At 51.3% G+C, this 69,393-nt stretch overlaps 3 protein-coding genes across 5 annotated transcripts; 2 read left to right on the forward strand and 1 right to left on the reverse strand.

The window, feature by feature from the left end:
• Nucleotides 1-5,342: 5,342 nt before the first annotated feature.
• SPATA2 (spermatogenesis associated 2) lies at nt 5,343-12,122 on the reverse strand. 3 transcript variants are annotated; one of them, XM_054173719.1, is made up of 3 exons: nt 11,901-12,122; nt 8,534-8,959; nt 5,343-7,104 (listed from the first exon to the last, which is right to left on the reverse strand). In XM_054173719.1, the coding sequence occupies exons 2-3, from the start codon at nt 8,849-8,851 to the stop codon at nt 5,851-5,853; spliced, it is 1,572 nt and encodes a 523-aa protein (XP_054029694.1). In that variant the 5' UTR covers nt 8,852-8,959; nt 11,901-12,122; the 3' UTR covers nt 5,343-5,850. The 3 variants fall into 3 exon arrangements, with proteins under 3 accessions (XP_054029694.1, XP_054029696.1, XP_054029695.1); XM_054173721.1 differs by lacking the exon at nt 11,901-12,122 and adding an exon at nt 9,604-9,622; XM_054173720.1 differs by lacking the exon at nt 11,901-12,122 and adding an exon at nt 9,375-9,394.
• Nucleotides 12,123-12,970: 848 nt separating this feature from the next.
• RNF114 (ring finger protein 114) lies at nt 12,971-18,884 on the forward strand. The gene is made up of 6 exons (XM_054173657.1): nt 12,971-13,128; nt 13,851-14,001; nt 15,093-15,199; nt 16,016-16,130; nt 16,962-17,069; nt 17,494-18,884. The coding sequence occupies exons 1-6, from the start codon at nt 13,004-13,006 to the stop codon at nt 17,557-17,559; spliced, it is 672 nt and encodes a 223-aa protein (XP_054029632.1). The 5' UTR covers nt 12,971-13,003; the 3' UTR covers nt 17,560-18,884.
• A 4,989-nt stretch (nt 18,885-23,873) lies between these two features.
• Nucleotides 23,874-26,797, forward strand: SNAI1 (snail family transcriptional repressor 1). The gene is made up of 3 exons (XM_009903203.2): nt 23,874-23,960; nt 24,562-25,065; nt 26,249-26,797. The coding sequence occupies exons 1-3, from the start codon at nt 23,882-23,884 to the stop codon at nt 26,428-26,430; spliced, it is 765 nt and encodes a 254-aa protein (XP_009901505.1). The 5' UTR covers nt 23,874-23,881; the 3' UTR covers nt 26,431-26,797.
• Nucleotides 26,798-69,393: the final 42,596 nt, after the last annotated feature.

Consider the following 69,393-nt stretch of genomic DNA (forward strand, 5'->3'; position numbering starts at 1 on the left):
CACCTACAAAACAGATTTTACTTACTCTGGGGGAAAGCAACATTTTTTCTGATATGGAGTTGATGAGCGGTTGTGGGTAGATTTTTCTTTTTCTTCCTTTTTTTTTTTTTCTTTTCCTTAGAGCAGGTTGATGATGGGGAAAAAAAAAAATCTCAGAACAGTATGACTATCATGAGAATGATTTCTAAAGCAGGAAGCATGACAGCCCCACACCCACCACAGCAGAAGCAGCTGCCACATGCAAGTTGTCAGCTACACACACTGCAGGTCTGATCCTGCACTACTTAAAGCTGCTTGGAGCTCTGACATTGTCTTCAACACAGTGAACTGCACAGTGCAGAATTAACTAAAAGCCCTGTACAACAGAGGGAAAACAACTGGGTGGTATTACTCAAGCCAGCAAGTGTTTCACAGCCCCATCTCCAAGCAAGAACTACCTGAACAGAAGTGCCAGGACCACCACCACTTACACTCGGGATCTGCAGCACCAAGAAAGGATCTCACAGACAAGAAACATCAGTAATTAAATCAATCTCTAACCTCATCTGAAGTTCCCTGCAATATAACTTCACTGCTTCCCAGATTCTGAGTGCTGGAAAAGCAGTTTCTCCTTGATGCTAAGGGGGTTTTAAAAAAAAAAAGATGAAAAGAAAGAAAAAGAAAACAAATTCCAAGCAGGTTGTTTCATTTTTATCTGGAACATTTCACCTGCCCACCTCCTTTCTGCACAAAGCCTTTCCAAGCTCTGTGGAAGTCCATGTGTGGCTTTAAGCACAAGCAACACAGGAAGCTGTTGGGTGTGAAGATGATTTCCATAGTCCCTTTGCCTCTGCTACTGCAGTGGAAAGCCAGACCTGCCCCTGCCAGCTGAGAAAGGGCTGGGAGAAGAGGGCAGCTGCTTGTAGTGGTGGACCGGCAGTAATCACAGCCTCTAACACTGCTGTTCCTCAGGGTAAAGAAACAGCAGACCCAGCTCTTTGGGAAGGCATCTGTGGCAGTATGGCCCAGATTGGGGAAGCATCCTGTCTGCATTTGAGAAAGCCTGGAGCAACTCTGCCTTATAAAATGACAGAAACCAAGTGGCAGCACCTCACTGTCCCTGAGCAAGGCAGTGGCTCCCCTGCTTGCAAGGGCTCACAAAAAGATGAAATCTCGTCTCTTGCAGAGGTCAGGGCAGCTAAGCAGCTTCCAAAGCTCCTCAAAAAGCAACAACTCACAGCAATGTCAGAGCTCCTGCAGCCTGTCTCACACTGTGAATGCAGCAAAAGCAGTTCAGGAGGGGAAAAATAAGGAGTTACAAGGACTGCTCCACTTTGGGTGCTGCCATGTGCCATCAATTCCATACAGGTCAGTCATCCCCACAGCTCTGCAGGGACAGCCTGGTATGGCACAGACTCAGCACACTCCCTGCCTCCAGTGCTAGAGGGGTTATCTGTCACGGGGCTCTAGATTCTGAACAGAGGACCCACTACACAGTATAAAATATGCTAAGATATTTTCAAGGCAGAGAGCTTTCAGTGCTGCAAGGAACAGCCTTGCTTTCCACACATTAGCACATTGAAATCTGCACAGCAAGCCTGTCAAACAAAGCAGCTGCTCTCTGGCTCTCCTACACCTCTCCTCAGATGGAAGAGCTTCAATTATGTGACATGTCTGCAGGATCTGAGAGTTAAAAGAGCTGCTGCCATATCACATACTTTAACCTTTTCCCTTCCTCTAGGCACTGTGTAAGATCTGATGCACTAGCCTGTTCATTTTCATATGGTGGCTCAATGCAAAAGGTTGCCCTTGGAGTGAGAGGTATAGGAGCACAAAACCAGAAAGACATTCATTACCAATTCCCTGTCCCTCCCTTTTCAGACTGGTAAGACAAGTTACAGAAAATGTTTTCTAGGGGAATATGGTCTAGGGCATATGAATAGGGAACTGGGAAAAAATAGTAATTACAAGTAACTGCACTGTCCAATTTTACTCAATTTCACATGAGAGCTCCAAGACATTTACATACTTGCAGTCTTTAGACAAACACAACCACATCCTATCATTTTCAGAAGGAAGCATGGAACATCCTTCACAAGTAACAGTTAGGAACATTTGTAGCCCAACTCCTGTTGCTGCTTAGATACCAAGGCAATGGCCATGCTAAAAGGCCTAATTAACTCCCACTGGTTTCAGAGAAGTAACTAAATGAGAGCTAAACTAGGTACATCAACGTGTTACCTTAACTTGCAGTCACCTCTCCCTTTTCTCTCAGTCACTCTGGCAACATATCAATTATCACCACGCTCAGATTAGCTCCTGTTTCTGAACAAATACTGGAAAGGTGACTCTCTTCCCCTGAAAAGATTCTACAGCATAATTAGCAACATGTACTAAACACTTGTAAACCACAGTCATCTTCCAGAGAAAATAAATTGAAACAGCTGTCGGTTCAAACCATCAAATCCAATCCACTTGACAGTGTATTGAACCTTCAGACTTCTGCTGAGAGCAGCAGCAGCACACACAGGTCTGTAATCAGAAACGTCAGACAGTAAGACAGCATAAAGCCTTCTTTCTTATGCATCAGAAACACACCAGCATGAGTAGCACTGCAGTGCAAGATAAGATTTCTTGCAAGAGTATTTCAGTTACCTTGAGCCTGATTTTTGTACTCATCCCTGGTACTTCAGTAATCTCGGGCTGTTAAGATTAGAGGACTGCACAAATGTCACTTTCCAAGCGTCCAAGCATTCACCTGACATGCTTCAACACAAACAGCAAATGTAAACGATCTAGTTTGGAACTTGAGAAACTACCCTGCTCCAGAGTTAGCAGGATGAAAAAGGAGGCAGAAGGCCTAACTCAAGTGCCAAAAAGCACACCAGTAGTATCACAGAGCTTCCAGGAAGCCGGCTAAAAGAAGTGCAGACAACGGGGAACAATGTAGGTTAGCTCCAGGCTGCACGTGCAACCTGCTCGCTACCCCACGTTAGTGCCTGCTGCAGACTGCTGACATATTGGCTTTCATGCTCTCATGGAACAAACTGAGTCATGCTGCCAAGACTTGAAAATAAACATTTTCAGAAAAAGCCCTGCATCTTGCAGGCAGTACAACCAATTTCCCAAAGCCGAGGCCCCCCTCGCCCGTGTTGCCCCCAAGAGCACCTTTGTGCACCCAGGCACTTCTGGCATGCAAAACAGAGCGGTGAAACGGACAGCCACATGCACTCGACTTTAAGAAAAGAGTTTAGCCTTTTCTTAAAGGCCTCTTTTATTTTTAAACTCCTTCCAAACATAAATTAAACAAATCAGATGCAAAACACCTGCATTTTAAATTAGCATATATTTTACTGTATCCATCACAGCAACCTCATACAGTAAGATACACAAAAATAGAGCATGGTATCACTTCAATTCAACAACAGTTTTTTGTACTACAGGATTCCATGACATATATACACAGAGGACTCTTCTGGTTCAAAGCAAATATAGTCCCTGCTATGTTCACCGTAAAAATTACGTGGCATCACAGTTTTAGTTGTTCACTGTAGTGTGAGTAGCCATATGGAAATTGGAACTAGTGAACTAGGAGATACACTCTAGAGCAGCCAAAACAGGCATGACACCTCAGAAAGTGAACAGAAACAAAATAGCCACCGAAATGAAAACCACCCTTGGACTGCATTTTAATAGTAAAATCGGGTTTAAATTCTTCACTATATACAGAATGTATCTACAGTTGTGTCATATTTATACATATATATATATATTTTTATATATATATAAAAAACCAAAACAACCAAGATTTTGAAAACCTTAAGATCATTCACCTAAACAGTATTCACCCCAGCCTTCAGGGTCAGCAAGGCAATAGCTGCCTGCAACATTCTGGTCAGCTGCTTGGTTCGGAAGTTTCCCTGCTGGCTAAACACACGCCGTTCACTTTGTTTCTCAGTGCAAACTGTACAGTAACTTATTGTTCTCAGCCCTCTGTAAGACTTGGGTTTCATCTCATTTCCATAATACTTTTGACACCCATTTATGGCTAAAATTATTTTAGCTATTTTACAACATTAGCCTACATAGTTTCCCCTTCTACCTACTTCAAGCCCTACCCCCACCCCCACCCCCCAAAAAAAAAAGTAAGACAATCATTCATGCATGTTTCTGTCACACATGGATCAATGGACAGCTTAGAAGCCTAGACTCTAACAGTGTTTAAAAAAACCCCTAAGTGAATCATTTTAGTGCAAAGTGGACTACATAGTTTACATTTCAGCTAGAGGTGTGTTTCAAACACATTTAATTCTGCATGTCAGATTAGGTTGCCTGATACTTCAGTCTAACTAGCTAGTTGGAATAAGGAAATTAGAAGGATTCTTATGGGTTTCCTTTGAACAAAAAACCAACTAAACTCTCTTCACAATTAGGTGTTGTTTGGGGGCCAAACTGTACAGAGCCTAGCACAACAGAGGGCTGGCTCTCAGCAAGGGCTCCTCTGTCTACAGTAACACAGAGAAATACTATCATCCAATTCACATCCCTGATGGGTTTGCTTTAACAGGACTCACAAGCAAGCTCTGATTTTTCACCAGGCCAGTGCTTTACTTGCTGGAGTACACTACAGACATTGCAGTGAATTTGGAAGCACAGTTTCCATAAGCACACAGGCAAAGTGAGCACTGAGAATCGGAATCTTGCAATTCTTAGACAAGACTCCACTGAGACTAACGGTAGCCTTATCAGAGGGAAGAAAACAAAATGTCAGATGAAAAACCAAAGACTGATCAGAGCCAAGAACATCAGTCTGCCACAGTGACTATAACAAGCTATGAAATACAGTACAAGGAAAACCAAAAAGTCCCCTGAACAGATAACCCAGAGAGACTTCATCATTATAATGATTCTACCACTTTTCAGAACTCAACATATTAAATATTTATTAAAAATAAACTGTTTCCAAATTACCTATTTACAGTACAAAGAACAGTACTTAATACATGTGCAACAGAAAGAAAACCAGTACTCACTGGGAGGGACAAAAACTCTAGGTGTAACTGAAGCGACATGAATAACAGGTTCACCATGTTAAAACGCCTTACAGTAAACCCCAGCAGGATGAGATTGGCAACACCAGAAAATAAAGCACAGATTGTCCAGGTTCAGATTATAGAAGCTGGAGATAAACAACTGGGAGATTACGAGGAGAAGGGGGAAACACAAAGACAAAAGGAAAAGGTGCTGTGGTGTTTGCATTTTGGAGATCAATAAATGCAGACACACACCCCCCAAAAACAAACAAACAAAGAAAGAAACAAACCAAACCCAAACAACCAACACCCCCCCCCAAAAAAAAAAAACAAAAACCAACCAAAAATAGTCCTTGTTGGCCAAAGCAGCCATTCACATATTATGTGCACATTTTGAAGTCATACTTTTATCACAAACTGGCAGTAGTTTCATCACTCGCAGAAAACGAGACCCTTACTATTTGGAGGCTTTACTTTCAAGCCTTGCACGATTGTATTTGGGCAAGGAGATGACTGCAATGTAGCAGAAAGGTGTGATGCCACTTTTCTACAGTACAACAGCTGCCAAGTTTTAAAGACAAGTGTGCTCTTCTCCCCATTTCTATGGAAAAGCAATGATCGCTTAGGAGTTACCTAACTTATAGCAGCATGAAACCTAATGGATCTGCAGCATCTGTGAAGCCACAAAATCAAGAACTGGCACTGAACCACGGTTCCAAACATTTGGACACGTCATTTTGGTAAGAGGTCAGTGTATTTTCTCAGTGGAGTCAGAACATCAGTTAAGATAGCCCTTTCCCCTCCCCCTTTCCTTCCCCTCAAAACAGACTAACCAAGTCTATCTGTAAACGACATGGGACAGCTGGGATGATTTATAGTTTAACTGAGTGTTGGGCATGAACCTGTGGAGCTCACTTTTCCTACAGCAGGGGTCATAATAATAAGCATTGAGGCAAGTGTCACACGAGACTTTGGAGCAAAAGGTGCAGGTGTTGGCAGCTCCAGACCGGTTACAGAAGCCGCAGCGCGAGGTGCCTGAAGGTTTGGATTTCGAACCGAACTGAGCGGCTCTCTCTTGACTCTGAGTCTGTGATGTGTACTGAGATTTCTCCCTCAGAGCAGAGGCAGGAGACAAGCCGTCATTTGGAAGTGGCTTGATCGAGTAGGTGCTCTGCTTGACTGCTGGGTATTCCTGCCTGGAGTTGAAGAGATTGTCACACTTTTGGCAAACAGAAGTGCCACAAGGTACGCCACAGTTTTGGCACTTGAGGGAAGCTGTCTCTTTGGCTAGGTGGGTGCGTTTGTGGTAAACAGGGTTGGCATCGTTTCTTAGCAGCCACACATCAGGCTTTATAGCGTCTTGTCTCTTAAAATTCAACGCGCTTCTAGCATCGGGATCCGGGTACAAATCTAAGTCCTCTTGAGCGGAAAAATAGGAGCTGTAAGGGACGTTTGTTCTTAGCATGCCGTTGTGATGAGATGAAGTCGGCAAATATTCATCTGAACACCCGTGTGGGGAGCTCGACATTGTCAGCAGAGAGGGAGACGGACGGATAATTTCATCTTTAATGTCATCTTCCGCGTCGACTAAAATCGGCTCCTTCCTGAGACTCAGCGAGCTCATCAAAGGGGGCTTCTTGCTTTCCCAGTAGTTATCATACGTGTCCACCGATTTCGAAGCCTTGCTCACCTTTGGCTTGAAATAATCCTTAGAAGCCCGCTCGCTCGCCGATTTCTGGAGCACCATCCGTGCCATGGAAGTGTTTAAGTTTTCCTTGCACTCCGCACGCCGCTTCATGGCTTCTGAGCAGCCTCTAACGTCTTCATTGCTGTTCTTCCGTTCATTTATGACATCAATCTCCGAATAACCTTTCTCCTTCACTTGCAGGTGAATTTCAAGAAGCTGCTCACATTCTACTTTGGCCAAAAAGAGTTCAAACGAAACCATTTTCACTTGAATGGCATCAACCTGCTCTTTGAGCTTATACATTGTCCCCAGTTCTTGGACGTAGCCCATGTAGTTCAAAATCTGCCTTACATCATCTTCAGTTAGAGCAGACTTTACATAATAAACAAAGGGTCCAGTGTAGGTCTAAAGGGGGTGGGGAGGGAAACAAAAGGAAAACTAGGTTACTAATTCAGTGGTGGACAAGATGCTCAGAGAATTCAGTGTCAGATACTATATAATTAAATGTAATAATGACAGCAAACACACGCAACTCCCATGGCAAGATGAACTCCATATTTGCATCCCTCCTGTTCAGCAGATGGAAATTCTGCATGAGGCATATTCAAAGTAGGAGAGGTTTCATTCAAATTGAAATCCTGATTACCATAATGTCCTCCCTGTTGATTTAAATCACTATGCTATACACTGACAGTAACTTTTATGCATACCAGGCAGGTTTGCATTTACAAGCAAGTCTACCATGAAAGACAAAAAAGCAGAGATGTCATGTATTGCCTCTGGAGAGGGTCTAATACTGGTTTGGGTCACAGGCCAGAGTAACCTGCACATCACACCTCTGTCTAGAACAGGTACCGGATCCAGAGTGCACCACCAAAGTGGGTATTGGATCAACCAACATTTCAAAGGCCAGGACTTCAGCGTAACGATGAAGATTTATGGATAGACCTTGCAGAAAGGTTTCCCCTCAGGGAAACAGAACTCTCAAATGTTTTAAGAATCTTCAAACTCTCCGCTAAATAGTAAAACAGTGCCTCTTCAAGAAGGACAAACAAACCACTCACCACTACCTGCAAGTGACTTTATACACCTATACCAGCAGCGTCTTTATCCAGCTTTCAAGTCTCCAAACTGTTTCAGCAGCATTGCTGAAATGCTGCAACAGTTTGAAGTAATCATGTAAGAACAGGGAAAGAATAAGACTGAAAATCAATCAATCAATCAACAGCACAGAGCTCACTACCTGACTTGCAGCACCCAAGATGAGCAGCATACAAGCTCCCACTTTCCCTCTGAGATCCTGGCATAGGTAAACAGTTTGAAAGGGCATTATAATCAAAACTTCATGAATTGAGAACTGCTAAGTAGATAGGAGATACTCTGGAAACAATTGTTTCAGAGAAGTTCTTTTACCATTACCATATAACTTGTGAGAACCTCACCAAAGCTTCCACTCAAAAGCATGCATTGGCCATTAGTACTTGGATCTATTAATAACTGTTGCAAGGCCAAAACCATCAAACTTTGAGCTTAAACACAACTTCACTGCTCACCCTAGTTGAAGCATCTCCACCTGGATGTGAAAAGCAGGGTAGCAGGCTAGGCTGCCAAAACCTTCAACAAGCTCTTCCTCCATTCTACAGTTACATTATAAAATGCAGACACGACTTGGACTTCTTTCTCTCAGGATACTCTCCTCAGCAAACTTCATTTATTTTACACAGAGACAGGAAATGGCAGAGAATTTACATAGAATACAGGAACTGCATGAAATGTGTGAAAAGAAAGAAAAGCAACTCACGTTCTCACTACAGCCACACACAAAATGTCTTACCTTAATATTCTTGAACTCCTTTTTCCAGGGGTACAGAAAGAGGTTAATTCCAATCGTCTCGAGCATGTTGAAAGCGTTATGGAGAGAATGTAAACTCGAGGATTTCACAGATCTCAGCGAGCTTTCAGCCATCTCATAGAACTTTATCAGCCGGAATCTATAAAAGGGATCGATCTTGGGAAGGCAAAGTAAGGCTGCTGCCGCCACTCGCAGATACTCATCGTTAATAGGGTGCTGCTTGTTGTCAGAGGCATTCAGTTTGCACTCATGGAACTGTACATACTTCCTAAATAAATCGTCTTTATATTTTGTATCCATTGAAATCAGTTTGTATCTCACACTTGGGCAGCTACCTCCTCTCTCTCATGGTTATTCAGCAGCAGGTTGAGTATCTGGCATTAAGAATCTTCAGCAATAGCAACTCTTCTGGAATAAAAATTGAAAACAAAGACAAGTCATCACAGTTGCATAAAATCCCAGCTGTCCACAGCATCTATCTGCTTTGCAGCGCTCTATAAAATGGTTCACAGAGCAGCAGCTCCCAGCACTGCCTCTTTATGTTTCTGAAAAAGCACAAGAGTATAGCAATGCTGCTGTCCTGCTTTTCACTGCCATTCTCTACTCCCCTTCCAGATACCCGCCTCAAACAGCACAGCAAACTTAAACTGAGCAAAGCACCGAGTGTCATAAAATAAAGGTGCTGCAGGCTCAAACCCGGACTCAGGGCTTCTTGTCTTAGGGAACCAAGGCAAAAGTTACACACAGCACAAAAATTAAAGCAGCAGCATGCGTTGAGAGACCTTTTTATTTTGCTCTTCCAGTCCAAACAATTTACACAAACCTTATTTGAATCAATTGCTCTTTTGTCCTTCTCTCTCTCTTTTTTTTTCACCCTACATGGTGATCTAAAGATTAAAAAATCCCACAGAGAAGTTTCATTTTGCTCATCATGGGAAAGCATCTACATTTTTTCTTTCCTCTAGTGGCTCAGGACTGCCCCTAGACTGAGTAGATTAATTAACTTTGCATTTCTATTTCTGTCACTTTCTAGGCTTTTGACTGCCACTCACACTGCACCTGACAGCACACCCAGGCATGTGGTGGTGCTGGGAGAGCTCTGCAGCCTTCCTACAGGGAACACACTCTCCTGACTGCTGAGCTACAGCCACACGTTCAGCTGAATGCTGGCAGCTGCAGAGAATATTGTACTCTTTTCAGCAAAATAAGCTACACCTGCCATTTTTAGCTGCTTTAATAGAACAGAGGAAAATCATTTCTGTTTTTACATCATGCATGCTTTTGTTTGCAGGGATAGTGGCTTTTAGATATACGCTGATCTACATTTTCACCTCACTGGGCTCACATACTGCACAGGAAAAGTTGGTAACAAAAGAAGCTTCCTAATGCTGCTTTACCAAAACCAAAGGAATTGTCAGGCAAACAGACTCCATCTCAACTGCCTGAGGAACTTAAGAACAAAAAGCAGACCACAGCCTTTGGTTTTTAAACAAAAACATAATACAGCCCTTACAGACTTCCCAATGGTAAACTAAGGGGAGGAGAGGTGGGAGAAGTCAATGCACTGTTTCATTTGTAGTCAGTCCAAACCAGCACTTTAGAAAAGACTTTCCACCCAATATTAATTGCAGCTGCTAGAATAGTGATCACTGCCCCCACACACTCCTGTTAAACTGCAAATCACTACTAGGGGCAAAATTTAACTGAATTAAAAGAGGCATAATACAAATACATGGGAAAAACCAAAACCCGAAACAAACCAACAACCAAGACCCCAGGAAAACAAACAACAACAACAAAATCAACAGCCTAGCAGTTAACGTTACTTGATGAAAGGCTGTGCTTAATGACACCACCATGTAGGAAAAGTTAACCATCAGTTCAATTTCTGCTCACAGGAACACTGCTCTCTGTTCTTCCACAATCAGAAATTGCACCGGTGTCAAGAGACAAGCTGTGAATCACAGGAAATGTGGAGTTCTAAATTAACATCTGAGCATAAGGGACAGGGTAAAGCCTTCTCTCTTCTCCCAGAGATCTTTCCTCAAGTTCTGCAAGATGAAGCCTGTGGCAAAGACAACAGAATGTCTGTTCCTCAGCAAGAAGAGCTCCATGAGAGAATTCCAGAGAAAGTTCTGTCTGGCACATCAGTGACACACCCCCAGGACAAGAAATGATCCTGTGCTGACAAGGAGCTGGATGATGTATTAGAGTTCTTCCACCTCTACTGTTAACAGCTACCAAAACAAAGCCCCTGGTTACACGTACAAGGCACCAGGATTAATAGAGTCCTCAAAAGAAAGTCCTTCATCAAGGCCCTGCACACTATGACACTCAAAGACACTGCCAGGCTGATTTTGACTCGTGGTTCGTACAGGAGTCAAAGCTCATGGAGCCAAAAAGCAAAGTGCGAGACACCGGACACCCCTGCCAGCCCCCGCAGAGCTGCTCTTCTGCACGCACAGCTCCCAGAAGCAAAACATCCCCAATCCCAGGCAGCCCACCCAGCTCTGAACAGCTCACAGCCATGGTTACAAGGCTCAGTAAAAACCTCAGCATGAGAGCAGGCACAGATAAATATAGTTGTAAGAAGCATAGTGGCTGGCAGAACATATAAGGTAACAAGACCGTTTTGCTGCAAATTACTGGCTATAAACCTCGAGGGTTTTTTTAATCATAAATTCTGATCAGAGGCTAGTTTCTGATACAAGAGCAGAAAACACTCTTAGCCATCTCCTGAGTCAAAACCTCAGCGGAGGGAACCAACCACTGCCTACCTTGGACTGCTAAGCAGGACAGTCACACAAAAACCTTTACAGCAGTAGGAGAAAGACACAGGGTACAACCTTGTCTTATCCAATGCTCTGGAGACTAGGGAGGCCAGGCTGGCACCGAACATTGCAAAACACAATTAATCCGAATACAAAGGCTATTTAATAGTACAAGAGCACACCGCATCGCTAAGGAATTTCAGACCATAATACACGGAAGGCGGAGGGCACAACACGTAAATCAACACTCGCTCGAAGCCGGTTTGCTCCTCGGTTCCCATGCACACACTTGTTGCAGGGACGCGGGGCTGGCCGATGCGAGGAGCTGCGGGCACAGCTCTGGGACGCCGCCATCACCTTCCCAGTATGAGAAGCACTCCCTGATCACCGGCACCCGGGTCCAGCTCAATAGGAACTTCCTCCAGTACAGGTGAAGAGGCGCAGCGCCCGCCGGCCCGCTGCAGCCCACGCCCCCGTTCGCCCCGCCGTTCCCTCCCATCAGCCGCCAGCACTGCGTCAAGGGCTCGCAGCCCGGGCGGGCTGAGCCCCCAACCCCGCGGGCCAAACCCGTGCCTCACCGCTCCGTGCCGGGCCGCGCTGCCGCCCGGGACCCGCCGCCGCTCTGCCGGAAGCGCCCGGTGACCCGGATGCGGACTGCAGACCCCTCGGCCGTTGCCGCACTCCTGCAACGTCCCAGGAGAGGCCACAGCCCCGGAAGAGCTGCCGGCTGCCAGCTGCGAGCTACAGACACCCTCGCGGCTAGGCCTCCCGGCAGTGACACAGGGGCCGCCGGCGGCCAGCGGCAGGGGGCGGCTGACAGCGGCGCCCCGGAAGTGTATGGCGGGGGCGGGGAACCGCCTCCTGCCGCAGGACGCTTCCGGCGGGTGATGTCAGCGGGGCGGGGCGAGCTGCTGCGGCCCCGCGGAGCCTGCAGCCAGCCGGTCAAGCCGCCGCACCGGCTCGGGTAACCCGGGGGCCTGACAGGATACAGGGGAACGCGGGGCTGAGGAAGAGACGGAGGCCGGTCGGATGACTTTAAAGGTCTCGTCTGCTCTGAACGATTGAGCGGTACTATGAGAAAGCAGAGAGAAGGCACGTAGCCAGGCAGGGAAGTGGCCATTTCACTTACGCACTAATGGCACCAAAGATCGATTGCTCAATCTGTTTGTTAATAAATAGCTTTCACGTTGCACTGGAAATCATTAAAAGCTGCACTCCACATTACCCTCCCCTTGAGAGTTTCTCCAGAGCCAGAACAGCCTTCACGGTGAAGGAAGGAGGCAACACCATCGCATCCTGCCGCTCAGCGGTACAGCAGCTAGCGACCGAACGGATGCACACGCACAGGAGCGGGCCGGGAGCCCGCGCTGAAGCACCCACCCTGCTGCGGCTGCCCGCGGCTGTTGCGCCGTGGCGCTGGGCTACCGCTGATGCGGCTGCCTTGACAGGCGTGCTGCTCGCTCCGCTGCCCAGCCGGGTCCCCACGCACCCGCAAACCCCTGCCGGGCACCACCCGGGCGCGGGAGGGCGCGAGCCACGCCTCTCGCGGCCACCACGCCCGTTTGAGTGACCGCGCCTCTGAGCGGGCGGGGTCCCGGTCTCAGGGACGGGGTCGCACCTGCGCACAGGCCGCCCCCCGATTGGGTGCGCGGCGGGGCGGAGCGCGGCGCGGCAGCGGAAGATGGCGGTGGCTGCGGGCGGCTCGTCCCGTTCCCCGGAGAGGCGGCACGATCCGCTGTCGCGTTTCACCTGCCCCGTGTGCCTGGAGGTGTACGAGAGCCCGGTGCGCGTGCCCTGCGGACACGTGTGAGCGGCTGCTGGCGGCGCGGCGCGGAGCGGCGCGGGGGCTCTGCGGGGGCTTGAGCGGTGGCGGCGGTAGCGACGATGATGATGATGTTCCGGGGCCCTCAGAGGGAGCTGGAGCTGGGTCTGGAGGCGTCTTCCACGACTGGGGGATGTGAGGCTTTGGGAGGAGCCGAGCTCGACTGTCGCCAGTCCGCCGCTTTCCTCCCCCGGGAGCGGGGCGACCCCGCAGGGGCCGGACCGCGCAAGGCCGCCGCCTTCCCGGCGGGGGCTGCATCTTCTGGGTTATTCTTTTTTTTGGATGGGGGCGGGTGGTGGGATCGTGCAGTGCTGCCTGAGGATGAGGGGGTTCTGCAGGCAGCTCTGCTTAAGCAGTTGCTTTTGAATGGTCTGGGACGTTCGTCAACCGGGAAAAGAAGAGCAGCAGGGGCAAAAAGCTTGATAGTCTTTCACTTTCGGTTTTGTTCCCTTATGAAAGGCATTTAGTTTTGTTTCCTTCTGAAAGGCGTGCAAACGGACGGCTTAGAGCACACACACCAAACGTGTCTGCTATAATCTTGCTCTTCTTTTCATGCACAAGTGTTAGCAGGCTGCTGTTTCATTACTTATAATTTCTTGAGACTCCATCATCGCTGTGGGCAGAAAGCATGGAAGGGCTCTGGATGTTTTTACTGCACACGTAGGAGGGCTATTCACACCACCTTCTGTTTTTTTCCCCACCCTAGCTTCTGCACTCCATGCCTGCAGGAATGTCTTAAACCGAAGAAGCCAGTTTGTGGAGTTTGCCGCAGCACTCTGTCACCTGGCAGCAGAGCTCTGGACTTGGAAAAGCAAATCGAAACAACTGAAACCACTTGCAATGGCTGCAATAAAAAAGTATGAAAGTATTTGGAAATCAGGTGTATGGAGTGTACCCACTTGGCTGTATTGCTTAGAGGGAATTAAAGTGCTTGCTCCTCACCTTTCTGCAGAATCAGGTCAAAATGTTCTTTTTGGCAAGTACTAACGATATTTTCTATAGCTAGTACCCAAATATTAGCTTTGTTTTTTCCCACAGTGGGGTTGGTTTTTTTACTGTTCACTCTTCAGAAAGTGAATTTAAAATTTAAATACTGGCTTTAAAGTTATAGTGAAATACTGCTTTCTGTAGCTGCTTATGTGGGCAAATCTCTGTGGGAGGAACACTGTAACGAAACAGCTGTGAGTTTTAGATAGTGATCTCTCTGCTCCTCAACAGAGGAAATGTTTGAAATAGTTAAGAGACAAAACTGTTGTATGTGGGTGACGTTTTCCATAGACTCACTGTTTGTTCGTGTCCTGCATGGTGGATACCTTATGGCATCCTTCCTGTTGCTTTGCTTCTCTGGGTAAAGTTTGTCTTGTTGGCATTAATTGAATGTATAAGAAACTACTCTAGCAAATGGCAAAACAAAGAAAGGTTAATCAGATGAGGGTAACAGTTTGGTTAATTTAACTTTTTATTTCTGGGTAGTGTTTTTATTCTCTCTTCATTCCAGCTGATAGAAAACTGTAGTGCCTTGAATTAGTTATTTCCTTACTGTGAATTTGGTTTTTCAATAAGGGGATTGAACAGTCGGCAGCCAATCTACAGCATGGTGTGTACTAAAGTCAAATTATTTCCTATGTGCTGTCTCATCCTCTTAGCAATGAGGTAAACAGGCCTTTATGTCAACCCTTTTTTTAATACTGTAGGCCAGGTAACAAAAAGTAAGCTGTCCTGAACAGTATTTTATTTGTGAAAATATTACAGGCAGGAAAGTTGCAGTTTAACTAATCTATAATCTCAAAGCTTTCCGCCTCACCAGCTGAAGTATTTGGATTTTCCTGGTTTAGCACTGTCTGCAGAAAGCTGCTTGGTTTTATGTCTCTGCTACCTCTGCTTAGAAATGTAGAAGTAAGAGCAAATAGTTTAAATTAACCTTGCTGTGCCATTGCTGCCTGCACAGATGTATCTCTCCAAGATGCGTAGCCATGCAGCTTCTTGTTCAAAGTACCAGAATTATATCATGGAAGGTGTGAAAGCTGTCACTAAAGAACCACTTCACAACACCAGGTAACTAGCACTTCTCTGGAAATACTTGGGGTTTTTTTCTGTCACAAAAAGCAGAATTGAAGTAAAAGCAGACTTCTTTGCTCAGTTTGGGTGTTAATTGGTTTAATCCTTTCACATAGTGCAAAACTAAGCCTTAATCCTGCAGCTGACTGAGCACAGGCAAGCTGCTCTGCACTCTACTTAGTCCATGCACAAGGCATCTTTAAGATCAGGCTACTCAATAAAAGCAGCTGGTTTTTAAATGAAACATTATTCTGTCTCTTGATTGTAAGTGTCCTGGTTTCAGCTGAGACAGTTAATATTTTTTTTTCCTGGTAGCTGGCACAATGTTGTATTTTGGATTCAGTGTGAGAATCATGTTGATAACAGACTGATGTTTTAGTTGTTGCTAAGTAGTGTTTATCCTAAGTCACGGATTATGCAGTTTGTTGTGTGCAGCCAGCGAGGAGACACACAAGAAGCGGGGGGGGGGGGGGGTGGCCCATGACCTCTTGCCTTCATTGTAGCATACTGGATGGTACCCTTTTGATTTAAACCAAAAACCCCAAACCCCAAAGTGATAAATGGCAGCTGTAACAGCTGCAGAAGCAGGATCATTTTGTATAAACGTGGATAATATTAAGAGTTCCTTAAGCTGTTAGGAATTTACAAGCTGTTAAAATTAGCTTGTCTTAATTGCATCTTGCTTGTCTTAACTGCTTTAAATAATTTGTATTCTTAAGAGCTGGTAAGACAATTTTGGGGTATTAAGTCTTGAATTTTTTTACTTTTAACTTAGTTCCAGTTTTCAATAATCTCTCTTTCTCTCCCAACCAGGAACTTCCCAAATCGCTTTACCTTTCCCTGTCCATATTGCAGCGAGAAAAACTTTGATCAAGAAGGACTAGTTGAGCACTGCAAAACATTGCACAGCATGGATGCAAAACAAGTGGTAATAAAGTCTTGGTGCAAGAATTGCAATGAAGTCTAGTCTTAAATCCCTTTGAAACAATGAATTAGAGACTTATTCTTGAAGTTAAGTACATACTTATAATTATTCCTGTTCAAATCAAGTGTGGGTATGCTGTTCATGCATTTAACCTCTACATAATTTTTATGTTCATTTTTTGATACATTCTCTGGAGGTGACTTGACTCTATTCCTCTTGCAGCTAGGTCACATCCTCCTTTCATACTGGAAAAAAATGGCAGGCATTCAGAGTTATTTAGACATAGTAACAAACACCAAATTTAATCTTACTAAAATGTCAGGCATCTAATTTTTTTCCCCTCTGCTGTTGTCAGCAAAAAGAGAAATAATTGGAAACAATAGTATAGAATTCTAGAGAGCTTTGTCAGCTGATACTCCCTTTCATGTCAGAACTGCAAAATGTGAAACTGAATTTGAAACTTGCATTTTTTGAGTTTACTTGGCTCCCTTCCCCCCACCCCCCCCCCCAGAGAGAAATGGGAGATCAAAGAAACTTTTCCCTGTCTGAGAAATAAAGGCTGAAATCTTAAGCAAACAGCTATAGTCAATTCTGGGTTTTAGAGCAGGAGAAAGAGTAAGCCATGAACTGAAATTATTCAGTTATCTGAGGCTTTTTATATTAAATGTCCCAGCAAACCATTTGACATCACTTTGCCTGTAGAATAGTGTTGCAGTTTGACACAAACCTCAAGCTTCAGTCTTCCATGATGTCTCTGTCCTGCCCTTCCTACTGCAGATGTTAAAGCGCTTAACTGTTGGGGCTTCACAGGCTTTTTTTGGGTTTTTCTTGAAGGTTTGCCCAATTTGTGCCTCAATGCCATGGGGAGATCCAAATTACAGGAGTGCTAACTTCATGGAGCACCTTCAAAGACGACATCGCTTTTCCTATGACACTTTTGTGGTATGTTTTCCTCACCCTTGGAATGCAGTTTGAGTCAAAATCCAGCTTTTCTTACATGTCCACTGCTGTGTATCTCCTCTGTGGTATCACAATGACAATTGGATTATTGGCAGGACAGTTTTGGGTTTTTTTGTTAGGCTAGATGTTAGAAAGTAGTTCTTCATAGAGTGATTTGCCATTGGAATGTGCTGCCTGGGGAGGTGGTGGAGTCGCCATCACTGGAGGTATTTAGGAAGAGACTGGATGGGATGCTAGGTGCCATGGTTTAGTTGATTAGATGGTGTTGGTTGATAGGTTGGATTCAATGATCTCAAAGGTCTCTTCCAACCTGGTCAATCCTATCTTTTTTTTTCCTCTTCTTATTTGGTGCTATATTAACCACTTGGGCTGTTGCAGTAAAAATTTCTGTGCCCTTTGTTCCTAGGATTATGATGCTGATGAAGATGATATGATGGCACAGGTTTTGATCCGTTCTTTAAGGGATAAATGAGCCAATAAGAAGATTCACTGTAAAACCAAGCTTCCATGTGGGGGAAATGCCCAGCATCCTCACACTTTTCCCTGTACGCTCCAAGGTGAACTCAGGCATCTAGAAATATGGAAGACTTTTTAATCCCTATCTCTGTTTCTAATCCTGGTTTGATACTTCTGTGCCACTCAGTCTTTTATTACATGATACATGCTATTCAACCCCGTCAGCCTAATTTTCTTACTTGCCTCACCCAAGTTAATTGTAAGTCAGCATGGAACAGGCAAATCTGTTTTCCTTTGCTTATTCCTTGGTTTCTTTTTGCAGTTGTGTTCATTTGTCTAAAACCAAATGTTTTAAATGGAATGGACTAAACTAGTTAATAACTAATCCCTTGCCAGTCTCATTTACATATTTTAAATGATAGTATGAGAGGTGTATTTGTAGCTCTGTTTTCCTTTAGTGAGACCTCTAGGTGCTAACTGCAATTGTCAGACCAGCTCTCATTTAAAGTGACCTATGATGCCTGTGATTTCATAACATTTCCCAGTGTTTGGATTTTTCAGACACAGCCTCTCACCTATGTGGAAATCATCTTCAGTACAAGTCTTTGATCCACAAACTTCCTTAGTGAGTCTTTGCACCTGTATAAACAACTAGTTCAAAAGATTTTAGTTCTATGCATGAGTATTACTTTCTCCCATACTTTGACTGTAATTTCTAGGCTGGAAAAATAAACTTTAATGTTCACCTTAGCTAAAAGGCATCATTTTTAAACTATCTTAGGACATCTGATTAATATTTACTGGCTTTATGATTGATGGTTTCAAAACTGGGTTTCTAGTGATATTAAGCCTTATGCTGATAGGGGAAATCAGAAGTTGTTTTCTTCAATACCTCTGCTTTCTATTTAAACTACAATTTTTGTATATATTCCTGGGTTTTTTCCATCTCTTCAGGAAAGCTGGTAGCAAATACTTACCAGTAATTCGTAGCACTTGCATAGCACTACCTTGCTGCATTACAGGTTTTAGCAGGTATTTTGAATTCTTGGGCTTCATTTAAATGTTGCTAAAGTAGCTGAAGCTGTACTTAGATTGTTTTCTATATGAGATTATATGTATAGTTTGCAGGTATAGCTTTCAAAGAAAAAGTTATGTATAACCCAGGAAGCAGGATGACAATTGCAGTATGGGATAAATGGATACTCTGTATTCAAGTCTACACTTTCATGTGGTAGTTTCAGGCTATGCCTTTAGCATTTTATCACAGATTTTTGAGCGGAGAAGTAGTAAAATGTACTTCATTTGCTTCCAACTGAGCTGGTCTGGTGAAGTTAATGTTGGGGGGGGGGGGGAATTTCAACCCACCACACTTTTATTGTAGAGTTTCCTTTCCAGTTTGTTTTAACTGCTGAGATCTGATGATGTAAGACACCTGACCAGAACTTCTCAATCACAGTAGTGTTGAGATGTCTAATCTAATTTAAGCATGTTTAATGGGAGCAGTGGACCTGCACCACCCCAGAACTGAGTACCAGTTAATTTATTTGACCAGTAAACTCTGTGTTGTTGCACTGCAGCATAGCCTTACCCTTAAAATAATGAAGTGCACCCCAGCTAAAACCTCTTGATTAAACGTTGCATCCAGTGAGGCCTCTAACATCTTTAAGTTGAACTTGGGTTTAGGTTGTTTTCCCCAACTTGGTATGGGCTATTACAGGCCTGTCCTTAAGGTTTGGTGATGAGAAGCTCAATCTTGCACGGAGAATCTCAAAGGTAATACCTTTGCTGCTTGGTGTTGGTGACTTTTCAATTCTTGATCTGCAAAGAGATTGCAAGGTGTTAGTGGTTGGATGGGGATTTCTTAGTTCTGGATAGACCACAGGTTGGTGATGCCCACGATGGGCGGCTGGATTTCTGCTACTATTCTAAGTGCACTTCCATGCAGTTCTGCTAAAATGTTTAAGGAGCGGCTAGAAGCTTCCGAGCAATTACTTTGTCATGTTTTTGACTTTTGAAGACAAGTTACAAATAAAGGACATTTAATTTATAAAATCCTATCTTTGTGTCAGCTCATGTCATTTCTTCCTTGTGGCCCATACCTTTCCCTTCGGCACCCCTCTAAACCCACTTGCTGGCTGCGTTCACGCTGCAGGGAGCATGATAGACGCTAAGACATGCAGAAACTTCAGCTTCTGGCTTCCATTTGTATTGTGCTGATTGGTTGGAACTTATCTTTCAAACAGTGGACTACAGATGTTGTGAAAAATAGTTCAGGTCGAGTTAAGATTAAGTTCTGCCAGAACTGGCCAGAATACTCTTAAGTGCAGCCCTGTATGTGAATACTCCTGTAAACCATGGAAACAAACTCCCTCCCAGAGCTAAACTGTCAAATTTGGGAAGTGTGACTTCCCAGCAGGACTTGTCCGATGAAATCTTTATCTCCCACAGCTCTGAACTAACTGTCAAGTTTGATGTTTACATCCTTGTGTTGTCCTCAGTTTAGGTAGCTACAAATTAAAAGGCTTGCAGAAGCTGCTTATGCAGCTGTACCCTACTGTGCAGACCATTCCTTGACTGCACGACTTGAGGTTGATTTATAACCTGGGAATTGTATTCAGTCTGCAGCTTTTGTGAAAGAGTGACTAGAAAATGCATGCTAGATCTGCTTTAATTTTGATTGCATCAGTCTATGAGTAAGAAGCAATGTCCTGGCACCTGCTAGCTTGGTAATAGCAGAATCCTCCGGGCTACTATTCATCTGCTGTGATGAGCATCCATACAGCTGCTGAGAGGTAAACCTGGCCGTAGGCTTCCCATACTCTGGCTGCTGAAGAGCTTTGTGTCTCTGCTGCTGACTTCAACTTAACAAGTGCAAACATGTTTGCAGACACGGTGCTAGGTCTTAATGATATTTGCTAGTTGATTGAAAAGGACGTTCTGCTGAGAAGTGCATCTTCTGTGTACAGCCTTGATTCTTCTCATTCATATGCAAAAACTGGTGATGAGGGGAGGGAAAAAAAGTGCCTTGTTACAGACTAAGCTAGACTGGCCTTCTGACTGCAGTGGCTGTTACTGCAGAAGAGTGAAGTACCCTGCCAGAGCTGCTCTCACCTCATCAGCAGCTGATACTGTAGCCGCAGCAGATCGTGAGTGCCCATTGTTGGTGATAATGCAATCGGCTCACCTCAGACCTGCGAAATTCTCAGTGTCTGGCACAGGTAGTCAGCCTTAGGAGGACAATTAGCACAGAGGGAGGGGGACATAAGGGGAGCATAAGGGGAGGAGAGGAGCTTGCAGGAGAGCTCTTTTTTTTTTTTTAATGAATCTGTCTCCAGTCAAAGACTGGCCTTAATAGGTCTGATAAATTGTTGTCTGCATTAATTGCCTAACACAAAGGCATAGGTTCATCTGGAATTACAGCAATAAATCCCTCTGGTCTCCATCCTGGGGAATGAGATCTTGTAAACGATCCCATCTCTAACAAAACATTGATGCCTGGGCCTGATGTCAACTGACAAAGGCACACCAACTTTGCTTTGGGGCCTTTGACCAGCTACACTGGATGGTCACTGGTAAAGCCAGTATAAGGATTAGTCTCTCATGCAATACTGAGGCTATGTTAAGTGAGGGAAAAGCAAACGAGGGATGTGCTTATAGTCCTAATGATTAGATTTGGTGCAACAAGACATTTGCTTGCTCTGAGAGAGGGTTTATGTTTGTTTTTTCTGATACAGAGTGTGTCATGGTTGCATTTGTCTGAGCCTCATTCTTCAAATGCGAGTTATTTTCTTAATGAATAACCTACATTGTTCTCCAGGTCATATAAATCGTGACTGTGGAATTTTTTATTTTCCTTCCCCACTCCATCCCCCAAACTCCAGAAAACAATCGGCACCCAGTGAAAAATCAGGCTTGGGGCTCTCTTCTAGGTCTTCTCATATTTGTTCTATTATTACCTACTACTCAAGCACTGAAGTATGGCATCTGGGAGCTGGTTTACTAGCCCGTGCAGTGATGTTCCCTCACAGAACCCGAGAGCACAGGGAACAGTCACCGATCGCTGCAGGCGGAGCGGCGCTGCACGGCGAGTGCCGACAGCAGAGGGAGGCCGTGCGTCTTGGAGAGCCTGGGGCTCGCCCGCCCTCCTGTCCCGGGCACAGGGTGCTGCGGTGGGTTTCGGGGAGCTTCGTCAGTCTTGCAGTGAGGGTGGACACCTCATCCTCGCACCTCATGGCCAGAACTTCCCTGTGCCCTACCGCAGCCTCCCTTGGCAGCAGGAGCTTTGCTCTGCAGCAGGATTTTTTGGCTGCACCGTGTAGCCATGGGGCCAAAGAAGGTAAAAAGAATTTGCAGCTGACTTGCCGCTCTGGAGGTGGTTAGTGTGTGCCTGTGAGTGAGCCCCCTGGGTTAGTCCATGTAGGTCTGGGGCTGGAGTTGTGCCACGGGCTGGTTGGCAGGACTGCTCTGACCACCCTGCGGCTCTGGTGCAGGGTGGGATGGCTGAGAAACCACGGCCATTTCCAGCCCACGAATCATTGCAGAGCTTCCCCTCCCCTCTGGTCTCCTGCTCTCCATCCTGTAGCTTGCTGGCTCACAGGCAGATCGGGTCATTCCCTCCCCTGATCTCTATTTTTCCCTCCAGCACATGCAGGTTTTTTTCCACGTGCAGTGGTTGGAATAAGTCTGATTATTAACATTTCAGACAGAACAGAGGAGCAGACTTTGCTTCTTGAAAGAAAACCACCTAGCTGGGTTCCTTGTACAAGTGTCCCCAGTGTAACCACATCCGTGGCAGGTGGAGGAGTGCAAGGGGAGCACCAGGGAGGCTCTAGAAGAGGCACCTGTGGCAGCACCCAGTCTGCTATTCCTTGAACTACAGAATGCTGTACCTCCAGGCCCCCACAAGTATTGGAGTGGCCCTGGCGTCTGTGATTTGCATTCCCCAAGTCCTTCAGGGGCACATTTCCCTCGAACTCAGGCTGATCCTGGGATAGGCTGTGCAGAGAAACACCTGCTGAAAGCCACAGGCAGTTCTGCAGTAAAGGAGAGATGGATGCAGCTCCAGAACACATGGCCTTGGGGGAAGAGTTTGCAGACGCATGTGGCTGGCAGGATGAGATTTCCAAGCTGTTCCTGCCTTGAGGAAAGGCTGACAGTGAGCTCAGCCCCCTGCACTGCAGCTGTGCCAGTGGAAAGCTTTGCTCCCCACTTCTGCATTTCATGAGGGTTGTGGCTAAACAGTAACGTGTGGTCAGCAGGGGCCGGTGGGTGTGTGATGGGTGAGTCATGAGTGCCCAACACCACCGGACCTTTTTCGAGTTGCAGAGCCGGACGCTGGCTGGGAGCAAGGAGGCATTCCCAGCAGGTCTCCTTCCTCCTCCTCCCGCCAGCAGCTGTCTTGGCCCGGAGCTGAGCTACGGCTACTGCAGCAGGTGCCTGGACCCGTGCCCTGAGCCCTTCCAGCAGGGAAATCCCGTGAGCTGGAGCGAGGGCGGGGAGCGAGAAGCCAAAGGGAGCCTGTGCCCGACTGGGACTGTTTGACCCACACTGTCATGCCCCTGGGGAAAGAGGTAGGGAAAGACAAGAAAAACAGAGGACAGCTTGCTAGGGGGCTGTGCTGCCTGAAACCTGCCCAGCAAAACGGAGAAGCATGTCCAGGCAGGTGCTCTTGACCCTTCTCCTGGTAAGGGAGTTAGCAAGGGCTCCTACGCAAGTTCTTGTCTCTTTACAGAGGACTGACAACCTGCGGCGAGCTGAAATGTGCCCTGGGCTGTGTCCCAGCAGTGCTTTGGAGCATAGCGGAGGCTTGTCCTAACCTGCACCATAGTCCTCAGTAGAGGGACAGCGGCCAGGACAGGCACGCATAGGGTGCCCGGGGGTCACCCTCCCCGTATAGAGCTTTCTGCTAGACCCGCGGCTGCAGGTCCCCTCGGCTCGGGCACAGAGACCGTGGAGCTTTCGCTCGTTGCCCTGCTTCCCTCCGGACTACTGGCTGGTCCCCGCGGCGAGCGCGGCACATGCAAGCACTGAAAGGAAGACAGAAATATCTCATTCATCGTCAGCAGCATCAGTGACAACAGATCTTTCCGCGCCGACACCGGCTCAAGCAGAGCGACCGTCCCGCAGAAGAGGAGCCCCGGGCAATCCCCGCGGCTCAGCCATGCCCCCGGGGCCGACACCTGTTGGGCTCCCGCCCTGCCCGGCTCATTGGCTCCGGGGCCCGGGGGCGGCCCCGCACCGCCCTCCTCGGCCCCGCACCGCCCCCTCGGCCCCGGGCCCATATTAACGGGTGCGGCAGCGCGGCGGCCCGCAGCGGGCGGCGGCCCCGGGGTTGCAAGATGCCGCGGTCTTTTCTGGTGAAGAAGCACTTCTCGGCCAGTAAGAAGCCAAACTACAGCGAGCTGGAGAGCCAGGCTGGTGCGTGGATGGGGCGAGACGGGCCACACTTGGGAGTGGTGGTGGTGTTGGGTCTTCGGGATCCCCTTTATGCATCCCCTCAGAAGTTAGTGGGTGCCTGACTGACTTTTTGCAGAGATATAGGGATGGTTTGGTTTCGCTGGTTTTCTGTTTGTTTGGGATTATCTTATCCCCACCCACACCCCTCAATTCTGTGCATCTTGGGTCCTCTGTCCCGGAATGCAGAGCTGCCTACTGGTATCTCGGGGTGAGCAGAAGTGCTGGGCTCTCCCCCATGCAATAGGCACAGGTTTCTCCCCATTGTGGGAGAGAGCAGGATCGCAGAGTCCCCTCTGCCACAGTCCTCGCGTCAGGGCAAACAGGGCTGTCGAGCCCTCGTGGGATGGGGTCGGCTCTCCTTTGCTTTGATATGGGCTGGGGCTCCAGTCCCCTGGGGTAGTGGGCTGAGGTCCTCTGCCACTCCGGTTCTCAGGTGGTGCGGGAGGTTCACATGGGATGGCCGGGGGTCGGGTCCCATTGCCCCGGGGGTGGATCGGGGGCCCCTTGCTCGCTTTCTTGCGACGAGCATCGGGTCCCCGCTGAGCGCCGCTGCCTCCCGCAGTGCTGACCGCCCCTCTGCTGTACGAGACCTGCCCGCTGCCCGTCATCCCCCCGCCTGAGGTGCTCGGCCCCGGTGCTTACTACCCGCCACTGGTATGGGACGCGGGGCTGCTCTCCAGCCTTTTCCCGGGTGGCCCAGGCAGCGAGGCGGCTGGGAGCACAGCCCCTGCCCTGGACCTCACGGCACTCTCCAGCGAGGACGATGAAGGCAAGAGCTCTGGGCCCCCTAGCCCAGCCTCGGCCCCCGCTGCCGCCGAGCGCTTCCGCTGCGCCCAGTGTGCCAAGGCTTACTCCACCTTTGCCGGGCTCTCCAAGCACAAGCAATTGCACTGCGACTCCCAGGCCAGGAAATCCTTCAGCTGCAAGTACTGCGAGAAGGAGTACGTGAGCCTGGGGGCTCTCAAGATGCACATCCGGAGCCACACACTGCCCTGCGTCTGCAAGATGTGTGGCAAGGCCTTCTCCCGGCCCTGGCTGCTGCAGGGCCACATCCGGACACACACCGGTAATGCTGGGTCTCGCCCCTCTCCCTCTCCCTCCCTTATCACCTCCTGCTTCCCAGCTCTGCAGCCCCCAGCAAATCGGCGGGCTGAGTGTTATCTGGGAAGATAAGGGCTTCCCAAACCCCCTTGGCACATCTCTCCAAAACGTCCTTTAAATATCCTCTCGGCCAGAACCGAGTGCGGGGTCAAGGCTCAGCTCGTAAATCTGTGCTCCTGCTGTTAGTGCTGTGCCAGCCCATCGGCACATGCTTCAGCTCAGTGTCACAAACCGTGGCTATGAGACTGCTGGACGGCACCCTCTCTGTGCATCGCCATGCCTGAAGCATCCCTCCCTGCCCATGCTAAGGACCCCTAGCCAGGCTGCCCAGCCAGGGCAGCACCCCAGACCCTGCTGCCTGCCACTGTGGCCTCTAACTGCTCAGCTCAAAGCATGCTGCTGGGATGCACCGCAGTGAAGTTGTGGGCAGGTGCTGGGGGCACGGGGCCGACCACCCCTGGCACCTGTTGGCGTGGGTCTGGGTGCCGCAGCTGCAGCCCACCCCAGCACCGTGGCTGCTGTACAATGCATCTCCCGAGCATCCTTTGTGGGGCTGCGGGGACAGTGTAATTGTTACTTGGCACTGATTTCACACCCTCTTAACGTACTAAAGATGATGTCTGAAGGAAGCCGGGAAGACTTAATTGTGCTTTCCAAATTGAGCATACGCGTTTGTTTCCTCTAAAAGAGGCTTTCTGGGAGGAATTCGCCCTGGCCAGGCTTTTGAATGGTGCCGGGTGGAGAAGGGGGAGCGCGGGGTTCGGGAGGAAATAGCTACAGTCACCCTGGGCTGGCGCCTCCGCGCCGCTGCCTGCTATGATATAATTAACACAGCGCCTGGCTTTCCTGCTCCCGAACGGCTCGCCTGGCTCCAGGCAGGAGGCGAGTATCGCCTCTTCGTTTGTAACTGCAACTGTCTAGCTGCTTGCCGATGTTTCCAGCATTAATTTTCCGTTCTTCATAGTAGAGTCTTTTCTGGGAGTAGGAATTCCCAAGCCTGATGCGCATACCTTGTCCCCGAACAGTAACAGCCTACTCTGCTTTTCACTCTGCTCTTCACAAACTTTGGCTAATGAATGGCTCCTTCTTTGATATTCCTTGTGTGTTGATGCATTGGTTAATTGGGAGCGTTTCTCTTTGTCCCATAGGTGAAAAGCCCTTTTCCTGTACACACTGCAACCGGGCCTTTGCTGACCGCTCTAATCTCCGAGCCCACCTGCAGACCCATTCAGATGTAAAGAAGTACCAATGCAAAACCTGCTCCCGGACTTTCTCCCGTATGTCCCTGCTCCACAAGCATGAGGAGACAGGCTGCTCCGGCTCTCGCTGAGGACTCTGCTCTCCCAGACCTCTCACCATGCCAATCCCAATATTATAACTAGTTTCTGTAGGAGTTAGTTTTCTCCGTCACAGTGTGCACTGGGCTAGATGCAGCTACTCCGGTCCTCAGGACTTCCACACTCCTGCTCGGTGCCTCCTGTGCAACACGAAGGATTGATCCTTTCCAGTCCCGGTGTCTGAGGGTGCAGGACTCAACTCTGGTGTAAAGCACGGGTGAAACTCAGGGGTGCAGCCCTGAGCCTGACCTGCTGCTGCTGCAACCCTCAGCAGGTGCCCCTGGGCACCTTGCAGGGCTGGACCCTCACCGTGGCCCCACCACCCGTGTCAAACGTTGCAACCATGTAGCTTGGGGGGAGTTGAGGTTTTCTTGTGTTGTGTGTTGGTGGTGTTTTGTTTCGTTTTACCATAACCACTTGGTAACTTTTAAGAACCTTTTTTTTTTTTTTAATTTTAAATGAAGGACAAAATGTTAACCTCCCCCTCCACCTCGAGTGTATATAGGCCGCCTGTAGAAGGTGTAACTATGCAATAATACAGTATCCCAGTAGTTGTGAAGCAGCTGCTTCTCCCCAGCACAATGACAATTTGCAATGCCTGCGAGATTAACAGTGTCCATAAAAGGCATGGGTAGCCATTTCAAACACCACCCCTGTTTACAGAGCAGCTATGCACTCAAGCACCTGTTAATATGACTCTTAACAACTGCTTTTCAAGAGAACTGTGACTAATAGCAGGCACTTGTCAGCCGATACAATGGTGGCCTGTCCCAAGGCTGCCCATCGACAGGTGTGTGCCAAAAGCCCTATTTATGGGTATTGACAGGTGCCTCCTGAATGCATCTTTCTTTGGACATTGTTTTCATGGAATCATTACAAAGAGGATGTTTACATTTCAAAGGTACACTGGTATTTATATTTTTGTGCCACAATTTTGTACTGATGAAACTTTTTATATAATTATATACAGTTTATTGATATTCAATAAAATGGTTAATTTATAGTCGGGTTTTGTGGGTGCATAGGGTGAATACGTGGCTGCAGGTGTGGAGGGGGAGTGCTGCTGGGGTGTTGGACCAGCTCTTTGGCTCCCACACTGAACTCCAGGCCTCTGGCTGCAGGTGAACAGCAAGTGGCATTCACAGGAGGGGAGCTGCAGAGCAGGGGAGGAAAAGGCAGGCTGAGTCAGTTCCTGCCAAAGGGCTGAGGCTGGGGAGGGAGCAGCTGGGAGGTGATGCAAGCTTGGGGGTGGAAAATGGGGGACTAGCCTGCCAGGGGTGCAGTGGTTCTCCTTGGCTTCATGCCTCTCAGCTTGCCTGGTTGGGTGTTGGCTTCCTCAGCTGGAGTACCCATAGTCTGGTTGTGTCCCTCTGTACTCCCTGGGGAGCTGGTCTGTGCTGCAGTGTGGAGGAGTGGGGTTGTTAGTGGGGGTGGTAGGGCTGCCTCCAGCTATTTGGCAGGCTCCTGGGCCTTCCTGGGGATGGCTAAAGCACCAGGCACCTCAGTGAGCCAAGCCTCAGGGCAAGTGACCCGATGTGGGTGGTAGCAAAGGTGACACATCCTGTTGTGACCACAGAGCCCTTCAGCAAGTGCAGGTGGGGCCGTCCCCTGCATACTCTCAGCCAGGAAGGGACTGAGAGGCAGGTGCTCCACACTACCCAAGGTACCTGCTTCTAGGATTTCTGCTATGAAACTGTCCCAATGGCCCAAACCACCTGCCTTGCACTTTGCCAGCCACCTCCGAATTTGGAGTGTTTCAAGGACAGTGCAGCTGGCCATGCCACCTGCCTCCCCCAGGGGCTGTCCTTCTTCCCCTGAATTTCCCCACTTCCATCTCCAGGACGCTGCTTTTAACCAGGGAGTAAAAGTGCACACCACCCAGCCCTCACCCCTGATCGCCCCTCCAGCCACTGGCATCCAGCTCCCTTTGCCTCTCCCAGGGACTGTAGGGTGCAGGAGGATGTGTGTGGCTATAAAACAGCAGAGCTGCTGCTCAGCCCTTCTTTAATTAAGAGCTCGCCCAGTATAAACTGACTTTCCCAGCCGAGATGGACTCATTACTTGATTATTAAGCAGGGCAGGAAGTTTTGGGTTTGCTCTTGTGTGTGTTTTTTTCTTCCTTTTCCCAACAGGAAGCGGGGGAGGGGCACTAATTACTTTCAGCTTTCCATCCATAAAATCCTGAAACTGCAAAAGCAGCTAAATAGTTAAAAAAAAAAAGAACCCTTTTGAGAGCAGACCACCTGCAGGAGCTGGGTAAGCAGGGAGCAGAAACAGGCCCAGCCCTGCTTGCTGGGAAGCCAGCATAGGCTGTCCCACCAGCCTGGGTCAGTGTTGGCTTTGTGGCTTGGACATGCAAGAGCCCTCAGTTACTGCTGAGCTTTATGGCCCATTAGTGTGCATCCAACCACAGTGTGCCTTACCCACCAGCCATGAATGTCACGGCTGTCACCGGTTCGGATGGAGACTTTTCCTGCATCATTCAGGCTGTTGCTTCATCCCTGCCCTGGCACCCACTGGGGAGCCCTGCCAACCCCTTCTCAATGGGCTTCGAGTAATATTGGTTAGGCAGGCAGTGAGAGTTGTGAGAAACCTCCTCCTTAGCAATCAGTCCTGCTCTCGCTTGTGTTCCTGGCTTTGTCCAGAGCCTGGCTAAGACGCAAGGCTTTTACAGAGAAGGTATAAAACGGGTGGAGGACTGCCTAGGCTCCACTGACAAATCCCACTGGCATTCAAACACAAATGCAGCCTTAAAACACTGGGAAAAAGAAATGCTGCCTGTTCTGAATCACAAAAGCACAACTCACTGGCACTTGGGCTGCTGCTGCATCTGCTCCCTGCCCTGCCCAAGCACCCTGTGCCCTGGGGACCCAGGACGACTGAGATGCTGTCCTGCAGCTTGGGGCAGTGCCTCTGACCTCCCCATGTTATGCCCGGGTCTGGACCAGCTGCTGGCTTGCAGGGTGATGGATGTGGCCCAAATCCCTCCTCTCCTGACTGGTTGCTCACTTTCCTACTGCAAAAATATTTCTTAGTGCTACCCTGAGGGCTGTTAGGGTGAGCAGAAGGCTGGGGCCCATGACAAGGACACCTCTGTCCTTTCTGTGCCCCCACACACCTTTTGGGCTCTGTGATGGAGAACTGCACCCAAGAGCTGGGCTTGAAGATGAGCTGTAATTGCTTTTCTATTTCATTTTTAGAAGGAACCCCCCAGCAGCATCCCTGGCAGCAAGGGCAGCTGGCAGCAGTGCCATGGGCCCCTAGCCTCAGCCCCCTGCACTTGCGTGGGCAATGAGTACTGCACGGTGAAGCCAGAAGGCTGATGGTGAAACCTCAGCAGTTTTTATCGCTGTTTTTCTCCCTCTCCGTTTTAATGCCACAGGAACTAAACACACCGTAAAGCCTCTGTTTCATCCAGGTAGCACAGGCTGCAGTGTCGGTGGTGGGGGCGGTGGAGGGGCAGCCAGCGATTAACAGGAGGAACCATTTGGTGACCACCTTGTGTGACCATCTGTAACAGATTACGGTGTCAGCGCTCGTAAAAGCCAGGATTCAATCAAGCGCCCGGCAGGTAGCGGGGGCCCCGCTGGCAGGGGCTGTGGTGCCGGGGTGCAGGCTGTGCCGGCTCCAGGCTGCCGCGCTCCCCGGGCGGTGGCACGGCCACGGCGTCGAGCGTTTGAACTCCACCGTTTAATTTCCACGGACCTCCACAGGACCTTTAAGTGAGCACGTACGTCCCCTCGGTTCCTGGAGCCCTTTCAAAGGCTCTGGGGAAACCACAAAGTGCCTTTTCTTCCCTGCAAAGACTCGTTTTTTCCTTCTTCTTGACCTGATTTGGAAACCCACCCCATCATGGAACCCTTCCCGGGGCAGAGAGCTGGGGCAGACCCTTGTAGAAATATGGAGTTTAAAAGGGCTTAAAGGCTTCCACAATGATGTTTGAAATCCTCTCTCTGCTGGTATCCAGAGAGTCCCAGAGGAGATGTGAAGAGAAGCAAGTGGATTACAGCCACCTTTGCAAAGGCTAAGCTTCAACTGCTTGGTGATTCAGGAGCTGCAGTTCCTAAAACTGCCTTTTTTACCCCTTTTTGTCCCCTTCTCTCTCAGAGACAGGCACAAGACACACTTGGTCCTGGTACAGTGAGGGTGAAGAGCATCTGCAGGGCCAGTCTGCACCCAGAGTCCTTGGCAAACTCCCTGTGAGGTATCCGGGATCTGGGAAGAGGAAAGGGGGGGGAAAGAAGGGCTGGAAAGTGTTTAACACAAGGAACAAGCCAAGCCTGTTTCACATTCAGCTGGGCTGAGGGCTCCCTGCAGAGCTCACCTTGAGGTGGGGAGCTGGCAGCCATAAGGGACAGCCCTGCCACTGCCTCCTAAAACACTTTCCCCACTTCCAAGCCAGTAGGAAGGAAAAAATTTTCCACTTTCTTCTGTTGTTGAAAAACTGTCTGATAGAAATGTTCTCATGATGTCCTGGATCCCCCACAGCCTGCAGAGGAGAGTTTCCAGCATCTGAGCATGCAGGCCTGGGAAAAGGCAGCCAAAGCTCAGCCCTTGCAAAGTGTAGCAGTCTAATTCTTCTTTTGGCTCTTACTTTACCTAGAAAAAGCTGAATAAACAAACAGGAACTGGGCAGGATCCAGGGAAAGGCCCATTGTTAAAGTCAGTTGCTGGACGTCTGTTTCTGATTTGGGGAAGGGAATGACCAAAGCCTCACAGAGAAGCCAGGATGGCTCACAGAGCAATCAGCAGAGACAACACGGGTTTCCCAGCTGAAATACCTGGGGCTGTGGGAGCCCTTGGAAGATGCGTGCATTTATCCTGGGCTGGGCAAGAAGGGCAGCAGGTGCGGGTGCAGGGCTCAGCAAGCCCCTGTCAACAGGCAGCCCCGGTGAAAACCTCCGTCCATTAACACCTTCCATAAGGAGCGGGGGTTCACAAACAAGCTGCAGGTGTAGCTATTGTTTTTCTGGCTCTGGGCTATTGACACGAGCAATAATCTCAAATTAATCTTTAATCGGATGATGAACTGATAGCGTGGGGCTGGGGAGGTGTGAGCCTTCCCATGGAGACAAAGAGCACAGCAAATGTGGAGAGAGGGAGCCAGGGAGACCTGGGGAAAGGATGCAAGGCTGGAGGATTCAAATAAAGACATTCCTCCCTGTGGATGCAGGTGGCCTGGGCTGCAGCATCACTATAGTCTTGTCATCAACTGCATTTAGCTTTCCAACGGCTTTGTGTCTGCCTGGCTCCCTGCAAGTCCCTCCCTGCCTGCCCCAGTACTGGTGGGACGAGGGAGCGATGCCCATCCCAGGGCTGCTTTGTGCCTCAGCAAAGCATGAGCCACCTGCCAAAAACAGTGGGACCTTGCTGGCTCAAAAATCAGGCTGTAAATCCTCCTGGCAGAAGCCAGCTTTCTCCTGGGCGAAGCAAGCACAGATTCCTCACCCTGAGCATGCAGGGCAGATCCACTCACCCTGCAGGGTTGAGAAACACCTTCCTGGGGCTGTGTCACCCTCCAATTATTTATGCCTCCAGCACAAATGTTGTTGCTGGTAGGATGGACAGCACCCATCTGCACTCACAGGGGTTTGGGAGACCACAGCCAGTTCCAGTGAAGAGCAAAGCTTTGGGGGGTACCAGCACTGCCCCTCTTAGTGGGTGCAAGCTTTTGTGGGGTGGGAGCAAGGCTTTGTCCCCAGGCATGAGCAGGCAGATGAGTGACACTGAGCAAACATCCTGGAGTGGCCACAGGACCCCTTTGCAGAGGCACCCTTGCCAGAGCCCCAGGCACCAGGGTTAAAAATGAAAGCCCTAAAGCCTCTGTGTTTAATTCCTTCACCTGAGGATAAATGTGTTGGCACAAGGGACACACGCTCAGCAGTGACCCGTGTCCTCCCTACAATGAGAAGCACGGGAGTTACCAGCCTGCACCGTCGGCTTCTCAACAGCAATGCTGTGCTGGGACTTATTGGAGATCTGCCTAGAAAATCATCAGAAAGTATGTTAAATCCAGCATAACATACATATTTATGGATCACCTTCTGTTTTACTGGGCTCCCCGAAAGCAATGCCAGGCCTGTTTTGCTTTTCTCAATAAAAAGGCTCACGTTTCACATGGGAGGAGATTGGCGTCTCCCGAGCTAATTAATCCGGGTTCCCCTCCACCTCCGCATTTTCCACGCAGGGTTACGCTGGCGACACTTTGTCTGTGGCCACTCCAGGCAGGACAGTGCCGTGCACGGAGGCTGCTGTGCTGCCGATGTGCTGGAGGCTGAGTGGGGCGCGCCGAGGAAGCGGCGGCGTGTCGCGGCTCGGAGTTACGGCCCTTCAGAAGGACCTTCAAGGGCCTGCATTATGTCATTACTCAATTAGCCTGTTGGTAATAGCACTTCATTAGAGAGACAGTTCCTATTCACCTGCCCTAATCCACTTTCTAAAGGCAGGGCTGGAGCCATTGATCGCTTTTCCCATTTTCCTGATGAGGCAGAAAGTGGGTTTGGAGAGTGGCCCAATGATGAGAGGAGAGATCCCACTGCTGTGGCCAGCCCGGCACCCTAAACCCAAGAGAGGGTGGCAGCATCCAGTGCTGGCAACTCAGGGATATGTAGGGTTGCAGAGCACCTGTCGTGAAGGCAGCAACCTCAGAAATCAGGCTGTTACACAGGAGAGAAAAGCATTTTGGTGTCAAAGCACAGGTGACCACAGCTGGGGATGTGACCCCTCCTCACCTGGCTGCACATGATAGGCGAGCTGAGCTAATGCCAGGGATGCTGTGGAGAGATTGGCTGTGGGCACAGATGCTGCCTGTACAACCCATGGCTCTCTTCAGTCCACAGTGGGGGCAGGAAGAAAAGGTACTCTTTTTATTTATTACATACTTTTTTTCTATTTTTCTCTGCTTTCCCCCCCTCCTCCGCGCTGTGACAGGCAGTGCTCGGTGGAAACCGAAGCGGGGTAGGAAGTGGCGTGAGAGCTGCACGCAGGAAACCGATGTGTGTCAGGAAAGGGTGTCAGTGCTGGTGATGGGACCCAGGGGCGAGCAGCTGGTGCAGGAGCTGCCCCCGCCCCACTGGGGACTTGCCCAGAGGGACAGGAAGTGAAAGGAGACCTTCCTCTATAAATAAAGGTATCTGCTTCCATCTGAGGTGGTGAAAGAGCAAACCCGAAGGTGCAATCTGCTCCTAGCCAGTGCAGAGGTGCCCAACTGGGATAGCGCCGTGGAGCTGAGCAGTGTTCCCCATGCCTACCCCGTTGGTTTCAAAGACTCCTGTGCTCTGCAAGGACCTGCTCCCCCATATCCCTCCACCATGACAACTAGAGCATCCTCAGCTACAACCTTATGTGAGGCTGTCACACAGCTGGTACTTGAGGCCTCATCTTACTGCACCCCCCAGCTCTCCCACCTCATTTCATCCTTCTCCAGGGCATCCGTCAGCCAGATGCCCCCTTCAGACCGTGCTGCCACAAGAGGAGCTGGGCTTGAGGGTTGTTTCTCCCTCATAAAAAATAACCATTGTGCAGACTTCAGAAAGATGCAGCCTAAGCACAGAAGTTATTTTAGATCAAAAGAAGTACTGGGGTAGGAAAGTTCACTGCCCTGGTTACAGCAGCTGCTGTCTGTGATCAATATAACCCAAATTTTCCCCCTCAAACCTCACTTTACAGCAACAGTCTTCCACTGTTACTTCCAGTGGGCTGGAGGGCAGCATTGTAGGGCCTCCATTTGCTGGAAAAAAATAATAGTTATTATTGCTTGTGACTTCAATGAGGACCTAAAGGCCAATACTCAAATGCAAGACATCATAGTAGGTGGCAAACCTCTTTCCCTTAGATGGTCTTCAGAACATTGCAGAGCTGAAAGAGTGGCTCACATTGCGCCTGAGGAACAAGGACTGTGGTCCTTGCTGGCTGCCCAGAAGGAAGGGAAGGCTGAGGTGCTACACACCATCACCCATTGGAAAGCCCAAATCTTCCACAGCTTAAGCAACACCTTGTTTTCATTCAAACCTTTGTGCCATTTCAGAATATTGGCTACTTGTCTCCAAAAGGAAATAGCTGTCCCATAAATAAAAGAAGGTGGGAGGGAACTTGGGGAGGCTGCAAGCACAGATGAGGCAGAAACAGAAAGCTCCAGCTCATGGCTGGAGGATAACATCAACAAGCGGAAGAGCAGAGAGGGGCCACAGCACATGTGTGCCAGGGACTCACTGGCACATGGCCAGGCCTGGGGCACCCCCAGCCTTCCCCTTATCACCTTCTGAGTATCTTCCCCACGAGCATCCTCCTGGCTAGCCCAGTGTGGCAGGGGTGTGTTGAGAGCAGTCCCCGTGGTGAGCCCCACACACCAAGCTCCAAGCTTGGCCTCCTGGGCACCCAGAGGTCTTTCCCCACTTCAGCAGGAGGACCTGCAAAATCAATTTGTGACATGAAGCAAGGGTAGATCAGCAGTGCAGGGAACAGCCAGGCAGATGCAGGTATAGCATCCTGGCTCTGACACTGACTCTGGATCCTTGGTCTTGGCCCATGAGCCCCACATGCATGCTTTGGGAATATACTGTGGCTGCAGCTGTAAGGAGGTCTCTGAGCCCAGAAGTGGAGTGCAGGTGTGCCCAGCAGACAAGACAAGACACAAGAAGTGGCACCAGGAGCAGCACCCTCCCAGGGGACCCTAGCTGGCCCAGGACCCTCTGACCCTGCGTACCTGTGGGTCAGTGCTGTTGGCTGCAGGATCCTCTCTGCTGGCCTGGCCTCAGCACTGAGCCATTAATAACCAGTTTTAGTTGAGTCCCTCCAGCTCACAGCCCTTATTGTCTTTCAAAACCAAGATGCAATGAGAATCAATTATGTCTCTTAATTTTCATTTTCCCTCTGTCTCTGCTGCTGGCAAATTAACAACTTCCCTTTATGCCAAACAGCCTGCAGTTTATCTCCCAAAGCACGAGTTTCACTCCCAGTCTGCACTGGGAAAACGTAATGTAATTGCAGAAAACTATTCTGACAGCAATCCAGCAGCAAAGAAGTCAAATAAATGGGGACCATATGCACCACACCAGTCAGAGGCACCACATGAAGATGCTCTCACAGTGCTTGGTCCCACCCGAGCCGACAGCATGGCTCACCCACCCTGCACACAGGGCTCTGCTCTGGGATGAACCCTTTCGTGGGGGTGACCTGCAGTTCCCAAAGCTGACTGAGGGTTCAGACTGAGTTTTGGATGCACAATTGCTGGCTCTGGTTTCAGCACAGATTTAGCTGGCTCTTGGTGGAACTGCCTCCAGTGGGTATTTAAAGTGGCCATTGGGTGCAACGCTGCAGAGAGGATTTCCAGTGTGTCACTGAAGGACTCTTCACAAGGGTCCCATTTGCTGTTGTGCTGTGTGGGGTCTTGCCAACACGGTTTCATTCTAACTAAACCAGAGGGTTGAGCTGTACCAGCTGTACCATGGCTGCTTTGCTTTCCATGACCCATTTTTCCCTATTAAATGGGGTGCAGACACTGTGAGATCTGTGAGCCCCCAGCCAGGCTCCTAGTTCTGGGCTGAGTTGTGATGAAAAGCAGGATTGGGCCCCAGCCCTTCACCATGGTTTGGTGGCTCTATGAGGGAGGGCAGGGAAAGCTGTAGTGTCTTCTAAAGCAGATGACACTGGGACCTCTGATCCCTGTGCAGCCCCCTGCCTGTGCACACACATGGCTTTCAGGTCTCCCCTCAGTTCCCACTGGTGGGGCCATCACTGACTCGCTGCTTGGTGTCACTGGGGAAGCCAGCCCTGTTGTTCCTCCCCAGCTGGGAGAGGTGGCAACCACCTTTGCTCAATCTTTGCTTTACATCAAGGAGCCCCAGCACAGATCAAAGCACTCTGAGGTTTACCTTGCACAGCCTGAAGTGCTCTCAGAGGGTGACACACTGCTGTGACAGGGTTATTCCCACCCCATCACAGCCACCTCCTCCTCCCTGCCTCTCTGCCTCTCCCATGGACGGCTGCTTGGTCAGGTCTATGGCATTGCTGGGCGCTGAGCTCCTGCACCAGCTGCCAACTGTACTGTCTGGATTTGCCCCTTGACAAAGCTCTGCCAAGCCTCCTCTTGCTTGGCATCACTTATGCTTGTCTGTGGATGGAGGGTAATGGCACTTGGAACAGCAGTGGAGTGGGCTTTGGGAGGGTGATGGTGCACAGCCCTCCTGAGGGGCATGAAGCACTTGGCTTCCTGTTATCACTGAGTGTGGGGAAAATACTGGGATTAGAGAGAAAGGAAAACAATAATGGCTACTGCTTCCAAAAGTAATTTGGGGGATCTCAATTCAGAAAGTTCCCTTGAAAAGGCTGTTTTCTAGGCTGTTTCTGTTTCTCCAAAATGTCTGGAGGAGTTATCCATCATTTGGCATCATCAGCGTTTGCCATTTCTGGGAGCTGTGGCTGGGAACTGCCAGTTAAGCTGCCTGCCTGGCATGGGGTTGCCCATCACAGAACCCCTGGCTTGTGGATGGGCCAGGCTGTGCTAGTAGGCTAGTGTTATGCCAGGCTTGGGATGCCACCACAAGTGTGGTTTCTGAAAACTGTCCCTTGAACCCCCACTGTAGGAGAGCACCGCTGCAGCTCTCCTGATGGCCATGCTGAAGGCAGCCTGTGTATGTAAAATTAGCACCCTCACAGGAGGCTGGGAGGGAAAACCTGCCCTGAACAGCTGCAATAGGAAGCAGATGCTCTCTGATTAAGCCCACATGCTCAGGACAGAGCGTCTTCTGAGCAGGGCTGTGGTACCCAAGCCAGGGATTGGGGGCATGGGCTAAGGCAAAGCCTGCTTTGGACAGGGATGGCTTGGGCTGGGAGCTGATGGAGAGGCTGGATGAAGTCTGGCTGCTGCTGGCCATGGCTGGGGAGGACTGGCAGGGTGGAGCCTTAGTACTTGTTTCTGTGTCTTCCATGAGTGATGTTCAAGGTGGAAATTGTCATAGACACAAGTCCAGCTCTCCTAATGGCAGTGCCCCACGCTTGCAGGGGCCAAGCTGAACTTTTAAGCTCCATTAGACCGACAAAACTGCGTGAGGCAAGGGCCAGGGAACTGCATTCCAACAGCTTGCACTGCAGGGATGAAGCCCTGAGGTCAGGAAGGTGAGGAGAGCCATCCCTAGTGCATCCCCAGCACAGCATTCCCAGCACTATTGCCATTTGCATCCTGCTACAGAGGAACAAGCGCCAGGCTGCAGCCAGCAACTCAGCACCCCAACCTTCCCCCTCTCTGTGGCCCCGAGGCACTGGAATCCCTTGCCTGCAGAAAGGGATGCATCAGAGTTTCAAAGTCCAGGGGCCGGTGACCCTGGCCGGGCCTCTCCTGCTCGGCTGTGCTGGGAGGTGCAGATGGAAGATGTGGGTTTGCTGCCCTAGTCAAAAGCCCAGCAGGAACAAGTCATGTAACCTGAGAGTGATTTTCTAGATAACATCTGGGCAAAGGGGGGCAGTTTGCAAGGTCAGGTTGCAGAGGTCTCACTGACCCTCAGGATCCCAGCACCAGTGTGCAAGGGAGGATGCTCATCCATGTGGCCAGCTTACTTCCTTCTTGTTTTCTCCCCTTCCATGGTTTTGTCTCTGAAGGGGGGGAGTCCCCACTTATCTCCCGCCCTGTCCACTCTCCCCAGTGCAGTTTCTCCAGCCTCACTATAAGGGATGGCCATTTCTGTTTCTTCTCAAGGCTTTTTTCCACCCACCCTCTCTGGCCCTGGTGGGACTTGTCAGACTTGAGATAACAAGAAGGATGAATTGTTTGCACAGGATGTTGTGTGAAGCCCAAGTGCTATTTGCAGGCAATTTTAATAAGTAATAATAAGGAGAGAGAACTCCAAAAGAAGTAACCTGGTACAGGAGACAAGGCAGATTTATCAAGGCAGGGAGGAAATACTCCCCAGAAATGAATCTGGCATGAGTTCCTGCACACCAGTCCCACGATCCTGTCTGCCACCACAGGCAACTCTTATCTGAAACAGTCCAGTGTTTAAAATAGACTGGAAAATAAATAGTCTTCCAGCACGACTGATCCTCCAGAGCCTGCAGTTCATCCCAGCAGCATTTACAGTTTTCTCTGGAGTGTTTCCGACATGTACTTCAAGGCCTTCCAACTCTTTTCTCCTCCCCTGCTTGTGACATTAATGAACCTTAAGGGATCCTTAAAGCACATTTTATGTGGATGTATTTTTAAGTAGGGGAAGGAGAGCGTGGTTCCCAGCGCTCCGTGCCTGGGCTGGATGGAGAGTGGCTTTGCGAGGCGCACTCCAAACAGGAATCCATCAAGCACCAAGGCTAAGTGTTGCTGCGGCAGCTCCATGAGTAGTGAAGTTGTTTAATGTTCATTGTTCACAGCTGTGTCACCCTAATAGAGTATTTTATTGTTTTTCCAGTTGTACTTAAAACCATCATTCATTATCCTGCCCAGCCAGCAAGTGCGTCACCTTTAACTGATGACACCAGACAAAACGCCTGGTCAAAGTTTCCAGTGTCTCCACCACGACTGGGACTGGCTACCTGCCACCCCATACTCGGCAAGCATGGTCCAGCCCCAGTGGATGACCTGGAAGGTGACAGAGAATTGGCCATTAGGAAGTCAAGTCTTCCATTGTGTGGCTCCCAGGGAAACAGGGACTGCTTCAGCAGCCCCTGCATGGAGCAGTGGTGGTACCTGAGACGTAAGGAGACAGCAGACACCTGAGGTGCCAGAGGTGCTGCAAGCCACCTGCCAGGCTGTTACAAGGACAAACCTGGGCAACAGCAAGCATATAGGGCTATCCTTGCCCACCTGGAGAGCGGAGCAGCAGCAGCCATTACCTTGCCCCACCTGAATCAGCCCTGCCTGAGGTGAAGGCAAAGACAAGGTCCAAACAGCCCCAGTGCTCTGCATACTGCTGCACCCAGCATCAGTGTCGCCTCTCTTGGGTACACTTTTCTGAGTCTAACAGGCACAAAATGCACCCTTTTGGCTAGCAGAGCCACATCCCTGCATTGTCCTTCATACCAGGCTGGTCTGTCTGCTGTCCTGCCCCAAGTCACCCCAACACTCACCTGCCCATGGGCTGGTACATGACGTCAGCCTGTAACAACTAACTGCAGTGACTGACATTTCTTTTTAGACATTTTTTTTAGTTGTTTTTTTTTTCCTTTTTCTTTTTTTTTTCTTTTTTTTTTTCCCCCTGGAAAACAGCCCTTTTTACAGGCAGGGAAGCATCTCTGCTCTGTGTAAGTCCTGACAGACTCTCTACAGTAGTTAAAAGGACAGCATTAAAGAAAAAGAACTTAAACAACCCCGAAGTGAAGGGCCTGTAATTTATTTACTCCCCCCAATGAATGCTGGTTGCAAATCACTCTGTATAAAAATAACTCCTTTCTCCAGCTTTTGATCTCTGATATTCCTCTATTTCCCTGGGGAAAATGTAAATCTATGAACTTATTACTAATGTTTCCTGTCCCTGACAGTGGAGCCAGTTGATATTTCACTTGAGAAGCAGGAGAGAGAGGGGGGAAAAAAAAAGCAGCATAAACTTAATGACTGCAGACTGTTTCCAATCTTAGTTTCACTTTTCAGATGGACAGTTTCCATCTTACAACAGGGAGAGGGAGATTTTTAAATAAAACATGTTTTAACTTTAGCCAAACTTCCTCCTAGTGTTTATGCTTTTGGCTCGGGGCTTGATCCATTTAAAGCTGGTTCCTTTTGAAGCAGCCCCGGCTCATCACCACGCACCAACGCCATGGCTTGGAAATTGTCTGTCCCACTTCTGGATCTGAATTCCCCAGCCACTGCCTACCTCATTGCCCTCCTGCCCTGCCTAGCCTCAGCAAAATGCTCCTGGCTCCTGCTCACCCATGCAGGCAGCAGGCAGGGGTGGGTGATGGTGGTGTGGTAGCACCTTGCACTTGCCAGGCATCCTCTCAGCACTGCTGTGAGCACCTGGCTTGGCCATGTAAACTGTGGCTGTATAAAGCAGCTCCATGTCACTGTTGCTCCTGACCATGGTCATTTTGTAGCCCCACAGCCATACCCAGGACCAGCTGGTGAAGAGAAGAGAAGAGAAGGGAAGAGAAGGGAAGAGAAGGGAAGAGAAGGGAAGAGAAGGGAAGAGAAGAGAAGAGAAGAGAAGAGAAGAGAAGAGAAGAGAAGAGAAGAGAAGAGAAGAGAAGAGAAGAGAAGAGAAGAGAAGAGAAGAGAAGAGAAGAGAAGAGAAGAGAAGAGAAGAGAAGAGAAGAGAAGAGAAGAGAAGAGAAGAGAAGAGAAGAGAAGAGAAGAGAAGAGAAGAAACCAGGTTGGAAGAGACCTTCAAGATCATTGTGTCCAACCTATCATCCAACACTACCTAATCAACTAAACCATGCAACCAAGCACCCTGTCAAGTCTCCTCCTGAACACCTCCAATGATGGTGACTCCACCACCTCCTTGGGCAGCCCATTCTAATGGGCAATCACTCTCTCTGTGTAAAACTTCCTCCTAACCTCCAGCCTAAACCTCCCCTGGCGCAGCCTGAGGCTGTGTCCTCTTGTTCTGGTACTGGTTGCCTGGGAGAAGAGACCAACCTCTGCCTGTCTATAACCCCCCTTCAGGTAGTCGTAGAGGCATGGGGCAGGAGGTCAGGGTCCAAAAGAAGTTTGGATAGTTTTCAAATTGCCCCATTTTGGTGTGCTCCCCCAGAAAATTAAACATGTTTCTGGTTCACAGGAGGTCTTGATTAGAAATATAAGCTTTGTAGTGAGAGACTCTGCACAACCTGGTGTGCTCCTGCCCAGCTACAGCATTATCTCTGAGGTTTTTCAATACAGGACAAAAAAATCCCCAGAAAATCTCAGAGCACAAAAAGATCCTTTCCTAGCAGTGCTGGCACTGGGAAGACAGCTGCATGTAGGCATCCCAAGCCTAGTTTCCAGTAAAATAGGTTCTTCAGCTTCTCCTTCCTGGCTTTGGCTCTCCTCCCCATCCTGCAGGGCACTGCCATTGCTGGGAGCTCTCTGAGTCCTGGGATGGCTGGAGTCAAAAGGGAAGGACAGCTCATCACCTGCATGCTTTGCCCTTTGCAGCTGCCCCTCTGGAGTCCTCATGCATGAAGGACATGGACCTGTTGGAGTGGGTTCAAAGGAGGCCACAAAAACTATCAGAGTGCTGGAACATCTCCAGTGTGAAGGAAGGCTGAGAGAGCTGGGCTTGTCCAGCCTGGAGAAGGGAAGGCTCCAGGGAGATCTTCTTGTCACATTTCAGTACTTAAAGAAATCAGTAAGGAAGATGGGGACAGACTTTTTAGCAGGGCCTGTTGTGACAGGACAAGGGGTGAAGGATTTAAACTAAAAGAGGGGAGATTTAGACTAGAAAGGCAGGAAATTTTTACAATGAATGGCAACACATTGGCCCAGAGAGGCTGTGGATCCCTGGAGTCATTCCAGGTCAGGCTGGACAGGGCTCTGAGCAACCTGCTCTAGTTGAAGATGTCTCTGCTCACTGCAGGTGGGTTGGACTAGATGAGCTTTAAAGGTCCCTTTCAAACTAAAAGATTCTCTAATTCTCTGGTTCTATCCCTGCTTGTTCATCCCCACAGCTTTGGGTGGGTGGTGGGAGTGCCTGGGGGTGCAGGGCAGGTGGGTGAAGCAGACACAGCTCAGCCCCATGGCTGCTGGCTGGAGCAAGCCACAGACCTGACGCCAGGCATGGAAGTCGGCTCCCACAGGAGCAATTCAGGCACTGTTTTAACGTCAGCCAAAACACAGGGAATAAAAGGAACTTTAATGGGGTCTAAGTTGAGCTGTGCACCCTGGAGGATTCCTAGCTGCCTCTGTTTGTGTCAGATAAATAGCCCTGTGACTGCAGTAATATTTAACATCCCCTCTCATTATCTTGCTGGCATCCCTGGACTTCTGCAGGGACTGCAGCCTGGCCCCACAGCTTCCCCCAGTCCTTGTCTCACAAGCTAGGCTGCAGCTTCACTTGAGAGCAGTTTTGAAATGCAGCCTGACCCAGGACTTAGAAGAGGCTATGAGCTGAGCTCAATGCTGGCTCCACTGCAGGGTGAGAGTCCTGGGGTTTCCCCTGCCACCTGGAGAGCCCTTGCCCCCTGTCCCTGCAAACCAGACCACCCCAGTGCTGCCAGCAGGCCAGGCAGACACTGTACTGGCCTCTGTCTTCTCCTTGCTCAAATTCCCCATCCATAGTGGAACTTTAGTGAACCTAAGTATTTTCTTCTAAAGGACTTTGAAGTTTAAAATTCAAAAAACCCCAACTTATACACAGGTGGTCAAAGAATTGCTACGAATAATTGATACTTATTAAGCCTTATAAGTATCATCAGCCATTCTAGCATCCCAAAGGGTCTCTTAGAAAGAAGGATCCTTATGGCTTGTGTTCCATGGTCCTGCCCCAGCAGGTGCCACTGGCTGTTTCTTTTGCAGGCTTCTGGTGTCTCTCTTTTCTTCCAAGAAGAGTTTGATTTGTTGAAGGAAGTGGGGCTGGAGAGAAATACCACCTTTGGAAGTGACCCCAAGTCCAGCACGGGCATCTGCTACCCTGCTCTGCCAGCATGTCAGAACAAGAGAGGACTGAGCCATGCAGTCCACCAGTCCTTAAAGGGCTGCTGGTGCCAGGGACCACTGGCACTGCCAAGCTGGGGGGACCACTCCCCTCCACTGAGGTGGAGGAGCCGCTTCCTACTAACCACACATTCCTCACCCTGCCTGCTGCTGCCCTCCAGGGCATCATCCTCTTCAAGAGAGGCTTGGGGAGAGGACCTGTGTGGCTCCCAAGGATGTGTGTGTGGGAGGGGTCTTTCCTGGGCAGCTGATGATGTAAATGCACAAATGCTTCCTTGGGGTGCCACCTCACTGACCGCCAGCTACATGCGATCCCAGCTCTACAGAGGCAGGTGAAAGCATCACCAAGCTGGCCCCATTGTCAGGAGGGGCTTGGAGAAGCCATGACACATCCCTTCCAGGCAGGGTGGCCCTAGCACAGACCCCACAATGCCCTCTGGCCAAGGTCAGAGGAGTTGGGATGGGGCTCCCAGGCAGCAACTTTACGTCCAAAGCTCAGCTCCTTGTCAAGTTCGCCTTACAGAGTGGTTCAGGTCTGGGGCAGTTCCTCATCTTCCATATTTGCTTCAGTGGCCAGTGCCCAAAATATGCCAGTCAGCCTAAGGAAGAGGGATGGCTCTGAGTTATGTGGCTACCCAGGCTCTAGGGTCTCTCCTTGCCTCTCTCCACTCCCCCCCCCCAGGCTCTGAGCTTTCTTTTAGCACTGCAGGTTTTTCATGTTGCACCAGCCACTAAGGTGAGGCTGTGCAGATTTGAAGGTCCCTAACAAACAGGAAAGGTATTTTACACCATGTCCTCTCATCCCCGAGCTCTTTTAACACCTCCCTCCCAATAATGCTTCATTTTCCTCCCTCTCCAAGCCAAGCTTGGGGACCCAAGCAGGTTCTGTAGGTGTTGATGGAGACAGCTATCACACTACATTTTTGGCCACATTAGGAGATGGTTGGAAATACCATGCTTTTATTTTCATTTCCCTTCTAGCTCAGCACAAATCCACTTCCCCACCACAAACCCTCCCTGCCTGGGGAACACCACAGCAGGACCCAGCAGCACCCACGGCCATCCCACACCAGCTGCATTGCTCTGTGTGAATTATTCCACTGCTGGAGGCAATGGAAACCCAGCACTCTGCCTCTTCTGGAGTGTGACCAAGTGTGTCTCAGAACAACCCAGCTCCTGGGGCTGCTTTTAAGACAAATATGTTACTGTGGAGACCCCCCCCAGCAAATGAGCAATTAGGCTGCCAGTGCAAAGTTTCTTGGATTCCACCATCCATGTGCTGATCTGTTGTGCTCACAGCTGTAACAACTGTCCTCTAATGCCTGGCAGCAGGTGGGAGCATGTGGGAGCTCGTTCAGGGCTCTCTCCTGCAGTGCCATCATTTGGGGAAAAGCCCCTTTTTGTCATATAACTCTATCTTTCCTTCATCCGGTTTCAGGCCAGTGTTACCCACCAGCTGCCCTCTGAGGCAGTGCTGCCAGGACTGCTGTGAGCAGAGTCAGCCCTGCTCTAGCACATCTAGGGCACGATGTTGGCATGGCAATTCCTCAATGGCAACGGAGGTGACAGTGAGTGCTGCTGAAGTGGGGGCTGCTCTGATCTTCTTCAGGGGCCCATACAGGTTCTGGAGAGCCCATTGATACTTTTCACCCTCTCAACACGTCACCAGGTACTTCCTGGCACTTGGAGGCAGGATTAGCTCTTGGTACTTGGCAACTAGCAATGTCCTTATTGTCACCTTGGTGAGGACGCAGAGCTAGGCTGATGCGTGGAGAATGGTGCTTGGGATGTAGTGCTGGGGGTGGGAGCTGCCTGACCCCAGATCTGCCTCCAGCCTTCCTGCCTGGCTTGCTTCTCCTTTTGGGCATTTAACACTGTCTGGAAGCTGCACTGGCGAGAGAAGAGGAGACAGACAGACAGATGGGAGCTGCTCTGATGTAAAACAGAGATGGGGAAACAAGAGCAGAGCCTGCGAATGCCCCGGTGAGCAGCCCAGCACCGGGGACAGGATGAGAAGCACGTTTGTGCCATTACTCATGGAGAAGCTGGCAGGGAGGCATGTGGAGAGGGCCAGATCCCCACTGCTGAGGCACTGCTGACTTTGCACCAGCACATCAGGAGGGAGCACAGCCCAACCACTGCTCCAGGATTTGCCCTCTTCCCACTGCAGAAGGTGCAAAGAGAGCTCGAAGTGTAGAGCCTGGGATGCTCCATGACCCTGGGGCTGGTGTGGGGCTGAGGCTGCTGTGGGATCAGACCTGCTGTGGGGATGTATCATAGCATCTCTGGCTAAAGGGAGAGAGAAAGAGAGGCAGGCTGGCCCCATCCTGGGGAGTACAGCCCTGCCAGCCCCATAACAGGACCCACAGCTCCACACATGGCTCTTTCATACCTAAACAGAGTAAAGAAAGAGAAGGAAAAATCCAGGGGAGGAAATGGCCTGTCCCCAGCATCCCTCAACATACATTTCCTCTGCTGAGCAGCTGGGAAGGCCTTGGGTGAATGGTGGAACCATCTGCATGCCAAATCCCAGAGCTCTGGCTCCTACTCCTGTTTTCCAGCAGAGAGGCTGCACCTTAGCATGCAGTAGTGCATGACAAACACCATCTCTTCAGGGCTACCACAACCTCTTTTACTATCTCCACCTGGATCTGCAGCAGGAAGAACCAAGCAGGCTCCTCTTCCAAGGACAGTAGTGCCATAATAAAACTGCCTGCAAGCTCATCTCCCAGCCCTTTGCAGCCCAGAGTTTCCTGTGAGGCCATAAAGCGAGCCAGGAATCTCATTGCATCAGTTTGGGAAGAGGGTGTGATTTCCCGGGTGGCACGTGCCAGCGGCCCAGGGAGCAGGAAGGTGGCCAGCACACCCTGCCCTCGCAGGGCAACACGTGGCTGCCTGGGAGCAAGAGCAAAAATTCCCCTCCTGGCTGGCAGGAGCTGTGGGAAGCAGCGCTGGGGAGCAGCATTGTGGGAGCGCATGAGGTGGGATGGAGCAGCCCCTGGGGTGGGATGGAGCAGTACATGACATCCTGCCCACAGCTGGGATTTCCCCAAACTGCCAAGGGCTCTGGCTCTGCAGCCACAGAAGCTTGAGGAGGAAGCTTGCTGGGGAAGGCTGGGGCCACACTTGCCCATGGCAAGGAGGGAAGACCTGCACCTGCTCCTGAGGATTAGCCCAGCCCAGGTGCTCAGTGCTGAGTGTTTGGATACAGCTCAAAGCTCTGCTTTTGTCTGTGTTTGCATCCCAGGTGCAAACAAACCCCAAAACTTTGAGGATCCTCATGGGTGAATTATGCATGGACTTATTAGCCCAGATCCACCTGCCAAGATCATCTTAACCACCACCAAGGGCCTGGGGTCAGTTTTTAGCTTCTCCCACACTGGTTGTCTGATTCACAGGGTGAGTGGCCCCAAGCATCCCTGCCTGCCAAACACAAGCTGTCTCCTGTCAGGTCCCCACTGCAGCCTTGGAGAATGGCTCACTCTTTGAATTAACACCTTTAAATCGTCCTGGGCAATTCTTCCACAAATTGAAACCCTCTTTTTGTGAAGGTGTAGAGATTTCTACCTTAATTAGCAATTAAAATCACACCACAGCACCAGCCCAGTGCTGTAGCTCTGCACAAATTGCATTGTGGGGTAGCTCAGGGTGGTGTTGCACCAGCCCTGTGTTAAAGGTTGTCTGCCACAGCCATCAAAGCACAGAGCAGAAAATGTAAGTGCCACCTGCAGTGACAGTGAGGCACTCCAGCAGAGCACTGCAGGTGCTCACACCAATGCTTTACACCAGGACAGGGCAGCAGTGCAGCTGCAGATTGCAGCTGGTGGCAGGTTGAGGTCAAGGGTGGAGGGGGCGATGGGGAAGACCCTGTCACCTTCCCCAACGTGCCCCTTCACCCAGATACAAATGAGCTTGAGCTCAGGCTGGGCAGCAGAGTGGAACCATCCCTGACTCACCCACAGGCTGCCCAAAGTGGGCCCAGGCAGGGACATGAGGGTACCCCTGAACTGGCACCTGGGTCCCTGCCTCCACCCACCATCTCTTGTCTCTGTCTCTTTCCCACCCTGTGGATAACCCTGGGAACTACTGCAGCAGGAGTGGAGGAGCCAGGGTTTAGCTGCGAGCCTGGGCTGAGGCAGCTGACAGCAGCCGAGGGGTTTTGCTGGTGCATTAGTCACTAGAGAACTCCTCACTGTGCAGGCATCCCTGCATCATCCCCTGCTGGGGCACAGGGAACCACAAGGCATCTGAGAGAGTCACATTTCCCTCCAAATAAAATGCCACCCATGAAGGCTGAGCTGGGAGCACTGGATGAGTGGGAACCTGCTGCTGTGCCCCACGGTCCTGCTGGGTGCAGCCCCCATCCCGAGGGAGCACAGACCCTGCTGGAGGGGTGGCAGGCATTGGAGCCGCGACGCTGACGTGAGCCGGAGAGCTGGAAAGTTTTCTACATACCAGCACTAGCAGGAATGTTATTTACTGAGAGAGGGAGAGGTCTGACAGAGGAGAAAGCCTCTCGCCCGGCTCTTCCCCATGTATGGATGTGGACCGGGGTTACTCAGCAGGATACGGCACAGACAGAGGCACCGGCGCCACAGGATGGCTCTCCTGGAGGAAGCTGGATGTGGGGTGGGGGGACCTCCTCATGTCCTTGAGCAGCTTGGCTGGGCTTTGCAGGGCAGAAAAGCACCGTTCACTCCACCACGAGTGACAGCTGTGCCAGGGTCACTTCCCAGGACCCCTACAGCCACCCACCCCGGCTCAGCTAGCTTTTGTAGAAGCAAAGGGACTCAGGTGGGACATGGTCCTGGGAACGCATCAGGGTAGAGGGAGGCTGCCTTCCGGGGGGCAGAACAAGCAGGCTATCACACTGAAAAAACGTGGTTATTTCCTCTTAATAAGACTCCTTGCAGCTTAAAGCAAGTATTTTTTTTCCAGCAGTGGTATTTCACTTCCCATTTGTATTTCTGACATTTGGTGAAAGCTGATAGTGAACATTTTCAGAGAACCACTATTTCCCAAACCAATGGAGTTTTTTCAGCCCTCTCCCTCCTCTCCTCCCCCCTACTGCCCTGGGGAAGCCCATCCTGCCACCCAGGGCTGCCCGTGGGTGGGGGACACCCACCACCACCCCCCCGGCCCCTTGGCTCCTGCTTAGGACAATTATTGGTCATAGAGGGGGTGGATTTTCCTGAGTCACAGGTACATCCCGAGGACTTCAAAGGCTTTGCAAACGCAAATAGGTGCAGCCTCAGAGTTAAGTCAACAGAGCCTCCCCCACCAGGGGGTACATTGAGGGTGCAGGTCCCAGCACCTCAAAAGCCCCCAGGGCTGCTGGTGTCCACCCTGCACGGCTAGGCAACCAAACACAGGCACTTTTCTTCTCCCACATCTAAATCCTGTGCTACTTCCCCTGCTTTGGATATTCCCCTTGCTCCTCCTGCGTCCCTACGCCTAGGCTGCTGATATTCCTGAGAGCAGCCCCAGCCGGCACCGGGAGCAGGCAGGAAGGGAGAAGCAGTGGGGATTATTCCTGAGCAGGAGGAATTTGAGGGCGTCTGAGCAGATACCAGTGTATTTCCCAGCAGTGACTGGCCGGGGAAGTTCACGGCATGACTCAGGCGCTTTCCCCAGCCCCCGAATCGCAGCATTGTGCTGAGAAATCAGAAACAGGCTGGCACGGCCACATCCCTCCTTGGTGCCCGTGCCACGACAGCCTGTCACAGCCCTGCAGCCCAGGTCTGAGAGGAGCGATGTGGGGAGAAAAAAGGCAGCTTCTGAAGAAAATTCCTCCCCTGAGGGCCAGGCTCAGTGCTGAGCCACTGATACCCTTTGGCAGATCAGAGGCCCTAGAGCTCTCAATCAGCTACTTTAAAATGCCTCTCTTTTCCTTGGCATCCTGGGAAGCAAACAAATGGCACAGGAGGGCATGCATATGCCTGCTCCCTCGGCAAACAACTCGGAGGGAGGGGAAAAAAAAGAAAGCAAGAGGAGCTTTTTCCCGGCGCCCCTCGGCCAGCACCACACCTCCCGCACGCCGAGTACACAGTTTATTTTCCTTCCCATTAAAGTCTCCCCACCAGCCTGGCTCTGGGAAGCTCAATTTATGCTCAGAGCCCTGGGTATATTATTCCTAGCGGGAACAGAGAGGGGCAGTCAGCGCGGAGGCGGCCCAGGCAGCCGAACAAGCCGCTCTTTGGTTTCGTGCCGGCAGCGCCGAGCGGGGACGGGAAGTCCCCGTGCAGACAGAAAGTCTGCAGCTCCGACGCCACGGCTGCCCCATGCCACCGCGGGGCTGGCCAGGGCCGGGGTGATGGCGATGGGAGGGTTGGGGGACTGTAGCAGCGGTGGGGCAGAAGGAGGGAAGGGGCTGGAGCTAGAGGCTGGAGGCACTCAGGGTCAGCATGTAGCCCCAGCTGGAGCAACGGACACCTCCCATGCATCCTGGGATAATGTTCCCATCGGGTTCCTTCATGCCATAGGGTGGGAACTTCCAATCCCACAGCACAGAGCCACTTTGCCAACTGGGCAGTGTGCTGCTGCTAAAAAACTGGGAGCTTCAGAGAGCGGCAGGATGAGGGAAAGGCTCTTGGCTTTGTCCCCAGGAGCTTGCTCCAGCCCCCACCACTGTGCAGAGATGCACCATAAGCTCTGAGCAGCCCTGTCCCATGGCCAGAACCTAGCAAATACCCTGAAGACCTGGAAGACAGAGTTGAAAGGAGCAGACCTGTGCATGGGACAATCCCTGTGCTTCTCCAGGTGTTTTCCAGCTGTTTCACTGTCCCTGAGCTGGCTGTATCTATCTGTACCACTATCTGTTTCACATTCTCCCAGCAGGGCTGGTACAGAAGAGAACAAAGCCATGCCCATGCCTCCGCCACAGCACCCCACCAGCCTCTGCTATCTCCTTCTACACAGCTCCCCTTCTGGACTTACTTTATGTCACCTCAGACAAGTTAACCCCCCATGTGTCTGGCATGAGCAGGAGGTGACCTGCCATCCCCACAGCTGTTTTTTCCCCTCCTTCTCAAGGTTACAATAGCTCCTTGTTCCTCCATACGCCCCACTCCTGTATCACATCCTACACCACCACTTTGCAGTGACCTCATCTTTCTTTTTTTTCCATGCCTCCTGCTGAAACCAAGGCCATGCAGCCACGTCTCAGCCTCTGCTCTGTGCTGCCTCCTGAGAATGCCAGAGGGAATGGGGTCCCCAAGAGCCTGCCACCCCCCTCACTCCACAGGGTACAGGGTAGAGCTGGCATCCAGGGACCTGTACAACCAGAAAGTGCAGCCTGTGAAGGTTTGCAGTCCTGGCTAAAGGGCCATCTGTGAAATCCATTTGCAGCTTTCCCCTGGATTTTTAACCCCTTTATTCCTACCTAGCCTTGGTCTGTCTCACGATGCTGAGCAGCCTCCCCCATTCCACCTTTCCACTGGGGAATGTGGTGACTCCTTAGGATGCAGCATTATGAAGGACCTCAGCCCAGAAGTGTGTTCAATATCAGAGACCTCTTCTGTTTCACACACCACAGGTGTCTTGGAAACCCAATGCATCAAGACTGCTCAGCAGCCCTGCATGCAGGCAATCTTTGCCTGGGTGATTTAGGACAACCTGGCATCTCTGGCTGGGAAGTTTTGCTCTGGATTGACAACATGACCCATTTCCAGGGTACAAAACTTTTTTTCTTCTTGAGACCTTTCCTATGCCCTCCCAGCCCTTTCATGTGGTGATCACAGGAGCTCAGCTTGCATGAGGCAGGAGGAAATCACCAAAGGCTTTCCTTCCCCAGGGCCTGGGACCTTCACACTTGACCAGGGCTGTGGTTAGCCAGAAGAAAACATTTGTGGTAGCCATGGGCTGGTGAGAAAGAAACCAAGAGAGCTCTCCACTCCCCCTGGCTGTGCTCATCCAGCCCAGAGTGCTGGGGGAAGGGACTGCCCAGTTGTGGAGGGCACCACGAGCAGAAGAGGGCTGGACTTCTGACTTATGCCCAAGTCCAGCCTACACACTGGGCTGAGAGACCAGGACAAGCCTCCCCTTGGGTGCCATCCACCCAATTTCTTCATGCCCAGAGGAGCTCTTCTGAGTCCCTGGGGTCCCACACAGCCAGTGCTTCCAGGGCAGTGATGTTTAAGCACAAAGGCTCTTTACCAGGAGCAACAAGGCTTGATTGTTCACACTCTAGCATGGGAACAGCTGAAAGTCGTCTGCCTTTTAGCTTTTCACTGGAATACGACTGTCCTCTGGCTGTGCCCTTGTCAGGCATCACCTGAGCAGGGAAGATCTTGGCTGCCCCAAGGGTAGACAAGGGCAGGTAGAAGCACTGTCCCAAGGACCACCTTCCATCTCTGCTGCATGGGCTGTCCAGAGCAGCAGGACGTCTCTGAGGAGCCACCACAGGAAACCCCCTCCTAAAGTCTGTGCTGGTGAGTCACAAGCTCAGTGGTATTGCAGGCCCTAGGGCTGGCCCCATCTCAGCAGCAGCAAACACAGGGTTCTCTCCTGTACCCTGCTGCTTAGGGGACACTCACTAATACCTGGATCTTCAAGTGAGCTATGAAGATATACTCAAGGGAGCACAAAGGAGGAGCCAGGTCCTTTTAAGACTTTCCTATTTCAGACCGTGGTGCCTTGGGATCCACACAGGGATTGCAGGGGGGGTCACCTGTGACCCTCTTCAGCTGGTGCTCACCTGGCACCCGCTTGTGCAGTGGGGAGCTGGGGGATGTTTTGCTGCAGGCATAAGCCTTAGAGCAGGGCTGCACATGCCTGGAGCAGCAGCATGAGCTCACGTCTGCGGCAGCGACGTGGCCTGAAGAGCCTTAAGTAGGTGTTGAAAAATAGGAGTTTCTTTCAAGAAGCTCTCAGGGTGGGAGGCATGGTGATTGATAGCATGCAGCTAGCTCATGACTGGGCACTGCTGCCCCTGGCCGTGCAGACCCCAGCACTGGCAGCATGGGAGCAACAGGGGCTCTGGGGGCACCACTGAGTTCTGCTTCCCCCATGCACATGGCTGGGCAGGCATGTGGCTACCGAAATGCTCCTCTGACTCTTGCCACCCAAATATGGGGCTGGGGAGGAGAAAGGAGAGAAGACTCTGCACCAAACCATGACTTATAGGATACACAGCTGACTTGCTGTACATCCCAAGGGAGGTGGGCACACTGCTCAGTCCTGCTCCATGTGCTCCAAAGCCTGGGAGCTGCTCTAAACCCCCTGGATATCAGTATTCCTCCATTACCTGTGATGGTGTGCCCTCAGGAGCTTCCAAACAAGAGCTGCCTCACTTTCCTCTGTTGTTGTAGTCATTTGGAGTTCATAGGTGATACTTAGAAACTAATCCCCTGTCTTATTTCACATCCACTTTCCCAGCATGGTGATTCCATTTGGGAAGCAGGGCTGGCTCTGTGCCTGGGGCAGGTGTGGTGCTTCCTGATCCAACAGCGAGTGCAGCTTCTCCTGCCTTCAAAATAAACCCTGTTTGCTTTCATTTTGGTGTCTGTCTTTCCTGTGAATAGATCTGATCTTGAACTTCTCCCAGGAGGGTCAGATGAGACTGCAGGTGGAGCTGGACCTTCTCCTGGGTAAGGCTGTGTGTGAGGGTCTTCCTGCAGCATTACCCTGCAACCGCAGCACACAATCACAACATACCCTGATAAAGCAGAACTCAGGGAAGCACTCTGGCCTGTGCTTCTGGCCCTTTGGCTAGGCCAGAACTCATCCTTTAGAGGCACACGGCTTTGCAGGTCCCCATGGCACCAGAGCAGCTGCTCCTTGAGGGTTCCCCCAAGATATTTACTACACAAAGTCCAACTGAACCATTTCTATGTGGTGCTGCCTTGGCAACTGTCTGCCCAAAAGAACAGCCAACCTTCCTGTAAGGGGAGGGTTTGGGTTGGACAGGGATGTGTTTAACACACTCAGCAAGGAAGTGGCAGGGACCCTCGTTCAGCCCAGCCAGCCACAGAGCCTCACCCATGGCAGCTGGAAAGCAAAGGGTGAGAAATGCCTGGCAGAGCCCGTCTGATACTTGCATAGCAGGACCAGACCTTCCCCTAGGTGTTTCAAACAGTGACTCCCACACGATTCCTTGCAGCAGCAGGACCAGGTGCTGGTCCTGCCGCACTGAGGAGATCACGTTTTGCAGGGTGATGGGATCCCCTGCTCTTGGCAGGCTATTTGGAACACAACGATGTGCTAGGAGGAGAATGCCAAAGGCAAGTCATTCCCCGTCACCGGGCCAAGCCTTGGGATTTCTGGGCTGTTTTCCATGCATCCCCATAAGCTGGAGCTTTGGCTTGCAGCACCACAGCACAGGCTGCTCCCCAGCCTCGGCGCCTGGCTGCAGCCCGCAGCCCTCGGCAGCCAAGAGCAATCACCAGCCCCGTCCCTCGCTCCGCGCCACCACTAAGCCCTCAAATATGCCGATAACAGCCACTTGTGCAAGACGCCACTTGCATGAGCCTGCCCCGAGATTAGGTAACCCTGTCCCGAGACCTTGGAGCAGGTGCTCCAGCAGAGCCCCTGCCCCGTGGGCAGGATTCCCAGCTCCCCCGAGGCACGACAGCCCCGGGTGCCTTCGAGCTCCTTCCCCATAGCACAGCATGTCCTGGGGGTCCCAGCCCCCGGGGCTGATAGGCATCATCCTCCTCTGACAGTGAGTCGTGAGGCTGCGCTTGGTCCCCACTTCCCTCTGGTGCTTGACCTCAGAAATGCCTCGTGGCAGGAGCCTCCCTGGCTACGCCTCTGTATTGGCTTTAAATGGGAGTTTCAAGTGTTACCAACCATCTCCTTCTGTGGAGCAAGAGGCATGAAGTGAGTGCTGCTGCTGGAGCCAGCTCGGAGTGTTGCAGAGAAATGTTCTTAACTGGAAACTTGACATCAATATGGTGGAAAAAGGTGGATTTTAAATTTTATTTTATTAATTTCTCCACCTGAAAATATGTCCCAACTGTTACAGCTCTTTCAAAGCTCTGTTTTTTTTCCAATCCAAACTGATTTCTCTCCCCCCCATCCCCTGCCACGAAATAGAAGCTAATTAAATGCACTTCAAAACATTCTGTGCGTTCAAAGTGAAAACAAAATACTTCAGAAGTGTCTGATGAGGAATGGAAGAAGTGACCAAAGCTGATCTAATTCAAGACTTTCTGTTGGGAATGAGCCTTGAAATGTCTTTCCTTCCCCTCCCTCCCCTTCCCCCCCTTGCCTTTTGGAGGGGAAGTTTCCAAAGCCTCAGCTATTCTTCCAATCTGGGTACCATAGTGGATGTTTGCTGTTGCCTTTTCTACTCTGGAGGTGCTGTGCAGTGGGGATGCAGCCAGGGACTCATGGGGTACAGTGATGGGAGGACATCAGACTCATGTGGGATCAGCAACCAAACGCAGCACTGGGGCAGCAGCTGCCTGAGGGCAGTGGAGGAGGTGGGCATGGGAGGAAAGGGATATTGGGGTCCCCTGGAGCAGCAGGATGTTCAGGCAGTGCTGCTGCAAACTCCTGGTCCCAGCTGGTGCAGGTGAGCCAGCCCAGCCCATCCTAGCAGTGTGGGGCTGGGCCTTGCAGGGGACCTGCCTGGATCTGCTGTGGGTATGCTTTGCTGACTCAGAGATGCCCCGATGGCGGGTGTTTGGAAGGCAAGCCTGCATAAAAGATGATTGTAAGCACAGCCCAGACTTGATGTTGTTTATTAACAGACTCATTTTATTGCAACATGTTGGGCCCTTTCCAGGACGCTGGAGTACAGCAGAAATCTCCATGAAACAGGCTCCAGAGAAAGCAGTGATACCTGCCCTCCCTCCAGCACTGGAAAAGTTGGTGCCCTGGCCCTGGAGAAGCAGAGCTGCTTGGCAGCTCCTTGGCAGCAAGCAGATGTGCTGTGCAGCACTCAGGGATGACACTGACCCATCCATTCCCAGTGTCACTACTGTGCCACAGCACAATAGCAGGACCAGTGCTGCATGGCAAAGCTCCTTTCAAAAATTTCAGCTTTACAGTGGGATGAAGCAAAGCCCCCTGTACTCTGGTGCAGAGTCTGTTCCCAACCAGCATCCCCTCATGTGGTGACAGCCCCATCAGGAAGGTGGCTGCTGCAGCCATTGGAATAATCTCCTCAGGGAAGTGGTGGATTCCCCAACATTGGGCACTTCTAGGATTCAGCTGGACAGGGTACTGGGCCATTTTTTCTAGGCCATGTTTTTGCCAAGACAGGTTAGACCAGATGATCCTTGAGGTTCCTTCAAATCCAGTGTTCTGTGATTCTATGATTGAAATTTGGGGCTTCCCTGCCCTCCCTCCCTCTTCCCAAATGTGTATCTCCGTCAGGTCAGAAGGCAGGCACAGGAACCTGATGCTGTCCCAGGCTATGCTGAAAGAACAGGTCAAAATGAGCTAATTCCTGTGGGGAAGGGATGGATCTGGCCTCTGAGGACCCTCCCATCATCGCCAGTCTAGATAAACATCCCAATAAACATGGGCTGATGCAATTAGCACATGCAGAGGGACACCAGCCTGTCTCTCTCCTGCCCTGGGAGGAGGAGTGACTGCAGAGGGTAGTGGGGTGTGGGGAGGGCTGGGGGCCTTGGGGACCTCCAGATCACCCTCCCCGCCATCCTGTTAATATCCAAAGTGGCTGTGATAAGAAGCAGTTGCTGGGGCCACAGGTGGGAAGGTGTCAAGTCGTACGCACGGAGCTATAAACAGTACGTGCCCATAAACCAGATCAAAGCAGCAAGAGTTTATTTTCAGAAGGTCTGCTTCCTCTGCAGAGCCCAAGACAAAGAGCTTTGGGGGGAAGGGGGGAAGGAGAGGGAGTAAAAAGGGGGATAGCTCAAGGAAGGGAAAGGGTTGCACTAGCTGTGCTGATTTATGCCAGGTGGATCTCATGCTCCCAGGTGATGCAGGCAGCTGCCCATGAATGCTGAGCAGCTTTTTGCTGTGGTTGGTTCCAGCAGGTCCAGTGTGGGTGAGTAGCTGGTGCTGAGAGGGGTGGTGGTGGCTCCCCGACTCTTCCTGCCTGGAGCACCTGAGCATGATCATGCAAGTCACAAGCCCTTAAGCAAACTGTTGTGAAACCCTTGTTGGTTTGCAGAGTCCATCTCCACCCTCCAGCCCCCAAATCACAGGGCTCTGCTACCGGAGCACTGCAGGGGGTGGGGGGAGAAGTGAGCACCCACGGCCCCCACCTGCCCCTCAGCTGGGGACCTTGTGGTATCTACAGGCAGGAGTAGGAGGAAATCCAAGAGGGGGGAAGGCAGCCACAGCAGGTTTGTCAGCAATCAGAGCTCAAGAGGTCAGAGAGCAGATGTCGAGGTTGTAATGAGTGTGTTAGCTCAGAGATGCCTGTATCCTGTGCTCTGCAGGCTCCCCTCGCCCACTTATTTAGAAAGAAAATTCCCACTCCTTTCCCATTGCCTGGCTCTGAAATACACCAAATGGATCTGTTTGAGACCTCAGGCTTGTTCAGTTTTAATTCTGGTTGAGGATAGCCCTCTAAATCTACCCCCACACTGCTGGAAACAGGTGCCAGAGCTGCAGGCTCCCCCGTAGTGTTCCTGTGGAAAAGGAGCAGCGTTGCTGCAGTGCATTTTTCAGTTGTTCTTCATACTGGTGCTGGTGGGCTCAGAGAGTCAAATCCTGCCTGCCATTCTGCAAGGATCTGCCCCCACCCCTCCAGTGACCCTTTTCCAGCAAAACAGGTTGGTTGCAGAGGACGCCTGACCCACGTGGCCCCTCCTGCTATCATTGAACAGCTTTTGCTCTTAGCAGTAACAGGGTCCAATGTGCTGGTCCCGCAGCCCTTGGCTCTCCTGGGGTGGGGTGTGCTACCCTGCAGGGCTCCCTTGGGGCTTGGGTTTGAGCCACAGCAATTAAATGCTTTTCCTGCAGCCCCCAGCATCTTTCCAAGCCTGCCTTCTTGATGATGTAACGGGCTCACTTTCCCCGGGAAGGAGGCAGCACCGGTCCCACACCACCCTGGCAGCACCTGCCGCTGTGCCGGCCGTTACCTTCCCATTCATAACCACCGCGAGGGAAACACATTGCATGGCCTTCAAGGGAAATTTCACTCCGGTTTGCACAAATATTTATCCCACCTGTTTCCTGCCTGGGCCGGCTCTGGGCTCGGAGGACGCAGTAGGTCACAGGCAGCAGGGCAGAGGAAGCAGCAGGGAACCAGCTTCTCCTCACACAAAGACCTTTGGTCTGTAGGGCTGTGTGGTTTGCAGCAACTGTTTCTCTCTGATGGGTTTTCATCTGCAGCTGGCTGTGGATACAATATCTGGTGTGGTGCCCAGGGGGGAAGGGCAGGGTGTGGGATGGGGCACAGGGGGTCTGCATCTCTCAGCTGGAGAATTAAAAGTCATTTACAGCTTTTCTTTGGTTTGCTCCATGCTGGAGCATCTAGGAGGGAAAGCCATCCAACTAGAAAACCAGCACTCCTTCCTATCATGATGTTTCTGATGGCTGTCACCAGCCTGGTTTTAAAAGCCCTTCACTTCTTCACTTCTAAGGGGCCCTTCTCAGAGCTGGAATGTTCCCACAACAGCTTCAGGCTGGATCCTCTTCCCCATCACACTCCCTGGCTACTCCATGAACTGCTGACATTGTCACCTGAGTCGCCTGTGGCCGGTCTGGGCTCTTGCTTTTGGGTGGGGCAGAAGGAGAAGCAATTCGCTGGCACTGAGCTGCATGGTATGCCACGGGTGCCAGGAGCCAGCCGGTGTGTGGCCAGGCAGAGCCATGGCGCCGCGTCCACCGTTGGCCACGGAGCCGCCGCCCTGCTCCGGAAATCCCTGGCCCAGGCTCGCTGGCGGGGCCGGGAGCCGGGAAGCACGGCCGGGAAGGACGGCCATGCTATTCTTACCCTCGCCCCTCACCTCCCTCTGGGCTGGCTGCAGGAGACAGGATATGAGCTGGGTGGCTCCGACTCAGCGCACCAGCTACCGCAGCAGCCAAGGCGTGAAAAGCTTGGCCCTGGGGCATCCTCCTAGTCCCACCCCTTCTTCCCAGAATGGGTTGTCAAGCCTTGGAACAAGCTGCCCAGGGAAGTGGTGGAGTCACCGTCCCTGGAAGGATTGAAAAACCATGCCGATGTAGTGCTGAGGAACATGGTTTGGTGGTGAACTGGCTGTGCTGGGTTAACAGTTGGACTCTGTGATCTGAAAGATCTCTTCCAACCATAACGATTCTGCGAAAATTGGCCCTAATGGTCCCGCAGGCAGCCACTCCCAGCACAGGCTGCTGCATCCCCCCCGACCTCCCAGTCTCCTCCCGTCATCGCTGCGTTTCTCCCCTCTTCCAGCCAGCCCGTGATTCATACACACAGCTCATCAGGGCCTCCCTGGAAAGCCCCCGAGGAGACGCAGCTCACGGACACATCTGTGCGGGCGGCACAATCGCCAGCGGCAGGCCGGGCCAACCAGCACCTGCGCCGGGGCCGCCGGCCGCATTGTTCTGCTTTCCTGCGCCCGCCCCGGCGCGCAGCTTCCACCCGCCGAGGAAAGGGGCGGTAGGGAAGGGGTGTTCGCAGAGCGGCCGTGCCAGCCGGAGGCACCGCGCCGGGCGAAATGCTGGCAGGAAGGGTTTGACTCACGCTGGAGTGAACGAAAACAAAACTCTGCAAAAAAATAGCATTCGCACCATTTCCTCACCGGAACGGGCTCCTATTTCCTACGCCAGTGTCTTCTACTGTGTGCACGCTGGTGCTCCTCCTGGTATTTCACCTAGGGGACTGATCCTGCTGTCATCAAACTGCTTCCCTATCCTGTTGTCACCCACGGCAGTACTTCCATGCTGACCAAAAACACTTTCCGAGTTTATCTTTAGCTGAAGGCTAGCAAAAGCAGCAGCAGCAGAGTCCCCATGCTCAGTTGCTGTGAGCTGCCTCCAGACATGCAGGTTTCATCCCAAACCTGAACCCCTTGAACTTCTGGCAACCTCTAGTCACGCTCAGTGGAAGCCTGGATCCCATTATGGACTCACCTGGACTGAGTTTCAAGCAAACACAGACTGTTCCTCAAGCCTTGTGTTCTGTAGTTAGAGGGGAGCACAGAGATTTACAGTATGGTTCCCATCCCACACTACACTGTCCTCCCCAGCTGGGGCTGAGCATTGCTCCACAGTGTTTGAACCCAGGATCTCCCCCTGCCCGTGCTGGGCTCTGTCAGCCAAGCCATTCCCTTTGTCCTTTGGCAAACCTGTATTTCATGTCCACTTCTCACTCAGGAGTGGGCAGGGGCATGCAGAGCAGCCCCTTGGGATGCCCAGGTGTGCACAGTGAGACCAGCAGCTCCACACTCTGAACTGAACACTGCTTTTATCCAGAAACACATCACAGTGTGGATGGAGAACAGAAACCAGGATTCAATGTCAGCTTTTCCCATCCTTCGCCCCAGTTTCAGATAACTCCCTTACTGTTTAAAGAAGGCTAAATGTCAGTTACTGGGACCCAGAAGCCAGAAAACCCTGCTGTGGGATGTGAGAGCTAGCCTGACCCACAAGGTGGGTTGCTCAGCACTGAGGGTCACCCCAGATCCCTTTTCTTTTACCCATGTGAGAAATCAAATGACTTGTGGTGCAGCTGCTGCAGCCGCTGCGGGTGAGCCACTGTGCAGCAGTCAGCCCTCTTCCGCAAAGCCCACGCAGAGGATCCCCTTGGTCAGGGCTTCTCCAAACCTCTTCCCTGGACCTTCCAGGCTCCCACAGCTGGCAATAATCTTGGGGAGCTAGAGCCCATTGGCCGGAAAGACCCAAGTTTTCCTGCTGAGGCAGCAGTTTCCCAGAGGGAGGAAAGGTCATGGTGCTGGGGCTGCCTCAGCTTCCTCTACCTGCTCCCAGGCACAGCTGTCAGCCACTGCAGTTTCCTCCAGTTCCTGCCCAGCCTTTGCAAGGTGCAACGCAAATCTGGTATCACCAGTGGTCCCACTCACCAGCTGCCCTTGTCTGAAAGCTTCCCACCCTTCCATGGCAGAGTGGTGTGGATTTATTTAGCTTGTGGGTGTCTCAGCTTTATTTGTTTGGCAGAAACACGGTTCTGGGTCAGGTGCAGCCGGGCAGGATGAGCACAACTGGCTGCTCAGTGGGCTGGAGGTGGATGGCTTCCCGTCTTTCCCTAGTATCACACAGCCTGGTGGTAACAGGGACAAGTCACTTCCTTTCTCCCCCTCTCTGTCCTTTATGAAGCACCACAGTCAGTTTTTATTTGCCTTCAGCTCCCAGGATGGGCACAGCAGGCCAAGACTGTCCAGTGATTGGAACGTTAGAGGGGAGGGTGGAGGCAACAAGGTCTCCATGTGGCACCACAGAGATCCACCCTCCTCATTCCTAGATAGCAATTTATAGAAACTTGATTTTTGTACCATCCAAATAATATATTGCAGTGACAGTGTGTACAGCATGCACCATTTAATAGACACTTGGAAGCATTAGTATCTAGCACAGTTCTTAATGTAAAACTTGAAGCAAAATTAACCAAGACAATCGTGTGTGGAAATGAAACTTTGGATCTTCTGAAGAAAACAGACACAGACATCATTGTACCGAACCTCCCCACAAGCACTGAGTCATTTTGACTGTCTCCCAGGGGAAAAGCACAAAAATACTCATGCCCTGGAGAAATGTTTCACTTCTGACTGCCCAGGCAGGTGATTCCCAGCACCCCAGAAATGCCCCCCAAAGCCAAGTGATGCTCACTGAGTACCAAGGAAGGAGATCCCCATGTTAGTCCCACTGCTGTGTCCACAGCCCTTGTTGTCTGTGGCCAGGAACCGAATCAACCACAAGTCTTCAAGTATTTAACTCCCTTGAAGCCCAGTTTACTTCTACATTCTATTTGTGTAGCAGGTTTTAGCCATAATTTCAGAGGAGGTTACAGTCTAGTAGGGGGTTGCTGAGCCCCTGCAGTAACTGCAGTTGTCAGGCACAGGTGAGAGGTGTGGGTGTTGCACAGGAGCCCTGCACTGCTGCTGGGGTGGGCAGGGAGGTTTGTCTGCCGCCCTACCTGCTGTTATCACTCATCCCTCCACACAGGGTTATCAGCCAGTGGCCCTTCCCTTCACAAACTGGGGGGTAATTTAATAATCTCAACAAGCAGAGGGGACTGATGACAGGAGGCCTGGCGTGCTCCCATGGCACACGTTCCCTGGGGCAGAAGAGTGATGGCAGCTGGCAGGCTCCAGGGTGGGGGCTGGACCTCCACGGGAGGTGCTTATGGCAGTGTCCCTGCCCCTCCCCAGGTCAGGGGAAACTGAGGCAACACAGCCACATGCCCCAGGTACGCCCATGCTAGGAACTGGTCTGGGACAACTTGGCTGCCCCCCACCCCAAGGCTTCAGATCCAGCTTCCCAGAGGGAGAAAAGGACTTATCTGAACTTCTTGAACACTCAGAATATGTTTGCTTTGCCTCCGGGTTAATATGTATCGGTTTACTCATCTGATAGAGAGATCAATGAGCAGAGCTGGCCCCGGACAAAAGAGGTGACAGGTCTATTTTCTGCCCCTTTCAAAGCCTTTGTCCCTGGCACCAGTGTGGACTCCTCTTCACTATCAGCAGCTGATTAAAGCATCTGAAATTCAGGCTGAAAAATGTTGCACACTTTTCCATCAAAAATCCTTCCTGCACTGCCAGCTGTGGCTTCCCCAGCATCCCTGCCCAGGCACACACAACAGGGCAAGCATCGTGTGGGGTGGGTTGGGAACAGTGGGAGGGGAGCTGCCACCTTCACAGCCAGGTCAGGGTTAGACCTGGAGAGAAGGATAAGTTTGGGGAAGTCTTGCCCAGAACATCCCAGCAGCAGCTGCACCAAGTTCAAGCTCCTGGATGTCCCCAGCCCAGACAGCCCTCTGGCTCCTGTCCCTGTCATCCTCTCCTGATAGCACAAGGAACAATAGCAATGCCAGCAAACTCAGTCCCAGAGCTCAGCAAGCCTGAGGAGGGACAAAACCAAACACAGCAGAAAGGGCTCCTCCAGGCTTAGGGCCAGGGCCCTCTCGGGGATTAAGTCCCCATGTGCCAGGGTGAGGCAAACGATTACCAAAGCTGTTGCTACAAATCCCAGCAGCCCTATTTTCAAGAGGTGTTTCGATCCACTCCACTCATGCCATGAGGCTGTGGACAGAGCTTATCCCTGCTCTTGCTCCCTGACTTACCAGGGTGCCAGGTGCACCCTTCCCCACAAAGACCTCCATGGGTACAAGAACTGGCGTTATCCCTGTGCTGGGACCAGTGCTTCATCTGCTCCTGTGGGAGCTGGAAGGGAACCCGGAGAGGGAGCTCATGCAGAAGGACCTGTTGTCCCTGCCAGCTGTGGGCCATGGCTGCACTCATCACCCCTACTTACCCACTGGTGGGAAGTGAGGGGAGTGTGGGGAATACCCAGCAGCTCCAGCTCTGGCTCACACGCTGAGAGCATGAACTTCCCTCTTCCCTGTACACCAGCAGCCAGTGTGAACTGGGCTTGGGGCTGCACCACACAGTATCACCTCCTGCTCTTCAGCCTCCAACCACACTTCGGCCCCCACCAAGACACAGTCTGGCTTTTCTTTCTCCCCCTGCTTTCTCTTGGCAGATAGTTTGCTGATGTCTTGTAAACCAAAAGCAGGTCGATTTGAATTTTCCATGGAGGGCTTGAAGTCACAGATAATTCATTATTCACACCTCTCTAATTAAACCACTACCCAGCAGGCGAGGCAAAGCTGAAACCAGCCAAATGTCCCCTGGCCAGCACAGGTCAGCAAGGTTCAATGTGGCTTGAATTTTGGCCGTGGTGTCACATACCCTTTGCTACATGGAGGACACAGAAGCTGCTTTGATAAGTGACTTCCTGGAGGTGGGAGTTTTGAGAGCAGTATGGATGGGAGGGCAGCCCTTTGGGGAGGACTTTTTGCAATCCTGGGGCCCAACCCAAAGCCCTGCCAGAGCCTTTTTGCTCCTGGGAAAGAGCTGGACACAGTTCTGGTCCCACAGCAGTAACTTGGAGCTGGGCAGCACATTCATCTGAATGTGTGCCCACAAGAGCTCACTGAAGCTCCCAGCCAGCTTGTCAGGGTTGCACCCGCTGCCTTTGGCACTGCCAGCTTTTGCCAGCTCCTGCAGGGTGTGCAGGGCTAGTGAGGTGTACAGGGTGTCCAGGATGTGCAGGGCTGGTGGGGTGTGCAGTGTGTGCTGGATGTGCAGGGCTAGCAGGACTGGTGTGGATGTGCAGGGTGTGCAGGGCTGGCAGGGCTGGTGAGGTGTGCAGGATGGGCAGGGCTGGTGTGCATGACGTGCAGTGTGTGCAAGGCTGGCAGGGCTGGTGAGGTGTGCAGGATGTGCAGGGCTGGTGAGGTGTGCAGGAGGTGCAGGGCTGGCAGGGCTGGTGTGCATGATGTGCAGTGTGTGCAGGGCTGGCAGGGCTGGTGAGGTGTGCAGTGTGTGCAGGGCTGGCAGGGCTGGTGAGGTGTGCAGGGTATGCAGGATGTGCAGAGCTGGCAGGGCTGGTGAGGTGTGCAGGAGGTGCAGGGCTGGCAGGGCTGGTGTGCATGATGTGCAGTGTGTGCAGGGCTGGCAGGGCTGGTGAGGTGTGCAGGGTGTGCAGGATGTGCAGAGCTGGCAGGGCTGGTGGGGTGGTCGGGGCTGGCAGGGTGGGCAGGACAGGCAGGGCATGCAGAGCCGGCAGGGTGGGCAGGGTGCTGGGAGGAGAGCCCGTGTTCCCAGCCCCACTGATGAGAACTCCAAATGCGGCCGGTGGGCTGCTCTCTGCAGGCAGCTCTCCGCAGCGAAGGCAGCCAGGGCCATTTTAATCATTTCCAGATTTGTGTGGGAGGTCAGGGCCCTGGGGTGCTGCTCCATGTCAGTTTTATAAACACGGCAGTTTTTCCAGATGGTCTCTGGCTCCAGCCTGGCTAGCAGGTTGATTGGGCCAGACCAAAATAACAACAGGTGGAGAACAGGCCATGACTGCCTGACGCTATCTCCTTTTTCCATCTATTCCCCAAATGATTTTATTATTTTTTTCTTTGTAGAAAACAATTAAGTTTTGCAGGGCAGGAGTGGGTGCAGACGCCTACGCCGGGGACCCACATCTTCGCTGCATGTGTGAAAGTGGTATCTGCCTCACATCGGGGCCAGGCTGGTCCCCTGCTGCTTGCTGCTTGGCAGGGCCACCACCAGGCTCCCAAGCATTCAGCAGCTCTGTAGCCAGAGGATTGTCTGGAAAAGAGGCTGAGTCAGCAGATCAATTGCACACCAGCAATCTCTTTCATCATCCCCCCTCCCCATTTATTCTTCTGAGTTTTGCAGCAAGATGCATTTTTAACTCCCAAGGAAAGGTAGTGCCAAACTGGCAGAGTGGCCTAATGCTCCCTGCACCCCACATTTCCAGGGCCAAAAGGGAGCCAAGCACGCTAGGATGTCCCCTGGGTGACTGGAGTCCAGCTGGTCTACCAGGACCACTCAGATGCAGCCCAGCTCCATCTCCTCCAGTGCTCCCTCCAGAATGTGGCAAATGAACACTCAGCATCTCAGGGCTGAAAAGCCAAGTAGCACAGGTCCTGTCCTTTGCCTTTGCACAAGGGCACAGCCATGCCTCCAACGAATCCTGTCCATCTTGCACCCTAAACCCCTGTGAATGAGCATCACAGCAGTGGGAGCAGAACTTGGCAGGGCTGCTGTTGATGGGAGCATGGATCGGTGGTACTGATATTAGCGGGAGCATGGCTCAGTGGCACTGGCATAGGTGCAGTGCCATCATCTCACCCCAGCCACAGCTGCCCAGCCACAAGCAGCTCACTGCAGCCCAGGCAAGGAGACATCTCTGAGATGAAACCCGGGGAGATGGAAAAACCACGGCTGTGTGCTGGAGACAAAATTACTCTGCACATAGAGAGCCCTTTCATATTTCCCACTCGCCTTCAAGTTAACGTCTCTCCATGGGCCAAATCTTCCCATACAGGAGATGAAGTTTTGGCCAGAGATTCTACAGTCATTGTGGGTGTAAATAAAAAATTGCATATGTAGTGCTGCTGCAAGCCAAGCCCAGCACATGTGCCTCCCTGCATCTGCTCCTGCTCACTGCAAGTGACTCGCCCCACGCATGCCTGCGCCCCTGCACGTGCACCAGGACTGAGCTGAGGACAAACAGAACAAGGTGGGAGAAAGGAGGAAGGTTTCTGGGGACCCTGCTCAGAGGGAGGTTTCCAAGGACCAAGGGGAGGTGGTCCACCACCCCCTCTGTTCCAGCATTGCAGCCCACTCTCTCCAGCTCCAACATCCAAAATCCTTGGCAGCATCTCCTCCTCACTCCACAGGGACAATCTGGCATCGTGCATCTTTATTTCCTAAACGCAAGCCAAAGCCCAGGCCTGTCCCTGCTCTCACAGCCCACACTGACACCTTTCTTCAGCCTGCCCTGATTTCTGCTGTAGGAAGCAGCCCCCACTGCTAATTACACAATCCCAACTTAAATTGGGATCAATTGTTCACTGTGTTGCAATTTGGCATTTAAGCCCAATTGATTTTGTGGCCATTGATGAAGAAGAGGCTTCATCCCATGACCAGTACAAAGCACGGGCAGGCAAAGGGCTCTGGCACCAAAGCGAACTGGGGCGGGGGGGATGTTGCCTGTGTAGGTGCTGGAACTTTGGCCAGTGTGGCTGTTGCAGTGGTGCTCGAGGTGGGGGAACCCTGGTGCAGAAAGCAGCAGCTGGGTTTGCTGGTGTGCATGGCAGTGGGTGTGCATAGCAGTGGATTTGCACTCAGAAGTGGTGAGGAACCAGGCTGGGTCCTGCTTGCTGGGAAGAGGCAGCATGGTAGTAGCACACTCCTAACCCCCCCACCCCCTCCCACCTCTTCCACTTCGGTAAGAAAGCAGGGGGTTAGAAATGCCTAACCCTGTTTCCATCACCTCCTAAAATGGAAGTGGTGAGAAAGGGGTGGTGGGTCTGGACAGCTTTACTCCCACAGGCAGGTAGGCAGCGAATCTGGAAACTCTCTGTGGTGGGAACCGGTGGCAGCAGTGCAGGGGCTCGCCTCTCCCGGCCCTTTGTTTAGGAATCCCATTTCTGCCATGTCTAAATATGCTCTAATCCTACAAACACTTCCCCTCCAGGACAAGGAACAGGCCTTTTGCTGATTTTTCTCTGCAGCCCTTTACACACACCTGAAACCTTGGGATAATAAAGAATGGCTTGGCTCTGGGACAGTGCCTTGTCCCCTTGACTCTTATCACCCTCTCTGTAGTTCAGAAGTGTCACCAGCCCCGTTCCCAGGTGGAGAACTGGAGTTCTGTGCCAGCAATCGAGGAAATCTGGGGCTTCCAAAGCACTGCCCTGCACGATGCAAAGTGCTGGGCTGGTGCAAACACATTCTGCCCCAGAGTGTATCTTCAAAATGTTTTGCCAGGTTAATTTTGTCCGGCTGGCTTTTTGCCAGCTGACATCTCCTCTGTCTGTGCCACACCAGCTGCACACCAGTACACCAGTATTCTTGTGGCCTCCACTGCCCACAGAAGGCAATAAGATGCCCCCCACAACAGCACTGGGACCAGCCCTATCCTGATCTCTGCAGCCCAGGAAAGGAGGTACAGCACATGCGTATGCCTGGTCCATACCCCTGCAGTGCACAAAGGGTTTGCCCCAGATTTCAGGAACCCATAACAATTCCTTCTGTTGGCACTAACGACTTTCTCGATGCCTACACCTAGAAAGTGCTCTGGCAAATGCTGTATTTTCAGGCATAAGGGAATTGTTCACATAAAATCATCGAGTTTCTGTGGAGGATTTAGGAGTTGAATAAATCAAGCATCCAGGCAGGCTACAGCCAACACTACAGGAGTTATAATCGGAAATGACACACTGTAGATCTTTCTCCAGATCAGTGTTGGGTGGAAATTGCATCACTTGGGAAAAAGAGATGGATGTGAGGGATGTGAGGGAGAGAATGAATTAAAAAAAAAAGGGAAAAAAACAGTGCATTTTCAAAAGAGGCATTGGGTAGAAAGAGACCCCCAAGGACACACCAAACCAGAGGCAGCTTGGGCACCTTCAGCTTGCAGCAGTTTTGCTGCCCAGCAGTGTTGCTCCCATGGTCTGGCATGGGGATGGGGACCAAGGAGCACTGAGGACTGCAGCACTGCTGTGCCCTGACTCAGGGCTGGGCACACGAGGCTAATTTTAACCCCTTCAGGAGCCCTCAGGCCTGGACGCTGTATTTTTGGGGTCATGTTATCCTCCAGAAGAGCAATGTCTTTAGCTTGGTAGTTTCTGGACAGTCTCTCTCCCTGGCATCACTTTTTATTATTGTCTGCAGAGGCAGTGTTTCCAAAATGAATGCAGTAAAGCTGCACACACACACACACACAGAGACACACAGACACTCTCGGGGATGGAAATGGGCTCAGGCACCAGCAGACACATTTGGAAGTGCCAAGATGGAAAAATGTCTCCGAGCGCCACGTGACTGTCGTGCTGCAGGAGCGCTGGGAATGCTCCTGCACCCTTGGCTGAGTGCAGAGAGGCAGCTGCCAGCGACGAGGTGTCTGTCCGTGCAGAGGCATTAATGCACACACCCAAGTGTGTGCCTCCCCCGCCCACGTGCACTGGCACCCAGGTGCCCACGCTGCCGCCTGTGCCCCGGCAGCTCCCGGAGTTCGCTCGTGCCCCGACAGACAAACGCGTGTGCATCTCCCGTGCCGAGGGAAGGGAACAAAGGCCGGGATCCCTGCAGATGAGCGGGGGGCGGGGGGACAGAGGAAGGGCAGCAGCAGCCCACACACCGAGCCGCCCGTGGCCTGCCCCACCGCCCGCGTTCCCAGGCCACTTCCAGGGGCGCGAGCCAGCGTCCCTCGCTGCCTGCACCTGGCTGCTATTAACTATTCAATCAAAAAGGGATCATGAGCCAGATAGAACTAATTCGGAGGAACGTTTTTAACACAACAAGCCCCTTTCAGTTTGCTTGTTTGGTTTTATATCTAAAGCTAACTCGGGCGGGTTTGAAAATGAGCAGGGCTCTTGGCCGCTGCGGGCGGCGCGGGGACACGCCACGTTTCCAGCAGATGGAGGTGGGAGTTCTCTTTGGTGGTTAAAAATAGCACTACAAAGAGAGGCGGGATACGATGCTGGCGGTGTTCAGGGGGAGGTGATGCAGCAGGACCGTGCGCTGGGGATGGGACAGGCCCTTCAGAGCTGGAGGGTTGTCCCCCCAGAGCTGGGCTTCAGGTCCTTCACACTTGTCTTCCACCGCCGCAAGGATCTGGTGCTGCCTGGCTCTCCCCAGAAGAAACAAGGTAGTTCCATTGGCAAGGCTCACCTGTGATCTGCTCTTGGACCTTCCCCAAAACTGCATTCATGTAGGCAGATCGTGATGTGGGTCTTTCATGCCATATGCTTGCAGCAGAAGCTCTCCCAGTCCTGGGAAAGCCCCTGACATGCAGGTCCCATGGCACATGGCTGGCTTGAGCTGAGTGGGCAATACAGGAGATTGTCAAATGCTGCCCAGACTCAGCCATCGCAAAGCAGGAATCCCAGAGGACATCTGGGGACAAGATTCTGACCTTCCTGTGCCAGCCTTGGGTCCCCAGCAAACAGCAAGCAGGTGTCAGAACTGGCCCCAAATGTTTCCCACCCAGTGTCTTTGACCATATTTCAACAAGGAGCCCCAAACGCCATCAATCATTTGTGACACTTCCTTCCTCCATGGCTAGAGAGTCCTGTCTTCTTATTTTGTTAACTATGAGAAATCCACACTAAAAAGTTCCCTTTCTCCCACCTCGACAGAAGCCCAGCAGCAAACACTGACAGCTTCTCCTCAGCCTCCTCTAAATCCCCATCCTAAGGGCAGCTACTTTTCCAAAATGCAAAAAGTGAAGGGAATGACAATAACAATCACATGTCCTACAGGTGCTGCCTGGGAAGCCTCTGGAGGTGCAAATGCCTTAACCCTTGTGAGCCCACATGGGGAACAAGCACTGAGGTCCCTACACCTGCCCCCTTCCAGCTCCACTCAGCGTGGAGGACACATCATGACTATTCAGTCTGTCCTGATCACCTACCCTGAGATCAGAGCGTGGCTGTGCTGCTCTGGAAGTGGCAGAGCCATTCCCTCAATTTCATACCATCTGCATGAAGTAAATCACCAGTTTCCTCCTCGTTTCCCTCCTCCCAGCAGAGAAACTCACCCAGCGTGTGGGTGTCCGGGCTTTTACGCAAGCATCAAGCAGAAACCAAAGGCTTCCCGCAGCTTGGAGGCTTCCCATCCTTCCAGCCCCCAGGAATCCTGCCCAATGTGCACTTATAGGGACCATAAGTGAGGCATTCCCGACGGCGCCCCTCTGCACATGGGCATGCTCAGAATCAGCTGGGACATGCTGGCTTTCAGGGGAAGGCTCCAAGGAGGTTTTAATTTAATGCTGGCGCTTACCATGGGAAGAA

The sequence above is a fragment of the Dryobates pubescens genome, chromosome 26 (assembly GCF_014839835.1).
Source record: "Dryobates pubescens isolate bDryPub1 chromosome 26, bDryPub1.pri, whole genome shotgun sequence".
Lineage (NCBI taxonomy): Eukaryota > Metazoa > Chordata > Aves > Piciformes > Picidae > Dryobates > Dryobates pubescens.

Excerpts from the sequence above, each read along its gene's own strand:
- SPATA2 (XM_054173719.1), bottom strand. The coding sequence starts at position 8,851 with ATGGATACAAAATATAAAGACGATTTATTTAGGAAGTATGTACAGTTC. Across the intron at positions 7,105-8,533 it reads AGGAGTTCAAGAATATTAAG|ACCTACACTGGACCCTTTGT; the intron begins GTAAGACATTTT and ends CACCCCCTTTAG.
- SNAI1 (XM_009903203.2), top strand. The coding sequence starts at position 23,882 with ATGCCGCGGTCTTTTCTGGTGAAGAAGCACTTCTCGGCCAGTAAGAAG. Across the intron at positions 23,961-24,561 it reads CGAGCTGGAGAGCCAGGCTG|TGCTGACCGCCCCTCTGCTG; the intron begins GTGCGTGGATGG and ends TGCCTCCCGCAG. Across the intron at positions 25,066-26,248 it reads CCACATCCGGACACACACCG|GTGAAAAGCCCTTTTCCTGT; the intron begins GTAATGCTGGGT and ends TTTGTCCCATAG.
- RNF114 (XM_054173657.1), top strand. The coding sequence starts at position 13,004 with ATGGCGGTGGCTGCGGGCGGCTCGTCCCGTTCCCCGGAGAGGCGGCAC. Across the intron at positions 13,129-13,850 it reads CGCGTGCCCTGCGGACACGT|CTTCTGCACTCCATGCCTGC; the intron begins GTGAGCGGCTGC and ends TCCCCACCCTAG. Across the intron at positions 14,002-15,092 it reads GCAATGGCTGCAATAAAAAA|ATGTATCTCTCCAAGATGCG; the intron begins GTATGAAAGTAT and ends CTGCCTGCACAG.